We start from the raw sequence: 72,089 nt of genomic DNA on the forward strand, positions 1-72,089 counted from the left end.
ACGGGTGCTAATCATTTATATTTTTCAAATATAAATGTGTTTTTGTTATAGGATTAGGAATGTTCAATTAATTTAAATTTTTTTCATAAATATTCTAATATTTTTTCTTATTAAAATAAGTCCGGGATACGAACCCACACACTCACAGCACGGCCCCTCCTTCAACAAGAAAATTAACATGTGATGGTATTAGCAAATTGTTTAACACTTCAATTAGACCATTATTTTGTTCTTTAACCGGCAAACCCACTAAACTTCTTACACAAACACTCCACTGCATATACTCTGAGAGAGAGAGAGAGAGAGATTAATGAGTAATCAATATTAACAAGACATTGAAAATGCCAATTGTTTGTGAGTGAGTGGGGGACTAACCTCAAATTTTTCATATATTTCTTTGCCATAGCTCCAAAGTAGACATGAATACGTGGACCGTACCGTTTGTGTCACTACCTCAAGTACACCAGCACATCTTTGGGTAGAAGGTTCAAATACTGGGAAAGCCAAAGATTGTTTAACTCTGCAACGTAGAGCATTGTCGCGCTGTGAATACTCTTTGATCGAGTAACACTCCACATTGGGAGTGGATTCGAGCAATTGATGCTTGAACACTCGGCCGGGAAGCCCTAAGCATTCTTCTGAACTCTTCCCATTTAAATCCACGTCAAATTTAGATATCATCCTATACTGACAAAGTCTCGAAACATCAAGTGGATCAAAAACTTTTTCTTGATCAGGTGGATCAGAAAGTGAGGATTGAATAAATTGAAAAACATAAGCTGATACTAGAGCGAAAGGTTGGTTTTGAGTTGTAACAAAAGACTGCCCCTCTTCCGTTATGGTGCCCAAAATTGAACTAGTATCGCATAATCAAGCCAATTCTGTAAAATCCCGTAAAGCGCATCTCTGATCTTCTTTTTCAACTCCCAATTAATATCTGATAAATAACAAACGAATTCTAGAAGGGAAAACTGATTTCAGAACCACATAATTTGTATTGACTTAAAAATTAATGCATTAATAACAAAATGTATTCGAAGGTGGAAAATAAATAAATGGAGGAGATAAAAAGGACAGAAGTCGCTCACCGGCAGGAACAGTCGGCCGAGGACGTTGGGGTTCGTTGTTTCCTAGGCTCCAGTAAACCCCTCCAACGACTGTGCCAGCCCGCTTCACTGGCATCCAGTTGAGTTCAGTGTCCACATATTTCTTGAAATCGTCAGGGAAAGTTTCTCTCTCCATCTCTATTGTTATTCCTTCACCAGCAGCACTACCATTTATGGTCACACAAATCTATCATTTATATGGGGTTCAAACTAAGTTCAAGGTGTCCTCTCTCTAGGCTTCAAATCAGGTCCAAAGGCTTACCACCATACCCTTCTCTATATGGCTTTCATGTATTGGATTTGGTTAAAAACATAATAAATTGAATATGTTATATTTAGTGAATAGATTTAATTTTTTGTATAAATAAAATACACAAAGTGTCTAATAAAATGAATAATCCGGATCATAGAAACGGATCAAATAGTACCTTTAGACGGGTGGGATTCTCCTCCTTTCTTATAAAAAAATATATATATATTTTTTGAAAACAAAATCTATATTAACTATGAAATTAAAAAAATATATTAAAAAAAAAAAACAAATAGATCTATCTATCCCATTTTAAAATTAATTTATGACAAACTAATTCCAAAACAATTCATGGCAAGGTAACTAACTGTATATTTGGTATCATAACATAATTATTTATTTATTTGCTTTTTGATGATGGGTAATTGGCAACTTCTGCTCAAACAGTATACCCTAGAACTATTGCCTGCATATGGCAAAGTTATTAAAATCAAATCACCATCGAAAATTCTGATGTATCTAAAATAAAATTAAAAATCACCATCGTCATCTTTATGTCTAGGGATGGCAATGGATAACCTATCCTGTGGGTATCCATGGAGACCCAACCCAAATACATGGATTTTCCCTTCTTTACTTATCCATTGGGTAGGGTAGGTGATATTCTTTAAATATCCATAGGGGATGGGTTGGGATGGGTACCCACTAATTTCCCCATATGTTTTTTTTTTTTTTTTTTTTTTTTTTTTTTTTTTTTTTTTTTTAAAGATTCACAACTAAAACTAAATATACATTCAATCTTTTTTCTTTTTTTTATTTATTTATTTTTTCAGGTTCACAACCAATTTTTTTTTTTTTAAGATCCACAACCAAAGCTAAATATACCTCCAATCTTTTTTTATTTTATTTTTAAGGTCCACAACCATTTTTTTTTTAATTTTTAAGATTCACAACAAAATCTAAATATACATTTAATTTTTTTCCTTTTTTTAATTTTTTTTAAGGTTCACAACCATTTTTTTTTTTTTAAGATTCACAACCAAAGCTAAATATATATTTAATTATTATAAAACAAACTTTTTAATTATTAATTAATGTGTATTTGATTTTGTTGTTGAACCAAATAAAATAAAATAAGATTGAATGTATATTTAGCTTTTGTTGTGAACCTTAAAAAAATAAAAAATAAAATAAAAAAATAAGTTGTTAACATTAAATATATTAAAAAAGAAAGAAAAAAGATTGAAGGTATATTTAGCTAAAACCTTTATAAAAAAAAGACAAAAGAAAAACAAGAAGGTTGTTAACATTAAATATATTAAAAAAGAAAGAAAAAAGATTGAAGGTATATTTAGCTAAAACCTTTATAAAAAAAAGACAAAAGAAAAACAAGAAGGTTGTTAACATTAAATATATTAAAAAAGAAAGAAAAAAGATTGAAGGTATATTTAACTTTTGTTGTGAACCTTAAATAACAAAAAAAAAAAAAAAAAATTGTTAACATTAAATATATTAAAAAAGAAAGAAAAAAGATTGAAGGTATATTTAACTTTTGTTGTGAACCTTAAAAAATAAATAAATAAATAAAAAACAAATAAATAAATAAATAAAAATTGTTAACATTAAATATATTATAAAAAAAAAGAAAAAAGATTGAAGGTATATTTAACTTTTGTTGTGAACCTTAAAAAAAAATAAAAATAAAAAATAAAAAAAAAATTGTTAACATTAAATATATTTAAAAAGAAAGAAAAAAGATTGAAGGTATATTTAGTTTTTGTTGTGAATCTTAAAAAAAAAAAAAAAAAAGTTTTTGTTAACATTAAATATAAAAAATAAAAATGGGGATTAAAGTGGGTTGGGGAAAATCCATACCCATTAAAAAATGGGGAGGGTGGTACCCATAGGGAATGAGGAATGGGGAATGGGAAAAATTTATTATAGGAAAATGGGGATGAAGAATTAATATCCACCCTATTACCCCATTGCCATTCCTATTTATGTCTTTGTGTGTGTGGAGGAGAGTTCGGTTTCGTCTACTTGGCCCTGAAAACCCCTCTAACCAATTTTTACATCTTAAATTTGTGAGTAAAACTTGAGTCAGCAGTTCCATGGCCCGTCAGCAATTGCGGTTTGTGGGTCCCGCGGTGTTTTTAAACTTGAGTCGGCAGTGGTATTATCATTTAGAATAAAATTATACATATTAATTGATATATCAATTATTAATAAATGATATAATATAATTTTAAAAATTTTAAATTTTCATAATTTATATAATAAATGGGATATATAATTTTAAAATGATAACATCATAGGGGTGGGTAATGGTTTATCCGAACCGCTCAAACCGCTCAACCCGCCCAACCCGCATATAAATGAGCGGTTTCTGTTGGCTTTTTGGCTTTTCGAAGGGTATTTTTGTAAATGTGAGCGTGCCAGTAAGGATCAATCAGTCCTTACAGAAATTGTGATTGCCAACCAATTACCAGACGATTGTGTTTTAGTTCTTTCAGCCTCAATGAAGAGGACTTTTACTGGTGGCTTAACTTATGAGAAATTAAGAGAAATAACAATTAATATGAAGAATAATGGAAGTATTTCATAAAAATGAAAAACTTACAATAGTCCAAACTCAGCCTCGAAGAGGTTTACAGCAACAGTCTACTTGAATCTACTTGAGACTACTCCTATGAATTGAAGTGCAGTGCAGATATGTAAAGTGCAGGTATTGAAAGTACAGGAATGTAAAACTGGAAAGTAAAATATGAAATAAAGACTGGTATGTATGATCTGAGTTCCGTCTCTTTTCCTGGGGGTCTCTCTGCTATTTATACTTGTCAAAGATGACCTTCGAACTGCTCTTCGAACCGTCGAACTGCTCCTCCATGATCTCTGATCATGTTGCCTTAGAAGTAGCTCCATTATGCCACTATTTGCAGTTAGGCTTCCCTCCTGTATTTGAATTTGAATATGAGTAACCGTTGAAGCCACGTCACTTTGCGTTTCTTTACTGATCCAATGTTGCTCAGACCATGTGAGAACCAATTATCATCACCACGTGTACGATCAGGATTGAAGACTTAAATTATTTTCCAATAATACCCTTATTCTGCCACGTGTCGGATTGTAACTGGCTTTTACAAAATATATAGCTAACAGTTTCGCAAACATAATGTGGGCGGATACGGTTTGAAATATGACAAATTTGCGGGTTGCGGGCGGCTCGCGGGTTAAAACCGCAACCCGCAAAAACCGCCCGCACTTTAATTAGTATTATTAACATTATTTTTTATATACCAACTTTGTAATTTTAACAGGAGCACCATTATATTCTCTATGACACTAGGATCCTTATTTTTAAGTATTTCTCAACTTTCTTAATGTCGTAGAATTATCAAGTCCTAAACTTGGTTTCTTATATGATTTTCATTGATGTCCCATCCACTTTTTTCTAATAAAAATTTTCTTCTGGTGATCGATGAAACTTCTAGTTTGATTATTGATTACTGAATTGACAATTCTAATTGAGTACAACCTTTAATGCATTGATATACATTTTTTTCATGACAAAAATGCTAGTGATATTCAATTTTTATTCGTAAACTCATCAGAAAATTGTTATCAATTGATCACAAATATATAAAATGAATCTAATGCCTAAATTCGATGGAAAAAAAAAACTTAAAAATTAATTTTTAAAGAAAAAAGTGTAAACCGCAAACCGCCCGCAACCGCCCGCACATTTACAAACCCTATCCGCACAAACCGCAAACTGCACTACGGGCGGTTGCGGGTTGACTTTTTCCTAAACCGCATAGATGCGGGCGGGTCAAAATTGAACCGCAAACCGCACAAAATCGATCCGCGAACACCCTTATAACATCATAACATCTATATAATAAAGCAGGATGATTTTTGAATTTGTCCTATACACATTTGTCCTGTTAGGACATCTGGATGGCTCAGATATATTCAAATTATAAAACAACGGCTGAGAAATATTTTTCAAAAAATATCCTATATGTACATTTTTTATTTTCCCGTTTCTCTCTCTTACTTTTTCTTTTTCTCACTCATCCTTCTATGATCCCATGATCACGCCTTTATCTCTCTTTTCTTTTTATTTTTTTTATTTTCTCTCATTTTTATTTTTCTCACTATTTTTTTTCTCATTTTTGTTCACTTATTTTTATTCATATTATATGGAAAAGTCTACGATCCCATAATTAGGAGTCAGATTTTACTGTGTGTAGTAGAGATTATATTAATAATTTTATAGTCCACAAATTAAATGAATTTAAACAATCAATTATTATTTTTAAATATATTGAATACCTGATAGACTTCATAAATTTGGACTTCATATGAATCTTCAACATCTATATAATAAAACAGGATGGCTTTTGAATTTGTCCTATACACATTTGTTCTACTAGGACATGTGGACGGCTCAGATCTATTCAAATTATAAAACAACGGCTGAGATATATTTTTCAAAAAATACCCTATATGTACATTTTCTATTTTCCCACTTCTCTCTCTTACTTTTTCTTTTTCTCACACATTCTTCTATGATCCCGTGATCCCGCTTTCATCTCTCTTTTCTTTTTATTTTTTTATTTTCTCGCATTTTTATTTTTCTCACTATTTGTTTATTTTTTTATTTTCTCATTTCTGTTCCTTTATTTTTATTCATATTTTATGGAAAAGCATGCGATCCCATAATTAGGAGCTAGATTTTACTGTGTGTAGTAGAGATTAAATTAATAAATTTTATAATCCACAAATGAAATAAATTTGAATAATTAATTATTATTTTTAAATATATTGAATACCTGATAGACTTTCTAAATTTAGATCTCATATGAATCTTCAACATCTATATAATAAAGCAGGATGGTTTTTGTACACACATTTGTCCTACTAGGACATTTAGACGGCTCAGATTTATTCAAATTATAAAACAACAACTGAGATATATTTTAAAAAAATATCATATATGTACATTTTCTATTTTCTCGTTTCTCTCTCTTACTTTTTCTTTTTCTCACCCATCCTTGTATGATCTCATGATCCCGCCTTCATCTTTCTTTTCTTTTTATTTTTTTATTTTCTTCCATTTTTATTTTTCTCACTATTTGTTTTTTTTTTCTTATTTTTATTCATTTTATATTGGAAAGCTTGCGATCCCATAATTAGGAGTCAGATTTTACTATGTGTAGTAGAGATTAAATTAATGAATTTTATAGTCCATAAATTAAATGAATTTGAACAATTTGTTATTATTTTTAAATATATTGAATACCTGATAGATTTTAAAAATTTAGAACTCATATGAATCTTCAACATATTTTAATAAAGCAGGACGATTTTTGAATCTTCAACATATTTTTGTCCTATTAGGACATTTGCATGGCTCAGATCTGTTCAAATTATATAACAATGGCTGAGATACATTTTCTACTTTCCTGCTTCTTTCTCTCTTACTTTTTCCTTTTCTTACACCCATCCTTCCACGATCCCATGATCCCGCTTTTCTCTCTCTTTTCTTTTTATTTTTTTATTTTCTCTTGTTTTTATTTTTCTCTCTATTTGTTTATTTTTATTATTTTCTTCTTTTTGTTCAATATATTTTGCATGTATGCATGCCCGTAATACACTAGGACATTACGGGCATACATATAATTTTTATATAATTATATAAGCAAAAGCAGTATTGTATGTATACTAGTGGAAATTGTATGTATGTTAGGCACATCTATCTATCTAACTATATATTATATAAGCAAAAGTGAGTTTTCGTGAGGAGTTTGTGAGAACTCTAAAATTTTATAATAAATTTGTGATTTTTTCAAATTAAGAAATAAATTTAAATAGTGTTGGGATTACAATTATATTCTAATCCTAATATTATTTAAACCGTGTCTTCAGGCACGAGCATGCACTAATATATTTATATAATAAAATATGATAATTTTTGAATTTGTCCTATACATATTTGTCCTACTAAGACATTTGGACGGTTCAGATCTATTCAAATTATAAAACAACGGCTGAGATATATTTTTCAAAAAACATCCTACATGTATATTTTTTATTTTCCCGCTTCTCTCTCTTACTTTTTCTTTTTCTCACTCATCATTCCATGACCCCATGATCCCACCTTCCTCTCTCTTTTATTTTTATTTTTTTTATTCTCTTCCGTTTTTATTTTTCTCTATATTTGTTTTGTTTTTTTATTTTCTTCTTTTTATTCAATATATTTTACACATATTTCTATATAATGTTTGTTTGCTCGTAATACACTAGGGCATTACGGGCATACATACAATTTTCATATAATTATATAAGCAAAAGTAGTATTGAATGTATGTTCGTGAAAATTGTATGTATGCTAAGCACATCTATCTATCTATCTAGTTATTTATTATAAAAGCAAAATCGAGTTTTCGTGAAGTGTTTTGTAAGAATTTCAAAATTTTATAATAAATTTGTAATTTTATCAAATTAAAAAAGAAATTTAAATAGTGTTAAGATTACAATTATATTTTAATCCTAACATAATTTATATCATGCCTTCAGACACGAACATACGCTAATATGTTAATATACTAATTGATATATCAATTAATACATATAAAATCACTTATTGTTACAATAAATTTTTTCTCCGAAAAGCCACCTCTCCGTCCCAATCGTGTTTTTATATCGAGTATGAAACTGGCCAGGAGAACCCCCGCCAACACATTATTTTCAAACCTTTATTGCGTGATATTTTAAAAAGTTGATAAAAAATTAATTTTTTGATTTTTTAACTTTTTTGATGGTATTTTTGACAAAAAGTTAAGTTATTTTGGGTAAAAAAACTAACTTTTTTTTGACTAAAAAAATTAAAAATCCAAAAACCTGGCTTTGTACAAACTACAAAGTTGAACGAGTAGTTTTTTTTTTTTTCTTTTTTTTAAACTCAAGTTGGGCGACTACTCTGATCTCTATTAGTGGGTTCAAATTAGGTCCCAAGGTCCAGCACTGAAAAAAAATAAAAATAAATTATAAATATACTTCTTAAAATTTAATTAAATATGAATCATTCTCTGTAATTCTAAAAATTACTTTTCACTCTTGAGATTTTTAATTTCATAACAAAACACTCCTTTTATTAATAAATTATCAAGTTAATTAACAATTTTTAATGATGTTAGAAATATATTTCAATTAATAATTTAAGTAATTTTATTATTGTATAGGAGAGCAATTATTAATTTTATTTTTTTAATTAATTCTGTTAAATAAAAAATTTTGACAAGGGGTATTTATAATTTTTCAAATCATAAGGAGTAAACTGTAATTTAAGCAAATCTCAAAAGATGTATTTATAATTTACCCAACAAAAAAAAAAAACAAAAGCATGAAAGATTTCGTTTGACAAGTTAATATTTTAGGTAAAAGACTATTTAAAAAGTTAAAAAAATAAAAACAAATCATACAAAAAAAATCAAAAATTCATTCTCATTCTCTTTGATTTTTACACGATTTTTGTAAAAAAACTACAAAATATTTTAAAATACTTCAAAAAAAATTTATCTCATTTTAGCCAAAAAAATAAAAAATAAAAAAGAACAAAATTTACTATATATAACATAATGTAACTTCCTCTATTGTAAGAGTTGCGAAAATTGTTACATGGAAAATCTTGATTATATCATTTAATAATGGATTGCACAAAAATATATGAAATTTTTTTCATTCATAAGTAAAATTTAAGGCAAAATTAATTTTATTTTTCTGTGGTATGATTTGATAGTAGTTTACCGCATTATCTTTTAAAAATAGTCATATGCATATTTTGTTTTTCTGTCGATTGTGACCAAATCTATTCTTATTGCGATAGCTACAGGCCAAAAAAAAAAAAAAAAATCCACTACAGATGACTGTAAACTGAAAGAAATTTGAGAAACCTGTCAATAGATTTGTGATCTATAGATCAACCACAAATTATTTCTTTTCGCTTTTATTGTTGTTTATGTTATATATATATATATATATATATATATATATATTATATGAATGCATGCATGCATATATAATTCATGATAATAGGCTTTGTCAGCACAGGAATATATATATATAACATTTATATGTATGCATGCATGCATGTGGTATATATATATATAATTATTGGTGATTTAATTGGCTTTGCCAGCTCAAACTTTTGTTCAAAAGAAAGGTGCTCGCTATATTGATCATCATCTGATCGTGTAGTCTATCGACAGAGAAGAATTGATCGATTGTTGATCAGCCACAATTAATTTTATTATTATTATTTTATTGTGCAAAAAAGTAGAAGTATGAAGTGGCCACAATTAATTTTATTATTATTATTTTATTGTACAAAAAAGTAGAAGTATGAAGTGGCAACCAAGACACGCGTGTCACAGATAATTTTTAAGGCATTGTGATGTGGCATGATAAGTGTAGGTGGCATGATGATATATTAAATGGAGAGTCAGAAGAGTTAGCTATTGCAGCTATTTGAAAGTTAGTTACTTAGATTAAAGAGTCAAGATCAAATCATACACAAAATCTACAGAGTGGTTCTTATCAAGCATGGGATATGGATAATGTTAAGGAAATCATGGCATATTCACTACAAGAAAACACACCCTTGGCAACTAAATTTTTAGTCGCCAAAAGTCTTTTTTTAGTCACCAAAAATCAAATTTTCACTTTCCCCGACTAAATATTTTCGTCGCCGGTTTTGTCGCGAATACACGGTCGCCAATACCTTTGGCGACTAAAAAAGTGTTAGTCGGCAATATACATGTCTTCAGCGACCAAAAAATTTGTCGTCAATAGTCAATTCCATTTTTGGAAATTATACATTTAGCGACTAAAGTTTTAGTCGCCAATAGTGATTTTTTTTTTATTTATACATTTGCCGACTATTTTTTTCGTCGCCAATAGCCAATCTTTTGGCGACCACAGAGTTTAGTCGCCAAAAGCATATTTGAAAAAAAAAAAAAAAAATTACCTTCTGTGCCTGAGACCTCCAGGTTCCAAAGCTTTACAACACACTCCCCCCACTATGCCACTAAACCATCACATGAATGTAATTGCAACATATATTATTTATATATTACTTTGACCGGTATTAATACAAAACTATATATATAAATATAATTATATATATTCAATATAATTTATGTAAAAAATAAATTATTTAGTAAAAAAAAATTTAGATCACTTTTGGCGACTAAATCCATTATTTCGTCACCAATTCTATAATTTTGAGCTACTAATTAATTTTCCGTCGCTAAAGAAATATGTTCCACCTAAAAACTACCCCTTTTGGCGACTAAACATGTTTTTAGTCGCCAAAAACGTCCCCTTTTGGCTACTAAAGTGAATTTTAGTTGCCAACTGACAGTTTTTAGCTACTAATTTTATTTTAGTAGCCAAAAAGCTTGACTTTCAGCGACCAAACTGTTTTTAGTCGGCAAAACACATAGAATCGACGACCAAGCTGTTTTTTAGTCGCCAAAAGCTATACTTTTGGCTACTAAATGTTTTTAGTCGCCAAAAACCTTAACCTTTGGCTACTAAAATTTTTTTAGTCGCTAAAACCCCTATATTCGGCGACTAAACTAACTTTTAGTCGCTAAAACCCTTACATTTGGCGACTAAAGTCTTTTAGTCGGCAAAAGTGACCAATTTTGGCGACTAATTTCATTTTAGTCGTCAATTCTACTACTTTCAGCAACGAAAAATCCAGTTTTAGTCGCCAAATCTGCTTTTTGTTGTAGTGATTGAGGAATCGTGTGCTTGTTGAGGAAATCATAAGCTTAGATTATCTATCTCTCATGTGTTTGAGCCTATAAACAGGCCAAGAGAGATACAATGATCAATCATCTCAAATCACTCACAATTCGTGATATTAATTTCTAGCTAGGAGTAGTTGAATTAGTAATGTTAGGAGTAGCTCAGTGTTAGTTTTTTTCCAATCCCTATTTTTCTTCTTCTGTCAATTGCTATATTTTTCAGTTATTTGTTCTTATTTAAGTTCATGCAACTTATAACAATTGACAATTTATTTGAATAATACATATTCTATTATGTTCTATTTCTTCTTTATTTAATTACCTCCAGGGAAGTTCTTAATATGTTTAAGGCATAGAACTCAACCACAAGTCTAATCTTTTTGTGTTTATGTGAAAATTCATTCAAGTCTGTCGATCAATTACAATCGATTGGGCTTAAACCAAATTTTTGCCAACATAAATTGGCACGCCTAATAGGACCATTCTAACTTGGAGTAATGACAATGACAAAGTAGATTAATGCATATGAAATCATGCCCTCAAGTGGTATGTCTACACCTTGTGAACCCAAAGATGCAAACTATCAATGGAGTGGCAGTGTTCCAATGGATACAAATTATTAGTAAAATGTCTCATATTCTGAAATTTGTCAGTGTTATGGTGGCGATTCCACCATTTGTTGCCAACATAATAGCATGACAAACAATTTGGCATTGTGAGAATTAAATTTATTGGTGCGGGAATGAAATTTAAGCTCTAAAAGAAGAAATTAATTCTCTTTATAGGCAAAGATTTCAAACAATTTCATCATCTCCGTATTATTTGACGCAAAGAGATTTAAATTATTGTAATGGAAAAATTCATCCACTTAAAGGCCAAATTCTTCTAATGAGTTAATTATTTAAAAGTCTTATTTATAAATATTATGGTAGCTCAGGTCCTATCTAAGATTTTTTGAACCAATAAATCCTATTTAGTAAAACTGATAATATTATCAGTTTTTCTTAATTTTTAAAACTAAAAACATTAACAATTTTGCATAGTAATGTTTCAGATAATTGTTTTACTAACTGAGAAAAAAAATAGGGCATGACATTAAACTTTTTTACCCTTCAACTTATTAGTTTGATTCAACTATCTAATAAAATCGAGAATATTATCAGTTTTTTCATTTTTAATTTTTTTCTAATTTTGCACATCAATGTTCTATCATCATGCTCCTTTATAGACACAAAATTTTCAATTTTGCACAAAAAAATAATTCAATTTTTTCAAATTTTTAATTTTTTTTTTTTCACATAATTTTTTTTATTTTTTTTTAGTTTTTTCAATTTGAAAGTTGATGTTTTAAAATTTTGAAAATCAAAATAAATGTCAAATCATCATATTCTTTTATATATAATCATAAATGCTGAACAATCATTATTTGAAGGACAATTCCGACTATTAAAAATTTAATAGGACTTGAAGGTCAAAAAAATCCTAATTAGGACTTAATGGAATATAAGTTGATAAATTAGAACTTGTGTGTAAATGCCTCTTTTCTAATTGATGAAGAATTGATATCGAAAGCAAAAATTAGAAAGCATAATGGCCAATGAAAAATTAAGATATGAAATTAATGTAACTCATAGGATTAATACACATTTTTGAAAAGCCAATCATTCATGAAGAGCCAATGTATGTAGCTCTAAGGGTTAGCACACTAAGTTATGAAGATAATATGACTTTGGAAAATTTTCGTAGGCCATAAATGGCCAAAATTAAAAAACAACCCATTCTCTCAAAAAATTTTGAGAATTTTGATGATAAAAGTTCACTTGAGAGGCATGACGTTTTGCCAAACATAACAAAGATTGACAAATCGTTAATGGTTTAAAAAAGAACACCCATTAACAAAATCCAACCATTGCGTTAAACCTATATTTTTTTTGGTTTGACAACCAAAAACAATAAATATGAGTTAGTTCTTTAAAAAATGTTTCAGTCAATTGTTTAAAAACTATTTTCACAAGTGTTTTTTGATTTTGAAATTGAAAGATTTTACATGTGGTGTGGGTTTGCAGCTATATTACTATTTTTATAAATTTTCTGACTTAAAGTGAGAACTTGTAATTTTATTTGACATACAAATTTTTTTAAATGGTAATTTGATCCAACAATAACACTTGAAATTTTGAAATTGTATTTCGAAATTGGGATACATATGGTGCCCCCTCCAGGCTGCCCATTAGGATTGGGTCCATCAAGTCATTTATGTAAAAAATTAAATTAATTAAATATCGACAATACGTGATCAAATAACATTTGTCTTAAAAAATATAAAAGAAGTCTAATTTCAAAATCACATTAATTGTCCATTTTTCTTTAAAAAGACAAATGTCGTCCGATCATGTAATTGTTGATGTCTAATTAAACTAATATTTTTGTATAACCGTTTGGAGTATTTCATAAGATCAACCATTCACATCATCTTGAACTAAAATGAGCTCACCCCAGACAGAACTGAAAGCTATACAGTCCTAATTAACAAGGTTGTCCTGATTATAGAACATCAAAGCTAAAGACCAGTCTGAAAGTGCAGCCAAATCAATAGCCACTTACAACATACCATGAACATTGATCAACAAAGGTAAAACAACCTGGGAATTTTTTTTTTTTTTTTTCTTTGTGCCAAATTACCTACTCATCAAGCCAGCCCGACGAGTTATGCTTTGGAAATGGGTAAGGACCCGGAGCAAAGCCCAGTGAGTCAATGCGATATCTGGTTTGTGAAGCAAGAGGATCAGGGATGCCATTTCTACTTGCTGTAGGTAGCTCAGACCCCAAATCGTTCATCATTGTATGGTTTAGCACATCCTGTGGGGGCGCATATTGATGCATCACAGATGTGTTCATCCTACCATTATAAGATGGATCCACTGCTGAATCCAGATGTCCATACGATGACAAAAACCCAGGATTGTCAGCTGTTAAATAGCTGCTTCTTTGACCAAAAGTTTCGGGACATTGTTGCCCATGAAGTGGAACCTGTTGTTGAATTACTGGCTGTCTTGCATACATTTCTTCTATCCCACTGACGTATGATCCATAACCATGATAATCAGGTACATGACCAGGACTAGTGACACTAGGCCGTCCATCGATCACACCTGAATAAGGCTTGTCATTGGTGAAGCTGTACCTCCTTGAAGTGTCGTCAACCTGATTCCAATCATATCCGGTTTGAAAGTGCGAATGTGATCCTGATACATTGGGTTCAAAATGACGATAACCTTCAAAACAGTTCTCATGGACTTCTCTTTCACCATTATCACAAGGAAAGCCTTCATTATGACTTCCAAACATGCTTAATCCTCTTTCATGGAGTTGTTCGTGTACTTTGTTTTGAACAGGATGATCGTAGATTGACATAGAAGCTTGTCCATTAAGCTCGTGAACTTCCATTGGATAATCAGAGACCGGCTTTTCACAGTGATCTTCCAAATGTGAATCTTCTAGTACCCTAGATGAGTGTCCAACCTGTTGAGCAATCGCCTTGTGTTTAGCAGTCCAATCAGGGCGACTCCAGAGGAAGAGCGGTGGTGGATTCACATTCCAATCTTCCAATTGGTTGTCATTTACATCAACAGAACCAGGTAAATAAAATGACTGAAAGAACAAAAACACACTGTATAAGCCACCAAAGTAAACTTCCATTGTAAAGGTGCGCAATTCATATACAGCCACAATGGGACTTTACAAAACATCTTATTTTACCTTGCCAGCAAGCAACTCATCATCCTCCCAGATCAGATCATAAGGAGGATCTTTTCTATCCAACCTGTTTTAAGGACAAAGGGGGGAAAAAAGAGAAAGGAAATGAGAGAGGGAGAGAGAAGAGAGATGAACAACAACAAGAATGCAAGTAACTACCTATGGGTCTCTCGAGGAGCAATTAGGATGAGGAGCTTCGGCTTAAACTCAAGTGCCTTGTTAATGAACTTATTTGCAAGGGTTGCATTAACACCAAAAGGAGGATTTAGCCCCATGATCTACTCAAAAAACAACAATAGATGTTCCGTCAAGTGATTGTTCATAGCCCTAGGATTTCAAAATCTAGCATATCAAATAAAAGAAACATTATTCTCACCAATTGTGACCCTGCTGGCAATTCTTTCGGCTGGACAGTCATCCAATCCCTCTTCTCAAAGTTGAAGTCATTCTGTCAAAAAAGAATCAGTAAGCATCAAAATGACAATGAGGGAGCAAGAAAGAGGAACTACAAACAAACAACATAGAACAATCAATGATAGTTATTAGTAAACCCCAACTCTACTCGAGCAAGGCCATTTGAGAAAATATGTAACTAGGATTTGCATCACTAATCATATCCACTCTAGCATAGATTTTTACAGCAATCCATTCAAGTATACACATATATGAAACAATGATTACGTTTATGGTAAGATTTCCACATATAAGCACAACCTGAAGTAGTTAATTATTCAAAAGCAAAGCCAGTTTGTCATAAAGATTGTTAGAACCTAACAAGAAAGAGCTAAAACCCCAATAGCAACGAGTAGAACATTAGCAGTCATTTCGAACTGCATACAGAACATTTGTAACCAAAAATAAATAAATCACAATCATACTGATTTTTGCCACTATTTTTGTTTGCATTAAAATCAATAAATACTTGAGGATTGAGCCTTGCGACCTTTCAACAATAATCTTACCATGGAATATACCAAATTCGATAACAAACAATCCAAATCTGATGCATTTACAGGCCTAGCCCAGACATACACACTACAAATTTATTTATGATTATTAAAAGGGTAGTTTACCTTGGCTTGTAAAACATCATAGTTTTTGTATGAGCACCTCGTCCCCGTCTCATCAAGCTTCTTCTTCATAAGACAACTGAAATCATTAGCTCCGCAACAGAAGTCAACTATCTGTTTAGAGAAGCAATAAGTAATTAGGCATTTGAAATCGGAAGTTACAAAACTGAGAGTGACTAGTAAATCACATTATATACTTGATTATCATCTACAGTTTACATTGACAAATTTTAAGAAGATTGTGTCCTGCAGCACCACCCACCTTCCCAGTACCCCTTGTTTACAATTTCTTCACAATTATTGTACTTTTCAATTAAATTTTATATGAAAAATGATCTAGGTAAATGATAATAATACTAACGGCCAATATTGTCAAAGCTATTTGGCACTTTTTAAATGTTACCCCCAACAGTACATTTGCACGGTGAAAGTATTGCTTGATTTCAAAGGACTTCCAAACTAAACATTCACTGAAGATATGTATTCTCTTGAAAGAAGCAATGCTAGCCACTAAGCATACTCTCAGTTATTATCTTTAGCACAAAAGACCATAATTTGTTTCCAACTTCTTATTGAAACTTGCAAAAAGATACTCCATGCAACGACAAGGATTATGGTGAAATCACATCTCGAGACAATGAAATGAAAGTATCAGACAATTGAGAGAGAGAGACAGCGTGAGAGAGAGAAAGAGAGAGAAGAACACAAATCCTTACCATGTCACCATCTTGTACATAAAAATGGAGCACATCAACAATCTGCACATTGAGAATTAATTTTTAGCATTCATATAAGCTTGACTCTTGTGGTCAATATGCTTTATCCATATATGAGCAGAATCAGAACATGAGATGGAGAAACAAAAGATAGTGTCCCCGAGAAAATAGAGCACTCTGTTGTCAATTAAGGGATCTAAACTAATCTAACTTGTCTCCAAAGCCAAATGACCAAAAAATCCAAAAGCATCCTACAAAATTGAATTTCATAAGTTTTTAGTATGAATAATGTTATATGTACCAACTGGTGTACTAACTAATGTACCAATTGATGATGTAGCAAAATTTAAGAGGTTTTTGGAATTTGTAATATGATTAATGAGTGGGTTCAATAATAATGTCATAACTAGTGTTGGTACACTAGTTAGTACACTAATTAGTACATGTAGCATCACTGTTTTAGTAATTGTCTAATGCCTTCTTTCTTTCTCCACCAAAAGGTTTAATAGTAAAAAACGGAAAAGAAAAAGAAAAAGCATTGACATGGGTCATTATTATTCCATTCAAATTCATACGTTCAACCACATCCGTTGCATTTAATTGAAAATTCTTCCAGGCCTCTACAGGTAAAATATTTAAAAATTTGAAATCAATACATAGAACTCTGTGCTTTGAAGAGGAAACTATCTGCTTTGCTGATTCCACTTTCTACTGATTCATATCAAATGGAAAAGAGAAACTTAACCATAGGAACTTAAAAACTGTAAGGTAAGAGTCTGGTTTAAGGGAGCAATGGGCTCCAATGCACATCACAATTGAATCCAAAGAAGGGAACTGGGAAAGAAAAAAAATAACAGAATTTCAAATTTCTGCAATAGTCAGCTCAACTCAGCCTCATCCAACTATCTGCCACTTTTGCAGAGTGTATTCTGTTCTGCCATTTTGCACCATGATGAAACTCTTGCCTTGCCTTCCGAGGTATTATCTCTAAAAATCAACCAATTCATCTACAAAGCATAGACATGCCTCAATGTCTGATACATGTTGGACACCAATAATTGTTGGACATTTGATAGAATGCATCAGACACAAGTCCAAATGTTTCCATTTTTTATTTTTTTTAATTTTTAAACTGAACACACTTCAGACATGCATGGGACCTACGTGTCTTTTATCTAGACATGAGAGAAACCTATAGGGTCTTGGCATAAATTTAAAGAAAATAAAATATAGGGCAGAGATCAAAATGAAAAAGAATAATGGAATTATACATATTAATCCCTCCTGAGGCTTTTGAAAGCCAAAACTTTCACAATTTTCAATCTGTGTGAATACTTGAAATTTCTAAAATTAAGACGTTAGGACTTTCTCTTTCTATTCCTGTCAACCAGTGTCAAATGACTGCACCACATATCAATAACAAATTCTCAACAATAACTCGTTCTTAGCTAGCTCTAATGCACAAAATATAATTTGATTCTTCCTATCAAAATGAATACATGTTCTATGAAAAGTGATAGTAGATAATTAACTCACCTCTTTCAGCTTGTCCACTTTTGTAAAATGGCGTCCAAAAGACGTATAGCGCATGCCATAGAGAAATGGTGCAAGGTACACTTTTAACTTGTTCTACAGCAATGTGAATCAATGATAATAAGGAAACTATGTAGAATATCAAATAACAATGAAACAAATACAAAAATGTAAATTGGGTTACTTCTAAAATCTTGAGCCGCGTGGTGTACATGGTTCAAGCACATACAAGAGATAAAATACAAGGCAAGAGCAAAACTTTTGCAAGTTGCAACCAAGGAAATCTTCTCTCATGACAACCATAGAAGGTTCTATAATCCACCAAAAAAATACAAGCAAGGTAACACCTACAATAGGTGGATCAATTTAATAATCTCCGTACATAGTACAATTTATTGAAAACAATTACACATACAAGATGGTAGATGGGGCTGAATATAACCACAAAAGACAATGACCAGAACCATGTAGAAAATGAATTCATAATCTCTACAATAATAGCCTTGCAGGAGATACTCCCTGCGTAGGACAATGAACTTTCAAACAACCATAATTTCCTTCCATGAGATTTACAATAGGCAAAGTTTGGATGACAAGAATCAAAGAAAAAGGAATGGGAGTCTCATCATCTTGAACCACATTACTAGGAATAAAATTCATGTGTCAATCTACTCAAGTGCTTGATTTGGCTAGATATGCTCATGAGAAAATGATAAAATTGTATTCCTCTAGAAATGTGAGATTCCCAAGGAGTGCGGGAAACAGAAATCACATCCCCATTTCAATCCATTCCAAAAGTTGGAATCATGAAGATCAGGAATTGCATTTACATTCCCCTTCAGATTCTTGTCATCCAAATTGAGCCATATGGTTATCAACATCCTATTCACATCATTAGCAAGATTTCATGATGTGATTGTAAGTAGAGATTCTGACAAGGCATGTTTCATACAAATCATAGAATCGTTGTCACTGAACCTACAAGAATTTGATTGAAAGAAAGGCAAGAGAAAAGGCAACCCTAGTAAGAGCTACACAATAACTATAAAGTAACCACAGTTGAGGTAAAAACAATATATCCATTTTATATCAAAGTCAACAATCACCTTCCACTTAATCATCTGGTTCAGAAGGCCAGGTTCACACACAGCTTTAGCATCTTCAATAGTGCAACCTTGTTCAAGCTTCTGTAAAGCTGCACGAAGAGCCTGCACATGTATTCTAGATCAAGTGCACACAACAACAAACTTCACAGAAATTGATGACATAATTACAATCACTATGAACATCAGAAATTAAGAATATATACCTCAACAGAACCCTCAACCTTTCCCAAGGTAATGGCCCTATCCACAAAATATTTTGATGAGTAGGCATAGGTTGTTGGCACTTTGTGCTTGTCAATGATCTCTTCTAGAGTTATTGAAGACGAAGCGTTCTTCACTAAAGCCAATATTCTGCATTGCACAAAATAAATTAGGGATGTACAAAAAACCAACTAGAACAGGGAAACCAGGCTTGTCCGCTCAAACCGGTGGTTTGGTCTCTCATGCTTTCTTTTCAATACCCAAATATTATTTTACAAATCACTAAATCTGAAACCATAACCCAAAATCTTCAAATCTAAAAACTTGAACTTGTGTTTGAGGCAGCTCTCAGGTTTGGAGCAAAATGCCATATCTATTTATAGAGCAAGAATATCATCGCAGGATTTGGGACTACTCAAACTGCAGGTCTCTCTCTCTCTCTCGCTATATATATATAGGAGTATTTATTTTGTTTGTTTTGTTCTGTTTGATCTGAATTTGTGCCTCTGTATTTTGTTTTTGTTTTTTCTTTTTGATCTTTGTCTCCATATATATCTAGCACTGGTCTCTGTTAGTTGCTGCCTCGACATTTTTTTCTCCTAGTTTGAGTTTAATGTGGTGTGTAAGAAATAATGTATAGAGAAAGAGAGAGAATAAATTGTATGTATTATTATTGATTGATATTTGATTGATATATACTGTCTATTACAAAATGGTTCCTTATATAGATGTAGGTGTAGTGGATGGTGTGTAGTGGATGGTGATAGTGGTGTAGTGGGTTAGGTTTAGTAGAGTAGGTGAGGTGGTAGTGGTGTAGTGGGTTAGGTTTAGTGGAGTAGGTGAGGTGGTAGTGGTGGTAGGTGATGGTAAATTCTAACAGCCCCCCGCAAACTCAAGGAGGATAGAAACTAACCAACTTGAGTTTGAAGAGAGGAACAAAACAAGAAAATACATAAAAAAAGGATAGGAGACACTGTATGGTCGTGTCAGACCGTTGGTGAAGACACTGTATGGTGGTGTCATAACGTTGTAGAGGACACTGTATGGTGGTGTCAGACCGATTTAGAAGACAGTTTATGGGGTCATGTCGGACCGTTGTAGAAGACAGTTTATGGGGTCATGTCGGACCGTTGTAACAGACAATTTTGTGACAGTTGTTGTGACAGTTTACGGAGTCTTGCTGGACCCTTGTAGAAACTAACCGGAATCAATGTCGGGACAGTTTACAGAGTCTTGTCGGACCCTTGTAGAAACTAACCGGAATCTATGTCGGGACAGTTTACAGAGTCTTGTCGGACCCTTGTAGAAACTAACCGGAATCTATGTCGGGACAGTTTACAGAGTCTTGTCGGACCCATAAAAAGTCGCACCCTCAAAAGGTGTGTCCAATTCATAAAAGGTGTTAGAATTTCCCATCTTTACCTTCACCTACTCCACTACACACTCCACTTCACCTACCTCCACTTCACCACACACTCCACTTCACCTAACCCACTATCACCTCCACTACACCTACTACCACATTTTCTTCTATATATAGATTGTATAGGAATTGTAATCAATTAATCTTGTATCTATCAATCAATCAATAAATACATAAATTCTTACATGGTATCAGAGCAAGGTTAACAACTTAACCATTCTGCTTCACCGGCGGGCGGCAGTCTCGCTTTGGCCGTCCGCCGGACCTCTCCACATCTGAGCATGGCTTGCCACTTGAGTTGGTGTCTTAGACTTCACAAAATTCCTCGATATATTTCTCCAGTCTCCCTTACCATGCTTTTGCAGCCCCATCAGAAACCGCCTGTGCTCATCTTCTGTCCAAGGTACCCCTTTCTTCCTCTGCTGATCTGAGGATCGACCTGTCAACGGCCTCTTTCTAAACCCATCAAACCCGTGATTATCCACCATCTCCAATGTGACAGAGGAAGTGACGTACCCCGGAAATGGAACCCGACCGGCTTCTATGTTACTAACATCTGCTTCCAGTTCCTTGTACCACCTCATCACATCATAGACTGACTTCCCAGGAATCATGGCCGTCACTTTTAGCCACCGGTTAGGAGTTTTCTCGTCGTACATCGCTAGAGCTCTTTCAAACCTTTTGTTCTCTTCTTTAGTCCATTCTGGGCTCTTGCTTTCTTGCATCAACATATTCAAGTTCGAAAAATACAAAGCTGAACAAGAAAGTCATTGTTCTCCTCCCTCAGAAAAGCTCTCCCTTTTGAAATCTATTTTTCACCCCTGCCCATGAACACTGCCCATGAACACCACCGACAGAGAGCACATGCATACACATGCTCACCATTCCACCATTCCACATTTTTGAAATGAATAGTGCTGGTGGGCCCTACCACTAGCCAAAGCATCCACTCAATTTGTCTCCACTTTGCATTTTTCCCTTTTTTTTTTTAAAACCACAACAAAGCTTCCACTGTTATTCTAAACTATAATAACACACCACCCCACTTTCCTTTTCTTTTTTTATTTTATTTTATTTTTCGTAATTATAAAAAAAAAAAAAAAAAAAAAAAAAAAAAAAAAAAAAAATTGTCGGCTTGGTTTGTTGTGGGCAGGCTGTCATCTAAGGTCAAACCATGTGAGTTTTATATATATATTATACATACACATATCATGTGTGGAGACAATGGTATGGTATTTCAAATCCTTCTTTTATTTTTTATATCAACCCACTCACAACTTCACACACTATCACTGTTTTTTTTTTAAAATCATTATTTTATTTTTTTATCTTTTCTTTATTTTTTTATCTTTTCTTTTTGCACATTACACCATCGCCCCAACATCCTCCACTCACAAATATTCTCTCTTTTCTTTATCTATTTTTTTATTCTTATTATTATTATTAAACACAAAAAAAAAAAAAAAAAAAAAAAAAAAAAAAAACACAATTCCACAAACTTGTCATTTCTTTCATGCCGAGGATCAACCCCGATCATAATTTTACACACAAAAAAAAAAAAAAAAAAAAAAAAAAAAAAAAAAAAAAAAAAACAACACCACCAACAACAAACCACAACGGCTTTGTTTTCTTTCCTGCAGACGGCCACACCCCGACATCCCTTCTCTACTCTACTGCAGGTCTCTTCTTCTTGCCTCCGTCCTGGGTGGCCCTTGACGGTGCTGCCTCCGTGTTTTCCACGCCGCCGAGCACGTTCACTCCCCCATACTCCTCCACTACAGCATATGGCGGCCCTCCAAATCGGAACATCACGGTGGCCTTCCGCTTCAGCTCCTTGTTTTCTGCCCTTAGCACGCTTATCTCTGCTCGCGCATCCTTATACATGCGTTGGAGCAGAGCCAGCTGGGAGTTTACATGTTGCACCTCATTTGTCCTACTCTGCAGCCGGTTCGACAAATTTGTGACCGCCGTCATGCTTTCCACACATGCCTTCAGAGTATACTGATTGGCCTCCACATCTGACAGCACCGCCATTTTTTGCTCCACCGACCGCATCGGAAAGTTCAACGGAGTAAACTCCGGGGCGCTTGGTTGAGTTTCCAGTGCCACCGCACCAGTTCTCTCTCTCGTTGACTCGTTGAGGTCAGGAAAGAGGGTGAGCAGCCCGCGGGAAGACGATGAAGCCATTTTCTCGGCACCAGAGTGTTACACAGTGTCTCTCAGAAATCTCTCTCAGAAAACAGAGTGTTACAGATTCTCTCTCAGAAACCTCTCTCAGAATATCTCTCGCCGTTTTTCTCTGCCTCAGCCTCAGCCTCTGTCTTATAGCCGAGGCAGCCACGCGCATCGCGCGCCTTTTGACGCCGACAAACGGGCACGCCAACCAAGGCACTCACGTGCCTCGCCATGATGACTCCGGCACGCCTTTTGATAAAGTGGGCACGCCTTTTGATGGCACGCCTTTTGATAAAGTGGGCACGCCTTTTGATGGCACGCCTTTTGATGGCACGCCTTTTGATGAATTGGGCACGCCTTTTGACAAAATTGGGCACACCTTTTGAGGGTGCGACTCTTCAAGGGTCCGACAAGACTCTGTAAACTGTCCCGACATTTGATACCGGTTAGCTTTTTCAAGGGTCCGACAAGACTCTGTAAACTGTCCCGACATTGATTCCGGTTAGCTCCTTTATGGGTCCGACAAGACTCTGTAAACTGTCCCGACATTTGATTCCGGTTAGCTCCTTTATGGGTCCGACAAGACTCTGTAAACTGTCCCGACATAGATTCCGGTTAGTTTCTACAAGGGTCCGACAAGACTCTGTAAACTGTCCCGACATTGATTCCGGTTAGTTTCTACAAGGGTCCAGCAAGACTCCGTAAACTGTCACAACATTGTCTTCTACAACGGTCCGACATGACCCCATAAACTGTCTTCTCCAACGGTCCGACATGACCCCATAAACTGTCTTCTACAACGGTCCGACATGACCCCATAAACTGTCTTCTACATCGGTCTGACACCACCCTACAGTGTCCTCTACAACGTTATGACACCCCATACAGTGTCTTCACCAATGGTCTGACACGACCCTACAGTGTCTCCTATCCTTTTTTATTTTTATGTATTTTCTTGTTTTGTTCCTCTCTTCAAACTCAAGTTGGTTAGTTTCTATCCTCCTTGAGTTTGCGGGGGGCTGTTAGAATTTCCCATCTTTACCTTCACCTACTCCACTACACACTCCACTTCACCTACCTCCACTTCACCACACACTCCACTTCACCTAACCCACTATCACCTCCACTACACCTACTACCACATTTTCTTCTATATATAGATTGTATAGGAATTGTAATCAATTAATCTTGTATCTATCAATCAATCAATAAATACATAAATTCTTACAAAAGGCGTGTCATCAAAAGGCGTGCCATCAAAAGGCGTGTCCACTTTATCAAAAGATGTGCCATGAAAAGGCGTGCCAGTTTGTCGGGCGTCAAGAGGCGCGCGATGCGCGTGGCCGCCTTGGCTATATAACCAAGACGAAGGCAGAGGCTGAGGCAGAGAAAAACTGAGAGAAACCTCTGAAAAATCCAGTTCCTTGTGCTGAGAGAGATAGTCTGTAACACTTTGTTGCCCAGAAAATGGCCTCGTCTTCCCGTGGACTGCTCACCCTCTTTCCCGACCTCAACGAGTCAACAAGAGAGAGAACTGGAGCGGTGGCACTGGAACCTCAACCAAGCGCCCCGGAGTTTGCTCCGTTGAACTTTCCGATGCGGTCTGTGGAGCAAAGAATGGCAGTGCAGTCGGATGTGGAAGCCAATCAGTATACATTGAAGTCATGTGTGGAAACCATGACTGCGGTGACAAACTTGTCGAACCGGCTGCAGAGTAGGGCAAATGAGGTGCAGCAGTTAAACGCCCAACTGGCTCTGCTCCAACGCATGTATAAGGATGCGCGAGCAGAGATAAGTGTGCTAAAGGCGGAAAACAAGGAGCTGAAGCGGAAGGCCAGTTTTATGTTCCGATTTGGAGGGCCGCCATATGCTGCAGTGGAGGAGCAGGGAGTAGTGATCATGCCCAGTGGAGTGGGAAACACGGAGGCAACACCGGCAAGGGCCGCCCAAGACGGTGGCAAGAAGAAAAGACCGGCAGAATAGGCGAGAAGAAAAATCCCACTGTTCCGATTTGTGTTGGTTGTGTTTTGTTTTGTTTTGTGTTTTTTTTTTTTTTATTTTTTTTTTTTTTTTATTTATTTTTTTTATGGTGTAAAATGCTGATCGGGGTTGATCCCCGGCATGAAGAAATGACAAGTTTGTACAATGTTGTTGTTGTTTTTTTTTTTTTTTTTTTTTTTTTTTTTTTTGGAGTGTTTTGTTGAAAAAATAAAAATAAAATGAAAGAAAACAAGGGAGAAAGAAAATAGATAAAAAATATTTATAGATGGATTATATGAAAAACATCAGTGCGATTGTTTCAAAATAAAGTGGGGTATTTAAAAAAGAGGAAAAGTGACTTGGAAAAAATAAATAAAAATAAGTGATTTTTGAAATCAAATGGAGGAGAGAGAGGGACAAACCCATGTGATAAAGTGGAGAGAGAGTCGGTGAGTGGGGTGCAAAAGGTGAAGGAGAAATGATGGATTGAAAATGGTTTGGGTCAAAAGTGGACACTGTTAGTGGGGAACATGAGTGCATTGATTATTTGATATAATAATAATAATAATAAAAATAAAAAGTTAGAACAGTTGGAGAGAATGAGTGGAGTATGGTAAGGGTTTCATCCAAAGCCAAAATTCCTGCAGCGAATCACTTCGCAAATCCTAGCATGAGCTTTTTCTCTTTCCAGGCTTATTCATGAATTTCCTGGTGATTTCAAGAGCCTCTGGTGGCATTGTGGCAGAGAACACCCCAACCTGGATTTTGGGTGGCAGCAACTGAGAACACCCCAACCTGGATTTTGGGTGGCAGCAACTGGAAAATATCATAGATCTGATTTTTAAAAATCTCGTGACAGCATTTCATCAGCTTCATCCAAGACAAACATTTTGATGTAAACAGGGCGAAGTGATTGTCTCCGCAACATGTCAAACACACGACCAGGAGTACCAACAACAACATGAACCCCACTGGAGAGAATCCGCTGATCTTCGCGCACACTAGTCCCTCCAACACAAGCATGAACCTTTACACTTTGCTGGGCAAGTTCAAGAGTGGGTGGAAGAACCAAAGCTTGGCACTCAACCAAGCTATAATCTAGCTGCTGCAGAATTCCAGAGCAGAATGTTGCAGTGTTTCCAGTTCCAGACTGTCTCGTCATATGAGGTGAAGAATTCTTCTCCATCAGCCTCACACATGACTACAGTTGCACAAATCTTTGTTGATTTTATCAGCGGAATAGGTTGAGGTCCGGCGGGCGGCTAAGGTGAGGTTGCCGCCCGCCGGGGAAGCGAAAATACTAGGTTTTAAACCAGCTCTGATACCATGTAAGAAATAATGTATAGAGAAAGAGAGAGAATAAATTGTATGTATTATTATTGATTGATATTTGATTGATATATACTGTCTATTACAAAATGGTTCCTTATATAGATGTAGGTGTAGTGGATGGTGTGTAGTGGATGGTGATAGTGGTGTAGTGGGTTAAGTTTAGTGGAGTAGGTGAGGTGGTAGTGGTGGTAGGTGATGGTAAATTCTAACATGGTGGTTGTTATTAGTGATCAGTTGGTCTAGGTCTTTTGCCCCATCCAAGTTGATATGAAGATCAACAACATGCCTAAGAAGCACAGACATAGACACGTCGACACGCAAATTTTCAAAATATGTACGACACGATGGATGTGGGACACGTGAAAAATATGTAATTTTATATAATTATTATAGGTCATATATAAGGTTAAATAATTATTAAATGTCATATATCAATATTTAAGTCAAAGACGTCGGAAGTCTGAGTGTTGGGAAATGTCCAACGAGTGTCGTATCGTGTCAGTGTCAGACACTACATGTTACCTTCTTACAAGTGTCCGTGCTTCTTAGGTGCCCCACAAGCTATTTGTTTGATTGTTTCAATATCATCCAATGAAGCTGGTTGTTTCGGAAAGGAACTGTGGTTCTCAACAAGAACCAAACTGTTGTCTAAGGTTCAGTTTGGTACCCAAAATCCTGGAACCAAATCCTACAGTTTTGTTCTTGGTTTAGCTCAGAACCAAACCACACTGTGTACAACCCTAAAATAAATGTCAAAAATAAAGCAATCAAATAAATGTACAACCAATTCCAATCACCGACTGAAACTACAGGACGCATTATTATAATTCCCATTTGAATTATTAAAAAGCAGAGCGAAATAACACAGGATGTAACAATAAAGTGATGGAAAGAAATGTCAGTTACCTCTGTTTTGCATCAGCATCCAGAGACAGTGAATCCCTCATTTCCTTTGCAACAGGCTTATTGGTCAAGGTTTGCTTATATTCACTATCAGGTGTGTCTTTCCTAGACTTCGTTTTGGAACCTTTGCTGATCAAGGTGTACACACTATTCCCCAAGGAAAACCTGTTTCCATCGGTGAAGGACTTGCTGACTTTTGTAGAGCCAGTGTTGTTCAGAGGCTTTCTGGTTGTATCCCCCACTTTCTGTTTCTTAGAATAATTGGATCCAGTCAATTTTCTCACACTGTTCTTTGAAAAATCATCCACTGTGGTAATTGAAGACAAATCCACCCCTTTCTGTACCTTCCCAAAAGTTCTCTTTCTGGAAGGATCTGTTGAGGCCAGAGTTCTCTCCTTCTGCAGAACTTTCCTTTTGCTCGAGAGTAGCTCTAATGCTTGTCTTTTCTTATTTTGTCCATCATCCGGGAACTTTATGTGGTTTCTAATTGGAGTTCTAATTTCATCATCAATCTCATGTTCTCTAGTAAAAGGAAAATTTTAAGTAATTAATTTGCAAGCCACTGCAGAAAAAATCAAGGAGAAGAGCAAAGAATAAGGGAACTTACAAGCAATAAATCAAAATACGGTTGGGAATAAGACCTTCCCAAGCCCTTTGTAGGATGCCCTCATCCTCCAGATCTTCAAAAGTAATCTTCCTGATCAAAGTAAACCAAGCATCAACCATTGAAAACTAGTAGTTAAATTAGACCATACGCTTTCATGAATAGCATTCAGAAACAGGTGGAACACTGGAAACATTTAAATGGTACCCTGGCAAGCATTTTCTGTGGTACGACTTGGGACAACGTCTGCAAACTGCAAATTGCAAATCAGGATCCAACTTATTTTCACCCTGTTTGCAGACAATGCATTTGTGAATGGGACATGTGAAAGATTCCCCCGCAGCAATCTTCTTCCGAAGCTCTTCTGCCTCAGCTGCACTCTCACGGTGGAGCAGTTTTGCAACACAATGTGGATGGTAAAAGAGACCACATGTTGCAGAAACACAGGGAAAGACCTAAAAGGCATTTAGTAGGTAAAAATTTGGGCAATTCAGATGCAGATCCAATCACTGTTCACAATGAGGTCAGGAAAGTCAAGCAACATAGCTCACTATAGAAATGTGAATTGGCATGCTAATATATTCACCTCAATTATGGAATTCTAATCAATTATTAGAAAACTAGAAGGAATTAATAATCCAGAAATACATATTAAAATCAAATCAGGAAAATAGAAGTAAATAGACTCATAAATAAACTCAAATTTCTAAATCTGTGTTTTTGGGAAAAGAAAAACAAAAATACAACCAAACAACCAGACTTCAAGAACGAATAGAAAAAAATAAAAAATTTGATCACCATCAAAATTTCTTTACAAAGCAAATAAAATAAGCAAAATAGCATGAAGAACAAGGAACATAAAACCAAAGATGTGATCCAAAATACAAAGGGCAAGACCAAACTATCTCAAGAAGCATCTAGACACCCTAATGGAACTCAAGCTAGCAGATCAGAGGAGCCATGAATACAGACAGCATTATGAAGACTAAGACATAAGTTTCATGGAAAATAAAAACCACAAAAGAGAAGCGAAGGACGGGAGGGGAGGAGAATTATGCAACACAAAATCATCCAATATGGCTTCACACTAAGCATCTCCAGGGATTGATTGACTCATTTATAATGTAAAATAATTATTCTATCTCATTTCAAAATATTTGTTGAAATTTAACCAAGAAGATTATTTTAAATGTTGCTCTAGAAACACTAGGCTAAATTCTGCTCTTGATGGATTACCTTCAATTTTTATAATGATAATAGCTAAACTTAACCAAAAAGAACTCTATGAAGGTCCAATGAGGAAAATGTACAGTCAACATTAAAATAGTAGTTCAATTTTCCAGAAGAACTCGTACCTCTGTACCAGACAATTTATCAGAAGAACCTAATTCCCCACAAGAGAAACACTGGTGCTGCTTCTTTTGACAGTTCTCACAGAAAAAATTTTGTATTGCCTGTAAAATACATACATCACATGTATTTCAGAATGTGCCAACAATCTATCAAACAGCATTAACAACCAAAACAATGCAAGCCAAAAAACAATATAAAGTAGAAACCAAAGGATAGCGTACCTCTACTAGTTCATCAGAAAGGCAGAGAGATTCACACATGGATTCAGAACCAGCTTCAACAGTGGCATGAAACGACCTCATGCACCTTCCTTCACAACTGCATGAAATCAAAATAATACAGTTACTTGGCTCAGATGATGAATGGATGGGGTGGACAGGATGGGGTAAGTCCTAGTTTCAAATCTCCTAGCACAAAGGAAAAGGAAATAGATAAATATTTTTGTGGACAGAAAAAGCAATTATCATAGCAACATCAATGTCAATGGAGCAAATCTAATATTTCTTAAGAGACGGTGATAGCAGGTCATGTTTGAGTGATGTATAAGTGCAAGACAAAAAAAAGGAACAAGAAGAAGAAGAAGAAGAAGAGGAAAGAAGGAAAGAAACAGAAAAACTGAATGCATACCACAAAATGTCACCACCATTATCACAAATTGCACAAACAGAATCAAATAGGTCATCATCAGACCCATCATCTTCTTCAATTTCATCTATCATATTTGTTGTAGCTCCAATGTCCTGTCAAACCAACAAATAAACTTGCTTAACACACAATGATGAAGCATATATACTTATACACACACATATATATAGCGAGAGAGAGAGACAGAGAAGGGAGGAGAATAACCTCATCATCTGAAGAGGTCATTGTCTTCTACCAATCAAACTGTCAGAACTAGTTGACAACCTAAACAAGGCATAAACAAGAAGCCCTATTTAGATACCCATAAAATTCTTTACATATGTCTGGTAAAACAATTATCATCATGAATGAAGCCAAATGATGGTTTTAAAAAAATAATAAAAGGATACATTTTTTAAGACCATCTCCAACGGTGAGCCAAACTTGGCATCAGATTCAAATTTTGGTGAAAAAAACACTTTTTGGTGCTCCAACCGTTTCACCAAATTGATATCAAAATGAGAATTCAACAAAAAAATCATCAAACTGAAAGCAAGGAACCGATTTTACCAAATTACTGTTCCTGACCGTTAAAGCATAAAAGCTTGAGAATTTTACACATGGTGGTCGACCACCTAGATGACCACCTGGTCGACCCATTGGCCGACCACCCGGTTGACCAACCGGTCGACCAGTGCATGCAAACATTGGCCTACGAACTGGTTCAAACAGTTCAAATAGGTAAGTTCAAATAGTTCAAAAAGGTCAAAAAAAAAAATTGGCTTTACCGGTCGACTAACCAGTTGACCCACGGAATTTTGATGCACCGTTGGAGCAACTGATATCAAATTTAGAAAATGAGTCATTTTTTACTCAAATTTGGTGAAAAAAAAAGTTCACCGTTGGAGATGCTCTAAGAGGGTCAAATCAAGCTTGCAAGGCTGGACTGGGCTGAGCACACATATAGCCGTGGGTCACGCACCCACACAGCCTTGGGCCAAGCTATGTAGGACCCTCAATGCGCAATTAGGAGTTGTACGAAGGCACAAGAAAAGGCCCAGCCCAAATTGGGCCAAGCCCTTTACCGAGCATAAACGGTGGTCAGCCGACAGAGCTAGGCAAATAAAATAGTTCGGCGAGATGGATAAGGCTCATCTGTCAGGAGTTACACGCTATGTTACATGGACTCTTCAAATTAAATCAAATACCCGTGTCGGACACCCGACACTCGGACAAGGGTATGGGATATGTGTCGGATACTTTTCAACGGATACTTCATATATAATTGTATATAACACTATTATTATATGTATATATTGTTATATAATTGCTATAAATGTCATTTTGACACTATAAGTTAAATATAATACCATTTTATCTCACATATTAGATTAAAAATATAAAAATATGACATTTTTTTGCCGAGTCCGCGTATCCTTAAATTTATGATTTGATGAGTCCGACCTCTAGATACATACCCGCACCCGACACCCGTACCCGAGTCCATGTAACATAGGTTACACGTCATACCAAGCCCTAGAGATTTCATGAGATCATAATGGCAAAGTTATATTATATGGGATAACAGATTGCCTCCTAGATGTCTCCTGGATATTCCAGGTAACAGAATGGTGGTCCTCCCTATCTAGGGATGATGATGATCTGACTAGGGAGGCCCGTGAGGCAGTTATCCTGAGGTAGTTCATAGAGAGCAGGGAGGGAAACTATATAAAAGGTAACTCATCCTCTTTGAAGGGGATAATCACTTTTAACCGTAATTTTCTGCATTCCTTACTCTCTACCTTCCTTTTTCGATTACTGACTTTGCCATGACTCCAGTGTTAAACCCCAACCAGGCAGCACTTGCAGTGCACTCTTGTGTGCAACTCACAGTTCCTGTATCACTTTGATAGATCGTGAAGCTCCAATTCCATTTGTGTATAATTCACCCTCGCATAATTGCCACTGTTTGTGTAGTTTGAGTGTGAAGGCATGCAAGGTTCCTGGAACACCTCAAGAAGCATTGGAGCTTTGATTCCTTTTGTGTTGGTTTCAGCCCGCATAATTTTCATGAACCCAAAATATGCCACCAAAACATCAACCGCAATGGTTCTCCAATTTATTATTGATCATTCATTGTCCAAAAACAGCAAGAAAATAACATAATGCATAATTTTCATTCTAAATTATTCACATTTAAGACCTGGGAACAACAAAAACCTCTACACAACTTTGCAAACACGTTAACCACTCGGAATAGTTGAAAAGGGTTTTTCCATTATTTAGGAACCAAGGCTGGAAAAAATCTGAGATACAAAGCTCTCCTTTTATTTCTTTCCCTCAGCTTTCTCAACAACCAAAGAAAATGAATTTCTTCGCAAAGTGTCAAAACACAAGACATTATTGCTCCAAAAACGTGAACCCATATTTAAGAAGTTTATTGATCATACTTAAAATTGTGGATTTAATTGTTTTGCACCAATCAAAAAATGTGTATTATTCAACACTCTAGGGTGTTTGGCATGTTGGCTTTTTGGCTAAAACGGCCAAAAAGTCAAAACACCCAATCACATTATTCTCTCTACTTTTTTGTACGTTTTTTCATAAAAAGTCAAAAAATCAACTAAAATATCCCAACTCTCAATGAGTGTGAACAAATCAAACCAGGTTAAAATCCCATCCTCATATATAATAAGTCTGATACAATCATTGGGATTCATTTGAAAAGAGTTCTTCAATTTTTGCAAATTCTCATCCCCCAGCTCACAATGATCAACCAGGGCCTTTGGCCTAGTGGTCGTGTAGGGTGTGAGGTCTCGCATTCAACTCCCATGGAGAGAAGTTTGATACATTTGTAGTGGTGTTTATTTCTCCCCTCCCCCCATAATGGTTGTATGTGGCTAGTTATTAGTTGTTGGGCTTGCACTTGGTAATTGTTGACTTTCTACTTATGTTGTTGAATGGAATGAGATAGAATGGAATAGAATGATCATCCCTTAAGCTCCCCTTATAATGGTGTATGATAATTACATTTGCAATGTATTTTTCATTATGTTTTTAGTCAACCAAACATGAGAATGAATATTTTAATAAAATGACCATTCTATTTCACTCCATTCGAGCGAACCAAACACTACTAAGTGTTCTAGAGGTCTATTTGATGTAATATTTATTAGATTTGTAATTACTTTCCTATCAACTGAAAAAAAAAAAAATGATCACAAATCTCATGCTCTCGTGTTTCGCATCAGATTTTTCAGTAACCAAATACCCAATAAAAATCCTATTCTATATAATACATTTCCCGTATCCAAAAGCATTGTTCATGAAAGATATAATACTGCACATTCGACTACATACATAGATAAACTTAGATTTTAACCAGAAAAACACGTCATAGAATCAATTAATCGAATGAATTTAAGGGTTTCGAAAACAGAGAACATAATTTAGGATGATTCGTGTTTACCCGATCGGATAACACCGCCGGAGATCGGCGCCGAGACTATTTAATCCCTAGTCCTTGAAAATAGCAATGTTGGGTTTTCTATAAAATCGAAAAGCAACCAGAACGACGAACTACGCAGAAATGGCAGAAACTAATATATATATATATATAGATGGTAAAAGTTTATAAATGCCTATTGAACTTTCCTACTGATTTGGCTCGTAAAACTACATTCACGTCGATCTAATTTTTTGAATTTAATTTTTTTTTAAATTGAATTTTTTATTTTTAAATAATATAAATATATAGTAAATTTTTATTTTTTTATATTTTAAATATTTAGTGAATTTTTTTTTAAAATTTATAAAAATTATATTTTTTAAATGTATTTATATTAAATTCAACTGTAACCAAAATTTTTAAAAATATACATTTAAAATATTAAGAAAATTTAATAAAAAAAATATGGGAAAAAAAAATCAAAAATTTGGAATGCATCCGTTAACAGCTTTCGTCCATTAGTGTCACCATGTTATTAGTTGGTTTAAGGTAGCGTTACGTGACGCTCTATATGTATTGTGTTTAATGGAGAGAATGGAATTTGTGATTTTATATTGAATGATTAGTAAGGTCAAGTTTGAGAAGTCCTAAATAATTCATCTTTTTTTTTTTTCATCACATCATCTCTCTATTTTTCTGCACATTTTTTCATAAAAAGATAAAAAGTACATTTATTTAGGTCATTCCAAACCACCCCTAAATATAAAAAGGTATAAAAATTTGTAATTGACCTAAAATATGACCATGCGATCCTCAAAATCAACTAATAATTTTTTTAGCACATTAGACTCACGTATGATCACTATTTATATTATCAAGATATAAATTTTTAACCAAAATTTAAATGTCTGAAGATAAACTTTCCAAATAAAAAAACGCCGTTCAAACATAAATAGCTCAATAAAAAATTATACATTTGAATAATTTATCTTTATTTAGAAATTTATATTAGATCATTTTACTTAAATTAAAAATTTATACTCTAATATGTAAATATAAACATTAGTATAACCCTTGTTTTTGTGCAAAATATATTTAAAGAAATATTAAGTACTTAATAAATTAAATTTAATAATAATGTTTTAAAATTATTTAAAAAAATGTCTTGTATTCTTACTCTTTTTTTTCTTTTCTTTTCCATTTTTTTTTTCTCTTAGATTCAATATATTTTTTAACAATACACTAATCTTACTATATTTTTACGTAATTGATTATATTATTATTCTCTCGTGCATGTAATATCTATCTATCTATATCTATATCTATATCTATACTATATATATAATCAAATGTAGTAGTTTTGTAAAAAAATTGTAAATATTTATTCCTAAATTCTTTTAATTTTAAAATTCTTTCTTTCCTACGTGGCAACCCTCTTTGATTGTCTTTCGTGTTTTCTATTTTCCTCAATTTTCTATTTGTTTGATTAATTAAAATGAAAATTAATTTCATGGCTTATGGATAAAGATTTGAATTTCAAAATTCCTACATATAGATAAACATATAAAAACTGATAAATAATTTATGAAAATTAATTTCATGGTATACAGATAAAGATAAAAATTAAATAATTAATTTCATAACTTATAGATAATTTAAAATTTCTTCCCATAAATAAGCATATAAAAATTGATAAATAATTTATAAAAATTAATTTCATGGCCTACTGATAAAAATAAAGGTTAAAAAATTGATTTTAAACAAAATTACTCATGTTTTTTGCCCTTCATTTTGTACTTTAATTAATTTCATTATAAATAAACATATAAAAAAATCATAAATAATTTATGAAAATTTATTTCATGACATTTAGATAAAGATAAAAATTTTAAAAATTATTTGAAAAATAATAATTTCATGACTTATAGATAAATAAACATATAAGAATTGATAAATAATTTATAAAAATTAATTTCGTGATCTACAGATAAAGATAAAGATTAACTAATTGATTTACAAAAAAAATTTAAAATAATAAAATTTAGATAAATACATGATTTGTTAATCTATATCTATAAAAAACATATCTATCTAAATCTTTATTTTGGTTTACTTATATTTTTTTTCTCCTTTTATCACATATTATATTTTTTTATTTTGAATTTTTTATCTTGTGAAATACTCTTATCTATAACTTATAAAAATTGATAAATAATTTATAAAAATTAATTTCATGGCCTACTGATAAAAATAAAGGTTAAAAAATTGATTTAAAAAAAAATTACTCATGTTTTTTGCCCTTCATTTTGTACTTTAATTAATTTCATTATAAATAAACATATAAAAAAATCATAAATAATTTATGAAAATTTATTTCATGACATTTAGATAAAGATAAAAATTTTAAAAATTATTTGAAAAATAATAATTTCATGACTTATAGATAAATAAACATATAAGAATTGATAAATAATTTATAAAAATTAATTTCGTGGTCTACAGATAAAGATAAAGATTAACTAATTGATTTACAAAAAAAAAATTAAAATAATAAAATTTAGATAAATATATGATTTGTTAATCTATATCTATCAAAAACATATCTATCTAAATCTTTATTTTGGTTTACTTATATTTTTTTTCTCCTTTTATCACATATTATATTTATTTATTTTGAATTTTTTATCTTGTGAAATACTCTTATCTATAACTTCTTATCTCCTCTTAACCTACTCCTCATCATTTTTATTATTTGTTATTATCTACCAAGTGATAAAGATATATATAAAAAAAGAATGGTTGGCTATGAATAAGAAGAGTATTAATAATTAAATAATAAAAGCTGTATGGGAGAAGGCAATACAAAAATCTCACAAAGTTGTTTTCCATCACTATATTTATCCAAGGTAATAATTTGATATTCTTTCTTTTAATTTTTAAAAATAGTTTACATTAGATCATTGCTATGTGTTTTTTCTTTTTCTTTCTTTTTATTTTTTTTATAAGATTGTCATTTTTATAGTATTTTTTCAATCTCATCTCTAAATTTTCTCTATGAAATTTCTGTTTTTTTAATAATAAAGTTTAGAACTAATTTATTATCAAATTTGTTTTCTTGGTGCTTATTTTATTGAAAAATTGAGACGAGTAAAACTTTCATATGATATATGAAATTAATGAATATAATACAAAGATGGTAGAGAAATACTACATATTTGTCGATATCTCTCTTTTATTATTAGTTGATTTATTAGATTATATTATCAATTTAGAGCACATATGATTTAATTAAATGTCTATGACTTTAGTTATATTCGGCCATTTTGTTGTTGAGTAACCTGTATAATTTTTTTTTTTGAATATATAATGATTAAAGCTATCATTTGTTATATTTCTTCAAATACAATTCAAAAAATTTGTCATCATTTTTTTTATAAATAAAATGGATTAAACTATTTTCTTATATAATTTTTATAATCCTACGAAATTCTTATCTTGATTTTTTTTTTTAAATGTTGTAGAAACTATGCAAGTATTATTCAAGTTATGGAGAATGATTACTTACAAATTATAATTAAAAGCTGAGATTTATTCATAATTTGCTCCTAAAATAATAATATAAATCATTGATTTAAAATAAGTAAATTTATGATAACTTATAAAATTTATTTCTTTTAATGCTTTGTTTTTGTTTTTGTTTTTTTTTTTTTTTTGCATGACACTATAGTCTGATACAAATTATTTATGTTATCAAGTGATTGTATTACTATTATCCCAACAATCTTTATAATTAACAATTTTTTATGTATATCAAATTTTTATTGTGAAATTTTGCAGATTAATTACTGTTAACATCAATCAAGATGGCCTAACATCATGACTTGCTGCTATTAAAATATAATTCAAGATTAGAATAATTTATATATCACACAAAATGTATATAGTTTATTTTTCCGTGCATCGCACGAGTTACCGCTAGTTATATATTAAGGGGTTGTTTAGGATGATCTAAATAATTGTACTTTTTAACTTTTTACAAAAAAACATGAAATATGGATTAGGTTTGAAGTGATGTGGTAGAGAGATGATGTAATTTAAATTTAAATGAGATGATGTAACTTAAATAGAATAGCGACTTCTTGACTTTTTTACTTTTTTGTGTTATGTCAAACTAGGCCGAAATAAAATGGGGTTTTTAACCACCAAGGCCTCTGGGAGTTTCAATATCTCAATTTAAATTTTCAAAATTTTTTATTTTAAAAAAAAGTCTTAGCATTTATTGATTTGGTCAAAATCCTCTGATCAGCATTTATTAAATTTTTTCAATTCACATATCTTTCCGCATGCCTACATTTATTAATTTGGTCAAAATTCCCTGATCAGCATTTAAAATCCCCCAATACAAATTAGACAGTGGCTTTGGTCCAGTCCAAGATCGGATGGGACCGTGCTGTTGGGCCCGTGGGGCCCACCACGGGTCCCGTTTTGATAATCCGAACCGCTCAATGTGTAAAACTCGTCCAGTACTATATGCCTGTAAAAAATCACGTTGATCGGATATCGATAGCTATGTGAACAAAACAGTTTTTTATCAACCGTTAATTGTTTTACCGTCTTTTTTTTATACTGAACTGATTTGATCACATAGCTATTGATATCCGATCAACGTGATTTTTTACAGGCATGTAGTACTCGACGAGTTCTACACATCAACGGTTCGGATTATCAAAACATGCCCAAAAAAGGGCCCCATGGACCAAACTAGACGTGTCCAGTCTTAATCTCAACTTGAGACAAGCTAGACCCTACAAATAATTATAGATACAATCCGTATATAGTTACTGCAGTATCTTTTTCAACTTCTCTCATACACTATGGTTAGTGATAAGATCGCTAAATTATTTTTTATAAAAAATCTCAAAAAACATAATTTATATATTAAAAAAAAATCTAAAATAAGTATAAATATCTATAATTATCCTGTGCATAACACGGGTGATAGCGAAAGGGGATTTTTAACCCCCAAGGCCTGTGAGAGTTTTAATATCTCAATCTGAATTTTCTAATTTTTCTAATTTTTTATTTTAAAAAAAAACTCAACATTTATTGATTTTGTCAAAATCCTCTGATCAGTATTTATTAATTTTTTTCAATCCACATGTCTTTCCACATGCTTGCATTTATTAATTTAGTCAAAATTTTTTGATCAGCATTTAAAATCCTCTCATACAAATAATTATAGATATAATCCGTGTATAATTACTGCAGTACCCTTTTCAGCTTCACTTATACACTATGATTAGTGATAAGATTTTTAAATTATTTTTATAAAAAATCTTTAAAAACATAATTTATATATTAAAAAAAATCTAAAATAAATATAAATATTTATAATTATCCCGTGCATGGCACGAGTGATAGGCTAGTCTATCTATACTATATATTAAACAAAATGGGGTTTCTAACCCCCAAGGCTTGTGGGAGCTCCAATATGCTAATCCTAATTTTCTAATTTTTTGTTTTTTAAAAAAAAAATTAACCTCAGCATTTATTAACTTCTCTCAACCTACAAGACTTTTTGACTTTTCTCATAATTACTGCAGTACTTTTTTCAAAACAAATAATTTGTATATTAAAAAAAATTTAAAACAAATATAAATAGTTATATCTATATCTATCTCTAACTCATAAGTTTTGTGAGATTTCCAATATCTGAACCTTAATTTCTTAATTTTTTTGATTTTTTTTTTTAAAAAAAACTTAGCACTTATTAAATTCTTCCAAGTCTTTTTAACTTCTCCAATACACACACTCTTTTTAACTTTTCACATACCTATTGCAAACAGTGAGTCTCCTTTTTGTTTTCTCCTTCTTAACTTCTTACTTCTACACTTTCAACTTCAGTAACCACGTATGCAAACAGTAAATCTTCTTTTTGTTTTCTCCTTCTTGACTTTTCCTTTTCTTTACTGTTTTAATATTGTAGTTAGATAGCGCATAAAAATATTTGTGATTTGTTTAGCGAATAAAAAATTATAATTTGATTTTTTAATAATATTTGTGATTTGTCTAGCGAATAAAAAATTATAATTTGATTTTTTAATATGATTGAAGTTAGATAAATATAAACTCTTACAAAGAGAAAAATGTGATTATAATTAGTTGAATGATTCTTCTTTTTTTTTTTAATGTGATTGTAGTTAGTTTAATAGTTTTTTTATTTATTTATTTTATTATGAGAAAAATGTGATGTGATTGTAGTTTGTTCAATGGCTCTTTTTTTTAATATGATTGTTGTAGTTAGTTCAATTTTTTTTTAATGTTATTTAATCTTTTTATTTACTATTTTAATATGATTGAAGTTAAATAAATATAAACACTCACAAAGAAAAAAATGTGATTATAATTAGTTGAATGATTCTTCTTTTTTTTTTAATGTGATTGTAGTTAGTTTAATAATTTTTATTTATTTATTTATTTTATTATGAGAAAAATGTGATGTGATTGTAATTTGTTCAATGGCTCTTTTTTTTAATATGATTGTTATAGTTAGTTCAATGTTTTTTTTTAATGTTATTTAATCTTTTCATTTACTATTTTAATATGATTGAAGTTAAATAAATATAAACACTCACAAAGAAAAAAATGTGATTGTAGTTTGTTCAATGATTTTTTTTTTAGCCTCCGTTTGGGAAGTGGGTTGGCTTTTTGGCTTTTTGGTTTTTTTGGCTATTTTAGCCTGAGCTTAAAAGTTTGGTTTGAGAAGGACTTTTTTGGCTTTTTCACTTTTTTGAGTTTTTTTGTGAGAGAAGAATGTAATGATTATAGGTTGGATGTGATGTTTTGTTTGTTATAGCTAACATAGCCTATTTTGTTTTTTGTGGCTAAAATAGCCAAAAAAGCCTGCAAACCCACTTGCCAACTGTTGTAGTTAGTTCAATGGTTTTTTTTTTTGGGGTTTTTTTTTTAAGGTCCTTGATATTATGATTTTATAGTATAAAGGACATCAAATATTTTTATGAAGTCTAAGGTCCATCAACAATATTTTCATAATGTCTAAGGTCCCTCAACCTTGATCCAGAGAAATTTCAGTCCAGAGAAAATTGGTGCAGAGAAATTTCAGTCCAGAGAAAATTGGTCCAGAGAAATTTCAGTCCAAATTTCTCTGGAAAATCAAATTATTCTCAGAAAATCTAAATTTCTCTGCATCCATAAACACCCTTACACTGGTCTTCTCACAAAATTATCCATCCAGAGAAATTTTAAATTTCTCTGGTCTCCTTAGCCTATAAATTTCTCTGGTCTCCTTAGCCTTTGATAGACTCTCCAGAGAAATTTCAAATTTCTCTGGCCTTCCATATATGTTCCACTCTCCAGAGAAATTTCTCTACATTTCCACAACATTATCTCTCCAGAGAAATTTCAAAATCAACCCATGGAAATTTTAGTTTAAACCCAGAATTTCTGTAATAAAACAAAATGGACAAAACAATAAATACACAAAATGGACAAAACCAGAAACAAAATGGTTAACATGATCATCTAAATACTATAGATGATTTTAATTGAGAAATAGATTGATTGATAGTTTCACATCACAATATGACAATTCCTTTCATTGGGGAAAAATTTTGATAAACTGACAAAACATTTTAACCAGATAATTCCACCCTTGTGCCAAAAAAAAACAACCAAAAATTGTGAAAGAAGGAAAAGAATTGAAGAGGAAAGAGAACTCACTCTTGCTTTACCCTCAGAACCAGAGCCAGAAATTTCAACTTCAACGGAGAAGCCTAAAAAAAAACCAAGAAACACACACACAACTTCCATGGCAGCAAGCAACAATAGCTATGGACCTTGGTCTCTGTTGACGGAGAGCTCGAGCGGCCAAAGCAGAGTCTAGACCGTTGCCTCATTGTCGGAGATCGCGAACCAGAGGCAAACGTTGACGCTGAAGCAGGCGGAGTGTCCACTCCTCCGAAGAAGGCGAACTCTTGGTCGATGTTGAGGATCGTTGCCGGTTTCACACTGTGGAGCACGATCGTCTCATTGTCTTCAAGCTTAATTCTATCACCTGTGTCTAATTTGTTGGGTATGGGGGTGAGGGACCTTAGACTACAAAAGAATATATTGTGGACCTAATCCATTACTAAAAAGTGGATAGGGACCTTAGACCGATTTTTCCTTTTTTTTTAATGTTATTTAATCTTTTTATTTACTATTTTAATTTTAGTTTAATATGATTGAAGTTAGATAAACATAAATACTCACAAAGAAAAAAATATGATTGTAGTTAATTCAATGGTTTTTTTTTTAATGTGATTGTAGTTAGTCAATGGTTATGTTTTTCATTTTTTTTTTATTATGGGAAAAATGTGACGTGATTGTAGTTTGTTCAATAGTTTTTTTTTAATGTGATTTAATCTTTTATTTACTGTTTTAATGATTTTTCTTTACAATTATTTATGAAAAAAATATGATTGTAATTAAATAGCATAAAAATATTTGTGATTTGATTTGATTTTTTTCCTGATTTGATTTTTAAAGTACCAATTATTGATAATGATTAGATTGTATTTTTAAAAAAAAAATTGTAATTGATTTTTTTAACTCACTATGTTTTTTGGAAAAAAATTATTGTGTTTTTTTAACTATCAATTCACTTAATTTGTGATTTGATTTTTAACTCACTGTGTTTTTTGAAAAAACAAAATGGATTGTATTCATTGGGGTCACATAATGTATCAATTATTGATGATGATTAGATTGTATTTTGACAAAAAAAAAATTGTAATTGATCTTTTTAACTCACTATGTTTTTTGAAAAATAAATTATTGTGTTTTTTTAATTATTGATGATGATTAGATAGCATTAAAAAATTTTCGATTTGTATGATTGAAGTTATTTCCTTTTGTTTATAATTTTATTTTTTAATGTGATTGAAGTGAGATAAATGTAAACACTCACAAAAAGAAAAATGTGAATATAGTTTGTTTGGTCAAAATCCCTTGATCAGCATTTAAAATCCCCTCATACAAATAATTATAGATACAATCTGTGTATAGTTATTGCAGTACCCTTTTCAACTTCTCTCATACACTATGATTAGTGATAAGATTGTAAAATATTTTTTATAAAAAATCTTAAAAAAACATAATTTATATATTAAAAAAAATCTAAAACAAATATAAATATCTATAATTATCTCGTGCATAACACGGGTGATAGGCTAGTACTATATATTAAGCAAAAGGGAATTTTTAACCCCAAGCCTTGTGGAAGCTCCAATCTCCCAATTTAAATTTCTTGATTTTTTGATTTAAAAAAAAAAAAATCTTAACATTTATTAACTTCTTTCAACTCTCAAGTCTTACCCTCATAATAATATTTTAATGTATTAAGAACAAGAATAAAAAAATTCTTTGAAATCCAACACATATGAATTTCTTGAAAAGTCCCAACACATATGATTATTATCCCTCATAATAACACTTTAATGCATTAAGAATAAGCATAAAAAAAATTCTTAAAAAGTCCAACATATATGATTATTATTAAAATATTAAACTTTAATATAATATAATAAAAAAAGACATTTAATTTCTTAAAAATTCCAACACATATGATTATTATCAAAATATTAAACTTTAATATAATATAAAAAAGAAAAAATAAGACATTTAAAAAAAACATTTAAAAATCACAATTCACATATATAAATAATTATAAACATAATCCGTGCATAGCACGGGTGATATGCTAGTATTATATAATAAAAATGGAGTTTCTAACCCAGAAATCTTGTAAGAGCTCCAACATCCCAATCATAATTTTCTAATTTTTTCATTTTAAAAAAATAAATAACCTCAACATTTATTGACTTCTCTCAACTCACAAATGTTTTTGACTTCTCTCATAGTTACTTCATCACCCTTTTCAACTACCCCCATACACTATGATTAGTGATAGGATTGTTAAATTATTTTTATAAAAAATCTAAAAAAAATAATTTGTATAATAAAAAAAATCTAAAACAAATATAAATATCCATATCTATATATTATATAAGAAAAATAGGGTTTCTAATGAGAAGCCTAAAAGTTCCAAATTCTGATTTTAAAATTATTGATTTTTTAATTTATAAAATAGATTAGAAAAACCTATTGGCTTATTTATTTATTTAATTATTTTAGAAATAATAATGGGAAGATAATAAAAATATTTCATAATCTCTTTCACTAATTTTCAAAAAAAAATAATTATTAAAACTTGCATTCATTTTCTCTCCTCCAAAAAATCAGATAATATTTTTCATGAAAGTTGTGGGTATCTTTGTCTATATCTTATATATTATATTATAACACAAAAAAAAAAAATCAGACATACAAACGGATAAAATTAATAAATTATATTTTTATTTATTCAGTTAAAATATTTCTTTTGTCTCTCAATATCCAATTTTAAATTTTAAAAATCTATAAAATCTATCTAAACAAATCTGATTTGAAAATATCTTATATTATCATACTTTAAATCAATAAAACTCACATGTCTATCATATATTTAACTCACATCATAACTTACCTAAATAATAATAATTAAAAACAAATAGAAACACAGATAAATTATTTTTTTTTTTTAAAAAAAAAAAAACCTACAACTCCATCTAAAATAAATTGAAAAAAAAAAACAAATAGAAACCGTACAAAAATAAAGAAGATAAGAATTTAGATATAGATCTCAAAAAGATATAACAATATCTAAATTTGAATTATGATTTAATAATATAATTATATATTTTTTTATGTATATCTATCAAAATTTTAAATCACTTAATAGAACAAATTAATCAATTTTCTAAAATTATTGATTTTTCAATTTATAAAATAGAATTTAAAAAAAAAAACTATTGGCTGATTTATTTATTTTAGAAGTAATAATTATTTTTTAATTTATAAATTTCAAATGAAAAGATAACAAAAATATTTCATAATCTCCCCATCTTAATCTCTCCCATCGATTTCCAAAAAAAATATTAAAACTTGCATGCCTTCTTATTTTTCCCAAAAAATGAGATAATATTTTTAATAAAAGTTGTGAATATCTATCTATATCTTATATATTATATTATGACATAACAAACAAAAATAAATAAATAAATAAAAATCAGATATACAAACAGATAAAATTAATAAATTTGATTTTTATTTATTCAGTTAAAATTTTTCTTTTGTATCTCAATATCTAATTTTAAATTTTAAAAATCTTTAAAGTTTTTCTAAACAAATCTAATTTTAAAATATCTCCTACCATCATACTTTAAATCAATAAAACCATCATGTCTATCACATATCTAACTCACATCATAATTTACCATAATAATAATTAAAAACAAATAGAAACCATAGATAAATTAAATTGGGGAAAAAATAAATAGAAACCCACAATTTCATCTTAAATGAATTGAAAAATAAATAAATAGAAACCACACAAAAATAATTTAAAAAAAAAAAGAAGATAAGAATTTAGAAATGGATCTCAAAAAAATATGACAATATCTAAATTTGAATTATGATTAGTAATAAAATTATCTATTTTCCTTATATATATTTATCAAAATTTTAAATCACTTAACGGGACAAATTAATTAATTTTTAAGTCTTATTCAAAGAATAATCTGATCAGTCATCCCAACTCCTAGACTTTGCGGGCATTGGCGGATGGGCTAACGGATTGGGTTAGGTGAGGTTTAAGTTGTTGGAGGTAACATTCTCTCATTTCATAAATATATTTGTTCTTTAATTTTATTTTTTTCCATGTGTGATTCTCTTTCTCTACTGTTGGTTTGGTTTTGGTTTTTGTTTGATTTTGGTTTTAATAAGGTTTATGTGTTTGTTTATTGATATGCATGGTGGAGAAGAATTATTGGTGATTATAGTTGCAATCAAAGTATCTATGTCCGTTCGGTGCCAAGAATTTTGATCGGATTTTGTTTTTTTCAATGAAGACCACAAAATTGAAGTAAAAAAATGGATATCATTTTTTTTTATTGTCATTTTATTTTATAGAAAATGTGAAAATTTATTGAGAATTCAAGATTTTACTACAACATTAGGTAAATTTAAAACTTTTAAATATCATTATGTTATTTATTTTTATCCTCTTTCTATCCCATTATACAATTATAGCTATTTGTTAATTTGTTAATTATAATTCAATTAATTGAAAATGAAAGTTTAATATAACTTTTCATATATATTATGATTAATTTGTTATAGCTATAGTTGTATATAATAGCATAATATATAAGGATAATCTCTAAATATAATTTATATTTTTTTATGTGATTAAATAGTCCATCTTAAATAGTATATAAAAGAGCTAGATGGTTTATTTCATCTCTAAAAAACCTATTTTTTTTTTTAGATTTTAATTTTTAAATTGAAACATCAATTGTTTATATCCATAAAATAAAACTGATAAACACATATCCAAAAGTTACACATTTTTTTTAATATGTAGGATATTTACAAATGAAAAATGTTTGACACCTCAATTTTTTTTTCCATAATCTGACTTATAATGATGTAGTCATAAGTTTCAATTTTTACACAAATATGAGAAGAGAATTAATTAAATTATACATTTTAACCAACTGCATACTCAAATTTTGACTATTTCAAGATGTTATTTCATTATAATTCCAATTAAGAGAATCTTTAATAACTAATATTTTTTTAATCAAATTATAATCTGATAAAAATTTAAAAAGATGAAATGCTGAAAATTATTGTTTTTTCATCAAAATTGGTAAAAAGAAAAAAAAGTTGGGATAAGAATTAAATTCTTTTAAAAATTGATAAAATTTAATGAAAAAGTTAAAGTAATTCATATAAAATTAAAATTTTATTCAAATTTAAAATCAAATTAGATAAAAAAAAGATGATGAAAGTTTGAAAATATTTTGAAGCCTTCTTATTCTTAAAGATTAGAAATTTATGTGTGTATTATATTCATATTATATTTTTAGTTATGAAATTGAAATCAAAAGAAATGTAACTTAAATTATTGGATTAATAATAGAAACATCATATTAATTATTGTTAAATATCACTTCACTTTATATTTAATAATAAAATTGTATATTTGTCCTACATATAACTTTTAAATTTGTATATTTTCATAACAAGAAGAGGCATGTCATAACTCATTTAATCTCATTTAACTTTTTTTAATACAAATTATCAAAATTGCACTAATTAGACTTATATATATTTTTTTTAATTTTTTTAAACTAATAATTTAAAATGTTATAAACATAAAAGTTAACTTATAACTAAATTTTATGTATACCACAAGATAAAATATTAAATTATTTTAAAATAATTATAATAATTGTTTTAATTTATATGCACGGGTTACCACCGGTAAACATCAAAACTTAAATCCACGAGCAAGGATCCTCTAGAGTGATTTTTTCCTAAAGTTTCCTAGAGTGTTACATTGTGTGGTTGAGATTTATTGACAAGTCACATCAATTTTTCTGATGTGATTTGCCAGTAAATCTCAACTACACAATGTAGCACTTTAGGAAACTTTAGGGAAATTTGACTCTAGAGGATCCTTGGTGATCATCTTAAGCCATGTTTGTTTGGACGGACTGAATTAGTATTCCCATGACTAATAGTCTTAAGACTACAAATCCGTTGAATTATGTATCCTATCTTAACTAATAGTCAAGTTTAAAATAATTAATCCGTATTTCAATTGTTTAACCAAATATCGGATTAATAATTTTATTGGACTATTAATTCAATCCCAAACTCATATCTACCCAAACAAACATGGCCTTAGGGTCATGTGGCACATAACCTTCCAATCTCTAGAAGAAACAAAGGAGAGTGGGATTCCTTTCAAGGAAAAAGAAACCGAAGTCAGAAGGACGTCAAGAAACATAATCTATCCCTCCACCATTTGTATTCGGATGCGTTAGGATCCTGATTCATAGATCTTTTGGTTTAAGAAATAAAAACAAAAGGATCAAATCATTTCACCCGATTCTTTCAAATTTGATACTTGTTGGTTGATTGTATATTTCAGTATAGTTATGATTTAGAGTATCTTGTCCTATTTGATCCATTTGAATTCTATTAATAGTTGCGATCAAATAAATTCATTAAAATTAATCAATTCGACACATTTTTTACGTACCCATACGTGTTATATGGGATCTAAATCAGATTTCGGATCAATCCACATTGATTGACTGCCTCCATTATATTGTTGCTGACAAATGTCAAATACCACTATCTTTAGTTTTGGATCTTCCAAATCATTCTATTAAAAAAACAATAATGATTCATCCCCCTTTTCCTCCCACCCCCTTTGACCCCCTCTCTCTCTCATTGGTCAGCTTTTCTTTTTCTTTTTCTTTTTTTTCCTGCTCCCCCAATCACCACCCGCCACGTGGCAAAGGGGGTGAGGGGGTGACCCCCAAAAGGGGGTCCCAAGCATTATTCTAAAAAAAAAATTCACCGAAGCAACACAATGAGATCAACAGTTTACCAGGAATCAACTCAAGTTCAGATTTGAAAAATGAGTCTGAATTCTCTAAATGTCTCCATAGCAGCCACAAGATCATCAATTCAGAGTTCCTTCTTCACTCCAGCCTTGTATTTTAACCTTATTGTTATTCTCAACTTTATGAACAGGATACACACAACAGACCTAGCCTAGAAAGATAGCAGCTTGCTGAGTTGCTAAAATAACATTAACAAAAAAACTCCTTAACATGCTAACAAGTAGCATGAACTATATGTTTGATGCACTGTGATCGTTGTAAACGGGTTCATCGTGAGTTCAATAATGTCAAATTGGCTTGAAGAAACACAACAAATAATCATTTGAGAACAGATGAGGTATAATGTCAAAAGACCACACGGAGCTGTACATTCAAAACTTATTGCTGGATGTATATCATGCTTCAGTAAAATGATACATGCAAAATTTTGGTAGCCTTGGCAAAGAAAAAGACGGTCATCGAACAAAAAAAAACGATATGCTTTCTTTGTCTATACAAAGCAAAGAGATGTACAGCAACTGAATCTAAACAACTCATTTGAGGCTGGTCTGAATGTGCAGACGGGCAGAGAATAACAAAAAAGCTAGCAAATGCAATGGACAATCTGAAGGGTTTTTTTGGTTTTATTTGGGTACAATCCAAGGAACTCTGAAGCCACGTCCTTCCTGTTCTCCTATTCTGGTGGCTTGCATTGCTGTTACTGCAGGGACTCAAAAGCGGTGATTGAGAGTCAGAGGACAGTTAAATCTCGGTTTTACTTTGGCCATTCTTTTTGGATACTGAATGTGTAGTTGATTTCCAAGTAGCACTTGTTGTCGTCATCAATAAACTGCATAGATGCGTGGAATCAACGAGAAATGAAAATGATATACGAAAACAATTGCAAAAAAATAAATTCCATGACATTTGAAGACAAGGTTTGTGCCACACATGAAGCCAAATGAGGATATGGTCCTAGAAATTATACTTAAAACAGGGCACAAATGTAAAATTCCAGAAGTCTAAAAAGTTTTAACCCAAGAGAAATTTTGCAAGATATCAAGCTCATAGCAAAGAAGATTTGGAAAAAATAATTGCAAATCAATTGAAAGTGAGACATCCGTGACACAAAAATGACAGTTCTTACTTGCACTCATTGATTTGCAATTATTTTCCTTATTTCCACTTATTTGATATTTCCCTTAGTCACGAGCCAGGATAACCAAATAATCAAGTTGCCCAACTACATCAGCATTTGACATTCTACTATTTCTTCACTTTCTTATTAGTAAATAATAATATGCGAATTGGTTTTGTAACCATCTGTGTAATGAAAGCATAGAACCTCTGCAAACAAAGACAGGAAATTTGGTAAACTTATTACCTTTGTTTTCGCCGAATATGATCCTCTTGCGAACATTCCAGAGGGGGTAGTCTCTTCTGGCATCTCATGTATGTAAGGCGCAGCCTGAGGACTGAAGGTTCCGAGCATCTGCTTCGAGCTGTCAACTGAAAAGGAAACATAAAAGAGTCCTCCGCATCTGAGGGTGCAAGCAAAAAATGAACCTTGGCTCTTAGAGAGAGAGAGAGAGAGTACCCTTGAGACCAGTTTTCCAAACAGTGTTAGTGTACCTCAGGCCAGAAACAATATTGTTGCTGACCTGAATGGAGAATCTCAGATGGTAACAGGTGTCTTCTTTCAGTGTAAACCACACGCCTTTGGGGTCCCCATTGGCAGGAATCTCAAGAACAAGATCAGGTCGACCAAGGCAGAGGATAGTAAGGCTCAAAATTTTGACATCTGGTTCTAGAGTTTCTACAATATGGAAAATAGAACAATCAAATCATCCCAATTGAAAGCAAACCAATCCACACTAGGTTAAAAACAGCATCAAGGACTAAGAGATCAGTAAATTTTGTCAAGCCCAATTCCTCATATAGATTATCCCATTTGAAAGCAAACCAATCAACTTAGTTAAAAACAACATCATGGACTAAGAGAACAGTAAAATTTGTCAAGCCCAATTACTCGTATAGATTGTTAAAACCTATCACCTACTACACCTATCACCAAACCTACACTCCACCTACTCCACCTACACCTACTCGACCTGCTACACACTTTACTCTTCTATATATAGGAATCATTGTAACATATATTATATCAATTAATAATACATCAATTTTAACATGGTATCAGAGTAAGGTTAAGAATTTAGTATTTTTCGCTTCACCGGCGGGCGGCAACCTCGCCTTGGCCGCCCGCCGGATTTCAACCTAGTCCGCTAGAATTGTCTACACATACCTTCACTCTTCTTCACCACCTCGCCGAAGCAAACCCAAACCCAAAATCCGTCTGGGACATTTCGTCGAACACCATGTCTGCAACAATGATAGTCCACCAACAACACCACAACTCCGACTGACCCCATTTCTCCGGCGAGAACCCGAACTCAACCCATCATCCCGAATCTCCGATCTGGCTCCGGGAACCTCCTACTGTTCCCACCTCAATGGAAGGCATGGTGACAGAGATATGGAGGTCCTTGCCATCATTGAAGCCACCAAGAGCACCAGCCATGGCTGAACCAGTAAGGTTCTTGAGCATGTTAAGCTCAACAAGAGCTGCCACGTTGGTCTTCAACACCTTCTTCACTATCTCTTCTTTGATGATTGCTTCACAAACAACTGATTTTCCACGCCCTCCAATCCAGTTCACTGCTGCTGGCTTCTTATCCGAGCAAAAGTTTCCAGAGATGCCAATGACATCCATGTCTGGGAAATCATTCTGAAGGAACTCAAGAATTTCTTGACATTTTTTTTTTTTTTTTCATCAAACAGCTCATTCTCTCTCTCTCTCGGCATCATAGTAGCCGTGATACTGCTCATACTTCTGGACAGCGGAGAGAACGTCGTCTTTCTCGATCTTTCCGCCGACGCCAGTGGCGAGATCCAAGGCTCCGGCTTTCGACATCACTCTCCCCAAATAGTCAATAGCAGCTTCTTCACTCAAACCCATCTCTCTCTTCTCTCTCTGCAACATACACAATCTTCTTTGGCCCTGATGTTGAGAAGAGCTTCTGAGAGCTTCTCTGATAGAGTCTTCACACTATCATTAAGTTCATCGCTGGGCGCAGCTTTAGATGTGACTTCTGGAGATTGAGTATGATGGTTCAATATTAGCACGAGCTCGGGAAGAAAGATCCCTCAGGTGAGTAGGGCAGAAATGATGTCTCAACTTTGTACCAGTAGATTTTTTTTGATAGACAAGCTTGGTGGTAATAATCATCTACATCTGGATCGTTACTATGTGTTGCCGCAAGCTGCATTCTGAGAATATTCTCAATTTCATCAGATGACATATACTTCGATCTGACTTGTGGCCACCCACTATCAAAGCCCTGTTGAGAATAACGCAAGCTCTGTCTACCTTTTGGAATTGTTTTAGGTCTTTGATCTCTCAAATCAGAGAACCCGAGAACTGCTTGTGGCCACCCACTATCACACTCTCTTTAACTTTTTTTTATTTTTTATATATACATACATACTATTTTGTTTATTATAATACCAACCCACATTCCTCCTTGTGTTATTCTTTCCACCAAATACCACCCACCTACCTTGTCTCCACTCCTGTCTGACTTTTCCTCTTTTTTTTCTTTCTTTTGCCTTTTCTTATTATGACACCCACATGACATGTCCCTCAGCCTTTTCACCAGTTATTTTTCTTTTTCTTCTTATTATCCCTGTATTTATTATTTTCGTTTTTCATATATATATATATATATATCTATTTCCAAAAAAAAAAAAATCACACCGCTGTTTTTCATATGACCCATTCACAAATATTTTTATCTATTTTCTTTATCCATTGTTTTATTTTATTTTTATTCTTAAACAAACACCAACAACATTCCACAAACTTGTCATTTCTTCATGCCGGGGATCAACCCCGATCACAATTTTACACAAAAAAAAAAAAAACCAAACACAACCACATCCGCAGGCGGGATTTTTTCTTCTCTACTCTGCCGCCGGTCTCTTCTTCTTGCCTCCGTCCTGGGCGGCCCTTGACGATGCTGCCTCCGTGTTTCCCACGCCACCGAGCACGTTCACTCCTCCCTGCTCCTCCACTACAGCATATGGCGGACCTCCAAATCGGAACATAACAGTGGCCTTCCGCTTCAGCTCCTTGTTTTCCGCCTTTAGCACACTTATCTCTGCTCGCGCATCCTTATACATGCGTTGGAGCAGAGCCAGTTGGGCGTTTAACTGCTGCACCTCATTTGTCCTACTCTGCAGCCGGTGCGACAAGTTTGTGATCGCAGTCATGGTTTCCACACATGACTTCAATGTATACTAATTGGCTTCAATATCCGTTTGCACTGCCATTTTTTGCTCCACAGACCGCATCGGAAAGTTCAACGGAGCAAAACTAGAGGCGCTTGGTTGGGGTTCAAGGGCAACCGCCCCAGTTATCTCTCTTGTGGACTCGTTGAGGTCGGGAAAGAGAGTGAGCAGACCACGGGCCGAAGAGGCCATATTCTGGGTAGCTGACCGGGAAGAAGAGGCCATGTTTTGGGTTGCTAAGTGTTTCAGCGAAGTAGCAATTTCAGACTGGTAATGTCCGAAAGGGTTGGTTGCAGATGTTTCCGAATGCCAATGTTCAGATGTTTCAGCCTTGGTTTGGTTTACAAAGCCTCCGCTTCGGTTTATAAAGACCATGACGAAGAGGCCGACACGCGCTCTGTCGATCACGTGCATCGCCGCGTGTCTGGCGCGCCTTTTGATGGCTCGCCGTTCGATGCTTTCTGTCGGGCATGACTTTTGATGCAGTGGGCGCGCCTTTTGAATGCAGTGGGCGCGACTTTTGAGGGCTCGGTATATATATCCATGTATATATATTTGGGCAGCCTATCTACACCTTCCTACAGTGTCTTCTACAACGTTATGACACCACCATACAGTGTCCTCTACAACGTTATGACACCACCATACAGTGCCTTCATCCACGGTCCGACATGACCCCATAAACTGTCCCGACATTGATTCCGGTTAGCTTCTCCATCGGTCCGGTGTGACGTCGTCAACTATCCAGACATTGTCTGCCACAACCATCCAGTGTCCTCTACAACGTTATGACACAACCACCCAGTGTCTTCACCAACGGTCTGACACGACCATACAGTGTCTCCTATCCTCTTTTATTTTCTGTATTAGTCTATTTTCTTGTTTTGTTACTCTCTCCAAACTCAAGTTGGTTAGTTCCTATGCCCCTTGAGTTTGCGGGGGGCTGTTAAAACCTATCACCTACTCCACCTACTACACCTACCACCAAACCTACACTCCACCTACTCCACCTACACCTACACCTACACCTACTCCACCTACTACACACTCTACTCTTCTATATATAGGAATCATTGTAACATATATTATATCAATCAATAATACATCAATTTTAACATAGATTACCGCAAATTAATGTGTGGAAGGCATAAGATATTGGCTGAAACACCAAGATAATACTTGAGTAACAGTCAAAGTTCACAATCATTTTTACAAGCCCCCTCCACACCCCCTTCTCCAAAAATCAAGGAAAATACACACAAAGTTGTAAAAAATATATATATATTTTTTAAATAAATAAATAAATAAGCTGAACGGGATTCACCCAACTCAAACTAAATATTTCAGACAGAGCATTTGCATTACGGAAGTGTGAATAGTGAAAAAAAACACAGATTTGCCATGTTATGAGCTTTCCTATGAAGATAAATATATGGGAAGAATGTACAGAAAAGGACACGGGATTCTCTGTTCAAAATAGTTGTCCCCGTGTTTCCAAATTCTAACCCCATAATCGTCTCAAAATTATTGTGTTTTGAGATTCCAACCACATTGTGCGGTTAGGAATGCATCGGGCATAAGGGGGACAGAAATCCCTGGCAGCAGAAAAAGAATCAAAATTGAACACAGTAGAAATTTGTTACCATTGTTTGTTTTTCCCATGCAACAATTAAAAATTTGAAACCATGATCACAAACACAAACACAAACACGAGCACGAGCACTAGAATGGTCAACTTCTTTCTCGGCACAGCAATGCTACAAACCATGATAAAATTTGATGAAAATCGTCTCAAAGCCGTTGCCGGTCAAATAACCTAGCTTCGAGAGTGTTTTCATAAAACATTTTTTGTGATCTGTAGCATTTTTTTCTCATCACATTTGACAAACACATTGGAAACTATTTCTGTCCCATTCAAAAAATTCCAACAAACAGTGAACAACTGTATAGATTCTAGGAATTTTGGTATAGGATCCCATGTCTCCGACTCCCCAAAACCCCTGTTCCCAGTCCCAATATACTACCAGCCGTATCGTATGTTGAGAATCTTGAGACACAATCCTGCGGCTTAGAGTCCGTTGGAAACAGAAGAACATAAATTTTTTTCTCTCTTGCTAAGAAAGCATTCATTCTTTAGTTCATTTCTCAAAAAACTTCAATTGGTGCATGCAAGAAGTGGGCCAATTCAGCAGCTTTTGATCAATTTCTCATGGAGTAAAATTCTCATCAGTACGAGTCAAGGGAATGGACCCCTGGCCTCGGATTTCCATATAAAGAACACAACAAGCATAAATACCCTCTTTAACTTCTATTCCGACGGATTGAATATCTTTTTTAAGAAATCAGAGGTGAAATGGTTGTGATATCATAAGCTAGATCACAATTAGCAAAGTTTTTATTCATGAGACTATTTACACATCAATTAATGGTTAACAGACAAGTTACCAACATAGATCAATTAAGATTCAAGAGCAACAAAGTACCTTCAGCCGCATTGACATCGACACTGCCAAGAAGTTGTTCTTTCCACCGCCTCAAACTCTCATCATCCTAAACTAGCACAGAACCACAAGAAATTCAACAACACCAATACACAATTTCACTTTTGTTTTGTTAGTATATAATTGTATATAATTGTTAATTGTATACTTGTTAATTGTTAACTTTAGCTTTAGCTTTATTCCTTTAGCTTTAGCTTTATTTCTTTAAGCATTAGTCTTCATACTTTCGGTGGTAGTGGGTTTGTTTGGTATCCAATGTGCCATATTTCTCTCTATAAAGAGAGAGTTCATTCTCTTTGTAATATGCAACATACAGAAATATTTCAGAGTCTCTCTCTCGCTCTCTAGCCTCTCTCACTCTCTCAAAGTAATCTTTCATGTTTCAAGAGAAACAAACAAACAAACCTTATCCTTTTCAAGATGCTCTTTGATACTGCAAATGGGACCCAATTGTAGACGAGCTTCTTCTTCTTCATCCTCCTTGTTACCCTCTTCTTCATCCTCAGTGGCATAACAAGAAGTCTCACTCGGCTGTCTGCTATGACTCTGTATTGGTTGGGTTGGTTTTGTTTCAGAGGTCACATTGTCTTCAGCCAAACCCATTGTTTGAAGACCTTAAAAAACAAAGAAATGGGCAAGAAAAGCAATAGAACAGAGAAAAGGCCTCACAGACCTTCAAACAAACAGATCATATGCAATGTAAATAATTGGGAGAGAATGAGTGATACCCAGAAACTGAAGAGACCCAGAAAACAGAGAGAGTCAAAGAATCCCAAGAAGGTAATGATTAGCCATACAAAGGGCAGACAAAGAACACAACAGAAACATCATCAATAGCCATAGAGGGAGGACAAGTAAAAGGTGGAAAGAGAAATAACAGAAGATAACTGTTTTTGCTATTGTTTTTGGAGCTGTTTGTGTGGTGAGAAAATGACGACCCGGAAGAAGGAGAGCGGTTTTTGTTTCCTTGGGAGTGTATGCCATGATTGTAGTAGCTCTTGAATCTACTACCATCAAAACCACAATATTATGCAATAAAGCCGGTCTCTTGACTCATTCTTGAGCATCTTGGTTTGGCAATCATCGGTTAAAAAAAAGGAGAAATTAGAAATCAGTTAAACTATTCAAAAATAGTTACATAAAAAAAATTATGATTTTAATAATTAAAATTTATTATTTCTCCTTCAAAATTTTTAGGTCAAGTTTGGCATATTGTAAAAAAGTTAAAAAGTTATTCAAAAAATTAAAAAATTAACATTATTCACCAAAAGTCAACAATTACGACTGCACAACTCTCGATCCTAATTTTTTCCCACAAATCAATTTTTATAATTTTTTATTACACATTTTTTCATAAAAAGTCAAAAAATTAATCCAAACATCTATATTTTCTTCCTCAAATTTTTAGTCTAAAAAGATAAAAAATACACTTATTTAGAACATCCCAAACAACCCTGAGTAAATCTTTTAAAATTGTGTTAAATTTTTTTACAAGAATGATCTAAAAAGGGAATTTGGTAATAAATATCTTTTAGGATGGAATACTTATAAATTTTAAAATGTGATCTTAAGAACTGTTTAGTTTTTTATTTTTTCTTATGAACCTAAAGGTTCTATTAAAGTGTAAATTACATAAAATGATAATCAATTACATGTTTGAGTTTAATTTTTTAGGGATAAAAATGGGTGTCTCAAAATGTAAAATTATATATTTAGACAATTTGCACTATGGAAATTTTGAATTTTCTCTCATTCTATAACAAATCCCACATTACGAACAAAAACCTAACACTCTAATGTAACATTCTAATGACATAACATTTCAATATAACACACTAAAAAATTCATTGGTGTACTTTTTCCAACCATAAAACACTCAAAAAAAAAAATTCTTTGGTGTACTTTTTTCAAACGTAACGCTCTAATAAAAGACCAAAAAAAAAAAAAAAGCTTTAGTATACTTTTCCTAAATGTAACACTCCAATCAGGGTAATTTCAGACGTAACACTCCAATATAACACACAAAAACACTAAAAAAAAGCTCTTTTGTGTACTTTATTCAAACGTTACACTCACAGTTTGAAATTATACATTTATTCAAAACTTACTAAGGAATATTTGTACTCCTTTTGGAATGGTTTGAAGAATCTCATTTTTTTTTTTTAGTGTTACATTGGGGTGTTATGTTTAAGAAAAATACACTAAGGGCTTGTTTGGTTTATATTTGAGAAACATGTTTTGAGATAAAAAGTACGAAAATTTGTTTGGTTTGGTTTTTTTTCAAAAGATGTTTTGAAAAATTATTTTGAAAGAGAGTTTTGGAAAAAGTGATTGATTTGATGTGTATGAGAGAGAGATTTGTTTGGAAAACTTATAAACCAAACAAGTTTTGGAAAAAAAAAATTGGAAAAATTTGTTTGGTTTGACTACTTTTGAAAACTTATTTGTAGAGAATTTTCCTTAAAATTTTTAGAGAAACACAAACCAAACAAGGCCTAAGTTTTTTTTTTTTTTTTTTTTTTTTTTTGTTACATTGAAGCGTTACGTTTGGAAGAAGTACACCAAATAGTTTTTTTTTTTTTTTTGTGTGTTATATTAAGAAATTTTTTTTTCAGTGGTGCTAGGGACCCCCAGTGGGGGGCACCCCCAGCACCCCCAGTAGGCCAAAAACATTTTTTTTTTCCTTTCCTTCCAATCAGGCGGTGCCACGTGGCACTGGGGGGTCATTGGGGGTCACTGGGGGTGGGGGTCTCAAGCTTTATTCTTTTTTTTTAGTGTTATATTGAAGTGTTACGTTTGGAAAAAGTATATTAAGTAGTTTTTTGTGTATTACATTAGAATATTACACTAAGGAGTTTTTGTGTGTTACATTAGAGTGTTACACTAAGGAATTTTTTTAGAGTGTTACATTTGAAAAAAATACATCATGAAATTTTTTTGTGTGTTACATTAGAGTGTTACACTAAGGAGTTTTTTTGGAGTGTTATCTTAGGGTGTTACGTTTGGAAAAAAATACACTAGGGAGCTTTTGTGTGTGTTATATTAGAGTGTTAAAATCAGGAAATTTTTTGTGTGTTACATTAGAGTGTTACACTAAGGAGTTTTTTTTGAGTGTTATCTTAGGGTGTTACGTTTGGAAAAAAATACACTAGGGAGCTTTTGTGTGTGTTACATTAGAGTGTTACAATCAGGAAATTTTTTGTGTGTTACATTAGAGTGTTACACTAAAGAGTTTTTTTGGAGTGTTATATTAGAGTGTTACGTTTGAAAAAAATACAGTAAGAAATTTTTTTATGTGTTACATTAGTGTATTACACTAAGATTTTTTTTTTTTTTAGTATTACATTATAGTGTTACGTTTGAGTGTTACATTGGAGTATTACAATTTAAAATTATACATTTGGCAAAAACTTACCAAGTAATTTTTGTACCCCTTTCGAAATTTTGAAAAATTTCACATTTTTTTAGAATGTTTGAAGATTCTCATATTTTAAGTCATTTTTGTATTATCTTTTTAAATGTTTTCCAAATAAAAAAGATATTTATATAAAAATTCATTCCAAATTTGATTCTCATATATTGTGTATCTTACCTTTTTAGCACAAAAGAAAAAAAAATAAAAATAAAATGAACATAATAAAAATAATGGTATAACCGTAAATCTAATTTTTAAATAATATATTAAATATACCTTTCTAAAATCAATGGAACCAATTGGTCTATAAAAATAAAATTTGGACTAAATAGATCACCATTTCTCAATATGGAATTTATAAGTAAATATTCTATCTTTTAATGACTTATTTTCTCATAAGATTTGACCTAATAAATTTCAAGGGTCATATTATTAATTTTTTCTATAGATATTAACACCTTTTATGTGAGACTTATTTATTTTGATGATTTATTTAATTATGTTTTAATTTATTTGAAATTTTGATGATTTATTTGAAAGAGAAAAATATAATCAAAAATTATTTTGATGATTTATTTGAAAGAGAAAAATATAATCAAAAATTATTTTGTCCCATTATTTCTCACCTAAACCTTTAGGGGTGAGCGTGGTCCGGATTGGACCGGATTGAAATAAAACCAAGACCAATCCGTTATCTACGGATCCTGAAAAATTGGAACCAATCTAATCCGTTTAAATCGTGGAACCAATCCGAACCAATCCATTTAAACACGGATTGGATCGGTTTATGACCATGGATTTACATAATTAAATAACAAAAAAATATATATAACACTTTAATTTCATAAAAATATAAATATAGCACCATATTAGTTTCACAATAGCAACATGTCTTTTCATAATAGCGACAAACTATTCTAGAATTTAAACAACTATAAGAAAACTAGTTCCACCATAAGTATTTAGACCATTATAAATTAACACTAAAAACTAGCAAACAAAAGTAATAAAAGAAGATACTATTAAGTTTAGGTTTGGATTTAAATTTTATATGAAATCAAAGAAGTTACTATGCAGGAGAGTGTATAATAAAAACATAGACTATTTGTATACGGTCCGAATCGGTTCCAATCCGGAACCGTGGAGTTCAATCCGGAACCAATCCGTGAATTACGAATTTTTAATTTTTCAATCCGGAACCGAACCACAGATTCAAAAAATCAATCCAAACCTACTGGATTGGACTGGACTGGATCGGATTACGGATTTCACGAATTCCTTACTCAGCCCTATAAACCTTTATCCTAAATGTTATTAAAATTTATTTAATATTTGATTAAATCAGGAGTTCAAACAGCCCAAAACAAATGTTTAAACAAGCCTAGCACAACAGCAAGCCAAAAGGTTCAAAAGGTTCAAGTGGAAGATATTCAAATTAGTAATGATGGAAGTACAACAATTATAAACGGCTATAAAAGTTCAAAAGGCAAAAAGGTTCAAAAGGTTCAAGTAGAAGATATTCAAATTTGTAATGATAGAGTAGAAGATATTCAAATTGGTAATGATGGAAGTACAACGGCTATAAACGACTATAAATTCAAATGACTACAACGACTATAAACGGCTATAAATTCAAATGAATACAACAGCTATAAACGGTTATAATTTTCTTTATATATATCAAAGCCTCTAATGTAAACAAGTCACAAAAAAACCTGAAAATATTCTTTGATCTATAATCACTCACATCTATTATCAGAAATTATACACTGAGCCTTATAGCATTAAGCTCATCTTTCTTATGTAAGATTTACAGAAAAATCAAAGTTTCATTTTATATATCAATCTTTGAGAGATATTTATTGTAAGCTTTCTTTGAAAGTAAAAATACCATTTCATCTTGTAAAAGTGTTGTAAACACTGTGTTCTTGAAATATTGAGAGTGATTGTGAATCACCTAAGATTTGTAAGGGTTTGGGGCTTATGAAGTCTGTGTAAAATCCGTGGAGGATTGCTCCATTTGTAAAGAGGTTGCTAGCACCCCGTGAAGTTAGAGCATAGTAGAAAATCTCAAGTGAAACTTGAGGAGTGAACGTGAGTTGAATTGAAACTGAACCACTATAAATTTGTTTGCCCCTCTCTCTCTCTCTTATCTCTTTATTTTATTTAAATTACTGTAGCTATATTTTATATTTTCACTGTGCTAAAATCATTAACTGACATAGTTGTTAGAACACTTGTTCTAATTATTTTTATTTTATTAACTATATTTATCTATTGTGCTAGTCATAATTTTTATTAAGGTATTATCAATTTTTAATTATAAAAACATAATTCATCCCCCTCTTAAGTTGTCTTTTGGGTAACATTTTACAATTATAATATTTATAATTCTTTTACCTCTCCTCCTTTGTCACTGTTAATTCAATCCCATGTTCTAAAATCCAGTTTGTTGTGGTTTGAAGGTGATGAAATTGGATTAATAATTTAATCAGACCTCTTTTAGCAATCCCCCAAAAAAAAAAAATTCACATTTTTAATTTTTTTTTTCAAAATTATGTCAATTTTTTATTTTATATTTTAGGTCTGTCTTATCGAGACGAATCTAAAAAGTATATATACTTTTAAAAATTTTCAAACAAAATTTGTAAAAGCCAAATTTTGAATTTTTTTTTATTATAAAAGTTCAATAAAAAAAAAAAACAAACTCCAAAACAAGTCTGAATCTCTCATAAACAATGTTTGTTTCAAAATAATATCATGCGACTAGTTTCATAAATTATGAATAGCAATCCTAGTGAGGGTTTGAGTCAAAAATATCATCATACCTTCGCTTTACAAAAATAATAAAATTACTTTTTATTTATTAAAGACTTTTATAACTAATTGCAAGCCGAATGCTATACTTTAGTTTTCACTAGTTAAAATATAAAAAATAAATATATTATTTATTTTGCCTAAATATTATTTTTATTTAAAACTCGAACACTACTCTTTATTTTACCTAACTATTTTTTTTTTATCTAAAACACCAACACTAGTTTTTATTTTATTTAATCATTGATACAAACTATTTAAAGAGCCTCTTACATGTAAATAGTTTACAAAAAATTTATTAAAATATTTAGTATAGTACTTAGCCCGTTTGAGAAAGTAAAACAGTACGAGACTAATTATAATAAGGGTCATGCTACATCTCCTAAAAAACATCCCCCTAATCCCCCTAATTTCCATATTAAGTAAAAAAAAAAAAAAAAAAAAGGAAAAAGTTGCCAAAAATGGAAATTAGGGGGATTAGGGGTGAGGTTTTTAGGGCTACAAATCATTTCCCTTATAATAATGAACATCCCATTTTAAAGAGCACATACACTCTAATATCACTACATTATTACATAAATAAACACAATAATATATCTTATATGTCTAACTTATTGTCATACTAATTAGTGTGTTTAGTTTTAATTTTTTAAATTCAATTTTTTTTAAATTGAGTTTTTTTTTCTCATTTTTTTTTATTTTTAGTGAATATTTTTAAAATTTTAAGTATTTTTTTTAGATGCACCTTACTTAGATGTATCTAAATAGTAAGATATTTGTGAAAAAATATTTTAAAAAATTAATAAATACACAAAAATATGAAAAATACACTAAATTTTGGTATTTTTTAAATATTTTTTTATGTTTAGTGATTTTTTTTTTAAAAAAAATTCACAAATATTGTATTTTTTAAAGAGTATTTATGTTAGATGTGTCTAAATTTTTTTTTAAATTCTTAAAATATTAAAAACATTCAGTGAAAATAAAAAAATATGAAAAATGAAAAAGTAGAATTTTCTGAAAAATGAATTCTGAAAACTGAAACTAAACAGAGTAAATAATATATATATTTTTATTTGAGAGGGCGTTTGGATTTTGTAGAATTGATAAACCGTTCATTTTTAGGACCCATTAAGTAAATATTCATTCAAAAAATTAAGATCATTGGATATATTAAATTTATATTACAAAAAATTCTTAAAATTATAGCCTCTGGTCTTTCTATGTAGCTTCTTTAATGCTGTATTTGGTTGAAAGATTTGAGGAAGGATTTGGAAAGAGAAATGAAAAAAGTATGTGACATATAAATAAAATATACTTACATTTTACCTAGTTTAACATACATTTTCTTTTTTCCCTTTCTCTTTTCAAATCTTCCAATCAAATACAGCATTAAAGGTGCTCATGGTTCAATTGTGGTCAGAAAACTTTTAATCTGTCATCCGTCTGTCAGATTGGCGGATTGAAAAAAATCAATTCGCATCCGTCTGTCGAATTGGCGGATGCGGATTGAGTGGATTGGCGAATAGATGCGAATCGGTTTGGCAGTTTAAATTTTTATAAATTTTAAACATAATACAACAACTTATCAATATATATTTTTTTGTAACAATCCAACTTAACATAATCAAAACATTTTCAAGTAAATTGTCAAATATCAATAATAATACATATAAAAAAAATCATGCATTATCAAAATTATTTTATTACTTTTTTTGATTAAAAAACTATTTAATTTGATTTTTAAGACAAAATTAAACCTTATATTTTTCACACAAAAGTATCAAATATCAACACTTGTCATTTGATAAAAAGAGTTTCAAATTGAAAATAAATTGAAAACACAATAGAATATCTAAATTATTTTTCAATTAAAAACATAAACAAAATATTTAAATAAATTTAAAACACAAAATCTTACAAATTACTAGGAGTGCTCATGGTTTAACGGTTCGGTTGCGGCTAAAGAAACCTCAAATCCGATATTCATCCAAAATTATGCGGATTGAAAAAAAATTAATTCATAATCATCAACTCGTTATTATACATCTGTCCAAAATATAGCAAATCGATTTGTTCAATCGATTTGGATGAACCAAACTATTCATTGAGCACTCCTAATTTTTTCGTTTCGACTTTTATTTATCTTGAAAAATAAATAAATAAAAAATAATAATCTGACACGGGGACTTAAGAAAATATTGGCTTGACTTGTTATTTGTTTATTTATTTTTGAGTAAATTACAAACACACCCTTGAATTTTATTTAAATTACAAATTACTCCCATGGTCCTAGAAATTACATTATACCTTCTAAGGTTTTTAATTTCATAACAAATAGATCATTTTATTAACAAATCATCGAGTTAATTAACAGTTTTTAATAATGTTAAAATTTTATTTCAATTAATAATTCAGATAATTTTATTATTGTATAGGTGAACAGTTAAAAATTTCAATTTTTTAATTAATTCTGTTAAATAAAAAAATTTGACAAGGAGGTATTTGTAATTTTTAAAACTAAAAAGAACAATTCGTATTTTAAGTAAATCTCAAATGATGTATTTGTAATTTACCTTTTATTTTATTTTATTTTTTTTGTAGAGAATGAATGAGCCTTTTGAACTCCTCGATGGAATGGAAAAAAACCCTTTGAACGCAACCATTTTTGAAGTCTGACGCTTTTTTAACCCGATTCGAACGATAGTTGTTTGAAAAAAATTGTATTTAGTTGGAACTGGAAGGACCCCGATTGATTTATCAGGAAAATGGCTGACGAAGAAGAGGGATTTTTCTCGTATTTCCCTGACGATTTCAAGGAATATATGTACAAGGAACTCAACTGGTCGCCCAAGTTTTACGAAACTTTTATGGCAAAATATTTGAATGGAGTGGTTTTCTGGAGCCGAGAAGACGACGAACCCGAACGTCTTTCTTCTACTCTCCCCGACGGCGGTGAGTTACTCCTATCTCTCTTTCTTTCTTTATTTCTTATGATTATTATTTTTAGATTTGAATATTTATTTATTTATTTATTTTATAGTTTAGTCGTTTCAAGTCAATTTAAATCAATAATGTTACCTTGTTTTGAAATCAATCCTCTCCTGAAATTTGTTTGTTTTTATCAGATATTTTCAACTTAAACAAGATCATCAGAGATTTGCTTTGCACAATGATGCACAATTGGTTTGGTAGGCCGATACTAGTTCAATTTTGGGCACCCATAACAACAAAAGAGGGCCGGTCTTTTCTTACAACTCGAAGCCAACCTTTCTCTCTAGCATCACTTATTTATGATGGACATGATATTCTTGATATTTATGGACTTGGTCGGTATAGGATGATCTGTATGGGTTCTAAATTTGACATTGATTTGGATGGGGGGAACACTTGTGAACAACACCTTCCTGCCCGAGTGTTCAAGCATCAATTCCCCGAATCCACTCCTAATGTCGAGTTTTACTCTATCACAGAGTATCCACAGCGTCACGATGCTCTACGTTGCGGAGTCCGAGAATCTTTCGCTTTCCCAGTCTTTGAATCTTCTACCCAAAGGTGTGTTGGCGTAATGGAAGTAGTGACACTAGAGGAAGACCTTGGATTTCTAATTTGTAGCAGCAATTTTCTAATTTGTAGCAGCTATTTTCGGAACTATATGTATATAGATTTTGAGGTTAGTCCACTCACTCACAAATTGGCATTTTCAATATCTTGTTAATATTGATTACTCATTACACTCTCTCTCTTAGAACATCTACAGTGGTGTGGTGTGTTTGTTTGTGTAATAAGTTGGTGGGGGTCTGCCTGTTCAAAGAGAAAAATAATGCTTTAACGCAAGTGTTAAACACTCTGTTAAATTTGTCATGTCATGTGTTTGTTAACTATGCTCGGAGGGGTTAACACACAAAAGAGTAAACCACTTTTTCATTTTTCTAGATCTTAAGTGTTTTAAAACACTCATGTTTGGATGGCAAGGACAATTCAATGACGCATAATAAGAATCTTATGTCAAGTCTCTTTCACTTCGTTGTTTGGATGTGTTCTAAAATGAGAATGCAATTCCTAGTTTGGTTCCCAAACTAGAATGAGATTACTACACTAAGGTAGTGTTTTGTTGGTTGGAATGATTGTAGGCTTGAATAGAATGGCTAGTAATCTTTGGCTTTCCAATAAAATGACCATTCTCCTAAATTGGAGAATATGGTGATTTCATTTCCAAATTTCCAACGTATATTCTTTCCCTTTTGTTGAACCAAACATGATAATAGATATTACGATGGACTGAATTTTATCCATTGTAGAGTTTTTTATATGCTTCCTTTTATTTGCAAAATATTATTCTACATTTCAAAGTTCATGAGATTCCTCAGTTGCATCTTTCCATTCCCCTGCAGGAGTTTGGTCTGAAATGTTCAGTTGTATTTGATCACGAGGACATGGAATTAGTAAGTGGCAAACTATAATGCAATGTCAAATTTGGTTTTTTTATTTTTCTTAAATTAAAATGGTGAGGAATATTTGCTCACTAATACCTGGATGTGACAATACTTTCAAACTAGGATGAGGATGAAAATGAAGCTCGTATAATTGCCTTGGTTGAAATCGAGAACGTGTTGAAAACGGTATGTGATGTTCATGATTTACCTTTAGCTCAGGCATGGGTCCCATGCAAGGTAGGTTGGCCATGCAGGGCTCTGGTTGATGGTGGCATCCTTGGTGTAAGTTGTTATTACAAGAAAGATGACTATGGTGAAGATGTAGATGCTTTTCGTCGTATCAGTTCTTTGTTTCACTTAAAGAATGGGGTGGGGGTTGTTGGGAGAGCACTTTTGTCCACTAATATGATATTCTGCAGGGATGTAACTCAATTTAGCCTCACTGAGTACCCATTGGCACACTATGCACGAAAGGCTGCATTAAGCGGTTGCTTCGCAATATGCTTGGAGAGCAATTACACTGGAAATGACGTTTACGTGCTAGAGTTTTTTATGCCGATGAGCAACAATGCCAGTGAAGACCCACATACCTCATTAGGGAAAATATTGGAAACAATGAGGAAAAATTTTCGTTGTCTTAGGGTTGCTTCTAGAGAAGAACTTGGGGAAGAATTACATATTGAAGATATTACTATTCAAAATGGTGAAAAACTTGATCCTGTTCAAATCCCCCAAACCACTGTATCTTTGCCTCAGTTGGAACTCTCACAAAGTGAAGTTGAGGTAATGCAAGTGGATTCATCAGATCAACAATTAGAGAATGCCATAAATACTGGAAGCAATGTTTTTGGTACAGGGCATAACAGCATTGCTATTACTTGTACACAAGAGAAAGACACAGTGAAGGCGTCAAAAAGAAAAGGCAACAAATCTGGAGGCACAGTAAAGGCGTCAACAAGAAAAGGCGACAAATCTGGAGGCACAGTAAAGTCATCAGACAGAGAAGACAATAAAAAGGGAGTTAAAATTGGAATTTCCTTAGAAGAAATCCTACAAACTTCAGAAATGAAACTTGAGGATGCTGCCCAAAGCCTCGGAGGTATGCATGCACTTTCATAAATTAAAATATAAGGTTGCTTGTGATCTTGGTAGTTATTTCAATTAGATGGACTCTTCTGGTAGAGAATATATATTGGGTTTTTTGTAGAAACAATAGAGAGTAAGTTCTCTTATTTGGATTCTTCTTTTGCAGTTAGCAAATCTACATTGAAGCGTGTATGTAGGGGTTATCGTATCAAGAAGTGGCCATCTCGCAAGAAAAACAAGGTTGTTTGCTCTCAGCTCAATGAATCGGCCCTGTGTGTTGATCTGGGACAAAGCTCTCAATTGAATCTTGATGATCTTCCTTCTGCTCAACTCTCAGCTACTACAGTAAAGGCGTCAACAAGAAAAGGCGACAAATCTGGATACACAGTAAAGTCATCAGACAGAAAAGACAATAAAAAGGGAGTTAAAATTGAAATTTCCTTAGAAGAAATCCTACAAACTTCAGAAATGAAACTTGAGGATGCTGCCCAAAGCCTCGGAGGTATGCATGCACTTTCATAAATTAAAATATAAGGTTGCTTGTGATCTTGGTAGTTATTTCAATTAGATGGACTCTTCTGGTAGAGAATATATATTGGGTTTTTTGTAGAAACAATAGAGAGTAAGTTTTCTTACTTGGATTCTTCTTTTGCAGTTAGCAAATCTACATTGAAGCGTGTATGTAGGGGTTATCGTATCAAGAGGTGGCCACCTCGCAAGAAAAACAAGGTTGTTTGCTCTCAGCTCAATGAATCGGCCCCGTGTGTTGATCTGGAACAAAGCTCACAATTGAATCTTGATGATCTTCCTTCTGCTCAACCCTCAGCTACTATTGTTCACACTGAGCCACATGATACAACGATGCAAGATGCCAATGTTGTGACTATAAAAGCAAAATATGCAGAAGGTAATGCAATTAAGTTTCGTCTGTCTTTGTCATCGAGGCTCATAGAGTTGCAGCAAGAAGTGGCGCAGAGGCTAAACCTAGAGGCTGGAACTTATTGTGTCAAGTATAAAGATGAGGACGGTGATTTGATTTTAATAGCTTGTGATGGGGACTTACGAGATTATATGAGCGTTTCTAGATCGGAAGGCAAAACTTGTATTGTGGTATTGCTTGAACCAAAGGTACCAATTACCGATCATCTATAGGAGAGAAAAAGAGAGAGAAAAGAAGTTGCCAATTTACCCACTGAACAAATTGAATCTGCTAAATAAGCACTTCCTTTTAAACTGCCTTATCTTTAACTAATGAGATTTTACATTTTGTGGAGTTATTGTGGTATTTCCTCTATTCATTTGCAAGTTTACCTGGAGATGTGCATTTATTCCATTGGTTATCTATCATTCTCCTTAAGAGGTTAACTTTTTTGCCCCTAGAATTTGATGGAAATGTTTCCCCATAATCAGTACTAACTATTTAAAATGGAAAATTTTATCCCTACATAAAATTTATATGAGTTTTGCTACATCTCTTTATTTCATCACTTCTAATTACACTTCTAACTAACATATCACCCGTGCTATGCACAAGATAAAATAATATATTATTTAATAAAAATATGATAATTATATTTAATTTTTTTATATTTTGTAAAATAAAAGTTAAACTAATCCATTTGGATTTTCTTAATTGTTTAAAATTAAGAAAATCAAAAAATTTAGTATGAGATATTGATCATAAGGTTTCTCAATAAAAATCTCATTTTGCTTATATAAATGGAAATATAAAATTCACTTTATGTAAGTAAAATAATTCATTTTTTTCTTTTTTTCTCGATGTGAGATTATAAAATATAAGTTAAACGAAAGCTGGCCAATAGAGATTTTCTTAATTGTGTAAAAGTTAACAATAGTTTGGGCAGGAAGTTTATTTTGAATCAAGTAATCTTTGCCGTTTAATTTTTTAATTAAGTCAATATTTAATTTATTTCGAATTAAACAAATTTAACTAATATATTTTAATAAAATCGCTAAAATCGTAGTTAAACCAGCGAATCAGTCAAACCGAAAACGGTTTACCCCATCAGCTAGGTCAAAGGACCAACCAACTTATACAAAAATTAATTAATTAAAAATTAAAAATTTTATTTTAATTTAAAAATTTAAACTATCTTGAACTAAAACATACACAACACTATAATATTAAATGGGAGCATAAGGTTTATATAGTGAAACAACTCATTTTTTTCTCCTTTTCCTGATGTGGGATTGTAAAATAAAAGTTAATAGTTGTTTGGACAAAAAGTTCATTTCTAATTAAGCAATTTCAGTCGTTCAATTTTTAATAAGGTCAATCTTAGTTTATTTCAAACCAAACAAATCTAAGCAATATATTTTAATAAAACAGCTAAAACCGTGGTCAAACTAGTGAATCAGTCAAACCGAAAATGATTAAGCATAATCGGCTAAATCAACAGACCAACCAATTTATAACAAAATTAATTAATTAAAACCTTTAAATTTTATTTTAAAATTTAAGCCATCTTGAACTGAAACATGCACAATACTATAATATTAAATGAGAGTATAAGATTCACTTTATATAAGTGAAACAACTCATTTTTTCTTTTTTTTCTCGATGTGGGATTGTAATTATTTTAAAATTAAATATTATGAGAGTTTCAAAATATCATACAAAATTATTTTTAAAATCAAAACGTCAGTGTGGGATTATAAAATAAAAGTTAAATGAAAGCTAACCAATGAAATTTTTTTAATTGCTTAAAATTAAGAAAATCAAAAAAAAAATGGTATTGATTATAGGACTTCTCACTAAAAATCTTTTTTTACTTATATAAATGGGAGCATAAGATTCACTTTATATAAGTGAAACAATTCATTTTTTTTCCGGGCAAATTACATATACACCCCTCGAGGTTTGGTTAAATTACAGATACCCCCCTGAGGTTTCGGAAATTACATCCCGCCCCCTGAGGTTTGTATTTTCATAACAATTTACCCCCTGAGGTTTATATTTCATAACAAATTACCCCCTAATTTCTTATGCAAATATAGCATTCAGGGGGGAATTCGTAATTTCTCAAACCTCAGGGGGGTATCTGTAATTTAGCCAAACCTCGAGGGGTGTATATGTAATTTGCCCTTATTTAAAATTATGAAATTTTAAGAATTTCTATAAATTCGAGCATAAGATTCACTTTATGTAATTTCAATAAATTTCAATAATTTCTATCAATGGGGATTTTCTTTTTTTCCCCGGTTTGGGATGGAGATTTTCTTAATTATTTAAAATTAAGAAATTTAAATAATTTATATAAATTGAAACATAAGATTCACTTTATGTAAATGAAACAATTCACTTTTTTCTTTTTTTTTCCCGATTTGGGATTGTAAAATAAAAGGTAAATGGAAGTTAACCAATGAGAATTTTCTTAATTATTTAAAATTAAGAAAATTTAATAATTTTAGAATGAGGGTTTGGAACTTCTAGAAGGCTTCTCCCTTAAAACTCTCTTTATAAGATTCATTTTATATAAATGAAACAACTCACTTTTTCTTTTTTTTTTTCTCGATGTGAGATTGTAACAGTTTATATAAGTGAAAAAACTCTTTTTTTTTTTTTTTTTGTCTCGATGTGGGATTGTAATTATTTTAAAGTTAAATATTATGAGAGTTTCCAAATCTCATACAAAATTATTTTTAAAATAAAAACATCTATGTTAGATTGTAAAATAAAAGTTAAATTGAAGTTAGCCAATGTGGATTTTCTTAATTGTTTAAAATTAAGAAAATAAAAAAAAAATGAGTATGAGATATTGAGCATATGGCTTCTCATTAAAAATCTCTTTTTGCTTATATAAATAGGAGCATAAGATTCACTTTATGTAAGTGAAACAATTCACTTTTTCTTTCTTTTTCCAATGTGGGGTTGTAAAATAAAAGATAAATGGAAGCTAGCCAACGGAAATTTTCTTAATTATTTAAAATTAAGAAAATTTAATAATTTTAGAATAAAGGTTTGGAGCTCCTAGAAGGTTTCTCCCTAAAAATTTCATTTTTCTTATATAATATATAGATAGATAGTGAAACAAACTTTGCTTTTTCTTCTTTTCCGGATGTGAGATTGTAAAATAAATTATAAACTAATTAAATTTTTATTTTTATATGGTTGAATGAAAGTTAACCAATGGAAATTTTTTTAAATGTTTAAAATTAATAAAATCAGTATGAGAAATCGCGATTAAACCGGCAAATTGGTCAAACCCAAAATGGTTTAGTCTAATCGGTTAAATCAAATGACCAACCAACTAATACAAAAATTAATTAATTAAAACTCTTAAATGTTATTTTAATTTTAAAATTTAAACTGTCTTGAATTGAAGTATATACAATATTACACTATTAAGATTCACTTTATATAAGTGAAACAACTCATTTTTTTTTCTTTTTCCGATGTGGGATTATAAAATAAAAGTTAACAATTATTTGGACGGAAAGTTTATTTTTAATCAAGCAATCTCAGTCTTTCAATCTTTAATCTGATCAATCTTTAGTTTATTTCGAATCAAACAAATCTAATCAATCAAAAATGATTTAGCCTAATTGGCTAGGTCATAATTAATTAATTAAAACTTTTAAAATTTAAACTATATTGAATTGAAACATGCACAACATTGCAATATTAAATGGGATAAGAGTATAAGATTCACTTTATATGAGTAAAATAACTCATGTTTTCCCTTATTTTCCCCATGTGAGATTATCAAATAAAAGCTAGCCAATAGAGATTTTCTCAGTCATTTAAAATTAAGAAAATCAAGAAAAAATTAGTAGTATGAGATATTGAAACTCTCACAAGGCTCCTCACTAAAAACACAATTTTCCTTATATAATATATAGGTAGATAGATATAGATATATAGATAAGGTGGCAAACAATTTTGAAAGGAGGGAAGAACGTTGAAAGGAGTTGATTGGTTAGTATTGTTTGCCGCCTCATTAGAGGTGCAATTAGGAGTGGGTGATGAAATGAGGGATGGACTATTTCTCAATTTATAAATATTTCACAAGAATGATGTGATAATATCATTATTGTAAATAAATGCATATTTAATGGTGTTTTTTAATTCATCCAAAAAATGCTCAATTTATAAATATTTCACGAGAATGATGTGACAATATCATTATTATAAATAAATGCATATTTAATGGCGTTTTTTTTAATTCATCCAAAAAATGGTATTTTGTTTTGAAATGAATGATTCTTAATAAGTCACATCATTGCGTATAATTCTTTTTATTTATATAACATTATTCATTTAAAATTTGTTTTTTTATTTTTATTTTTATTTTTGGCTAAGTTTTGTCTCCAATTGACAATAGACTGGGCATGCGCAATCCTGGTTAGGGCACAAGGTCGGTGGCCTGTGAACCCAACACTGGTCGCACTAAAAAGAATGTCAATATAATTATATTAAAATTGTGAAATATGTTATATTTTTTTTTTACACTCAAGGGAGGTTAGTGTAACCTACCACTAATAATATGGTATGGAGTTATCTA

At 31.9% G+C, this 72,089-nt stretch overlaps 3 protein-coding genes and 2 pseudogenes across 8 annotated transcripts; 1 reads left to right on the plus strand and 4 right to left on the minus strand.

Moving 5' to 3' along the window:
• Positions 1–13,597: 13,597 nt before the first annotated feature.
• LOC114284005 (protein ENHANCED DOWNY MILDEW 2-like) lies at positions 13,598–33,621 on the minus strand. Of its 5 annotated transcripts, XM_082881659.1 has the most exons (18): positions 33,420–33,565; positions 30,176–30,235; positions 29,954–30,066; positions 29,548–29,644; positions 29,329–29,427; positions 28,181–28,428; positions 27,977–28,066; positions 27,714–27,891; positions 27,373–27,614; positions 19,559–19,706; positions 19,356–19,457; positions 18,253–18,345; positions 16,717–16,758; positions 16,004–16,114; positions 15,307–15,378; positions 15,090–15,208; positions 14,934–14,997; positions 13,598–14,825 (listed from the first exon to the last, which is right to left on the minus strand). In XM_082881659.1, exons 2-18 carry the CDS (start codon positions 30,194–30,196, stop codon positions 13,857–13,859), a joined length of 2,808 nt encoding a protein of 935 aa, XP_082737785.1. In that variant the 5' UTR covers positions 30,197–30,235; positions 33,420–33,565; the 3' UTR covers positions 13,598–13,856. The 5 variants fall into 5 exon arrangements, with proteins under 5 accessions (XP_082737785.1, XP_082737782.1, XP_082737786.1 ...); XM_082881656.1 differs by having other exon boundaries at positions 27,373–27,891; positions 33,420–33,621; XM_082881660.1 differs by lacking the exon at positions 30,176–30,235 and having other exon boundaries at positions 33,420–33,558.
• On the minus strand, positions 21,105–21,879 carry LOC145794914 (transcription factor DIVARICATA pseudogene; annotated as a pseudogene).
• Positions 33,622–48,344: 14,723 nt separating the features above from the next.
• Positions 48,345–55,932, minus strand: LOC114284004 (rho GDP-dissociation inhibitor 1). Of its 2 annotated transcripts, XM_028226883.2 has the most exons (6): positions 55,539–55,895; positions 55,216–55,424; positions 54,793–54,859; positions 49,557–49,775; positions 49,344–49,468; positions 48,345–48,809 (listed from the first exon to the last, which is right to left on the minus strand). In XM_028226883.2, the coding sequence occupies exons 2-6, from the start codon at positions 55,411–55,413 to the stop codon at positions 48,735–48,737; spliced, it is 684 nt and encodes a 227-aa protein (XP_028082684.2). In that variant the 5' UTR covers positions 55,414–55,424; positions 55,539–55,895; the 3' UTR covers positions 48,345–48,734. The 2 variants fall into 2 exon arrangements, with proteins under 2 accessions (XP_028082684.2, XP_082737787.1); XM_082881661.1 differs by having other exon boundaries at positions 55,216–55,932.
• Positions 50,387–50,877, minus strand: LOC114321768 (3-hydroxy-3-methylglutaryl-coenzyme A reductase 2 pseudogene; annotated as a pseudogene).
• A 7,728-nt stretch (positions 55,933–63,660) lies between the features above and the next one.
• LOC114284003 (protein NLP6) lies at positions 63,661–67,841 on the plus strand. The gene is made up of 6 exons (XM_028226878.2): positions 63,661–63,997; positions 64,171–64,715; positions 65,437–65,487; positions 65,602–66,577; positions 66,731–67,066; positions 67,220–67,841. The coding sequence occupies exons 1-6, from the start codon at positions 63,811–63,813 to the stop codon at positions 67,714–67,716; spliced, it is 2,592 nt and encodes an 863-aa protein (XP_028082679.2). The 5' UTR covers positions 63,661–63,810; the 3' UTR covers positions 67,717–67,841.
• Positions 67,842–72,089: the final 4,248 nt, after the last annotated feature.

Source organism: Camellia sinensis, chromosome 7, assembly GCF_055761805.1.
Source record: "Camellia sinensis isolate YWXY chromosome 7, ASM5576180v1, whole genome shotgun sequence".
In the NCBI taxonomy this organism is placed as follows: Eukaryota; Viridiplantae; Streptophyta; class Magnoliopsida; order Ericales; family Theaceae; genus Camellia; species Camellia sinensis.

Excerpts from the sequence above, each read along its gene's own strand:
- LOC114284005 (XM_082881656.1), bottom strand. The coding sequence starts at position 30,196 with ATGACCTCTTCAGATGATGAG. Across the intron at positions 29,645-29,953 it reads AATGGTGGTGACATTTTGTG|TTGTGAAGGAAGGTGCATGA; the intron begins GTATGCATTCAG and ends GATTTCATGCAG. Across the intron at positions 28,429-29,328 it reads ATAAATTGTCTGGTACAGAG|GTCTTTCCCTGTGTTTCTGC; the intron begins GTACGAGTTCTT and ends AATGCCTTTTAG.
- LOC114284003 (XM_028226878.2), top strand. The coding sequence starts at position 63,811 with ATGGCTGACGAAGAAGAGGGATTTTTCTCGTATTTCCCTGACGATTTC. Across the intron at positions 66,578-66,730 it reads TGCTGCCCAAAGCCTCGGAG|TTAGCAAATCTACATTGAAG; the intron begins GTATGCATGCAC and ends CTTCTTTTGCAG. Across the intron at positions 67,067-67,219 it reads TGCTGCCCAAAGCCTCGGAG|TTAGCAAATCTACATTGAAG; the intron begins GTATGCATGCAC and ends CTTCTTTTGCAG.
- LOC114284004 (XM_082881661.1), bottom strand. The coding sequence starts at position 55,413 with ATGGGTTTGGCTGAAGACAATGTGACCTCTGAAACAAAACCAACCCAA. Across the intron at positions 54,860-55,215 it reads AGCATCTTGAAAAGGATAAG|GATGATGAGAGTTTGAGGCG; the intron begins GTTTGTTTGTTT and ends GTGCTAGTTTAG. Across the intron at positions 48,810-49,343 it reads CATATTCGGCGAAAACAAAG|TTTATTGATGACGACAACAA; the intron begins GTAATAAGTTTA and ends GCATCTATGCAG.